At 47.8% G+C, this 71,012-nt stretch overlaps 1 protein-coding gene across 2 annotated transcripts; it reads left to right on the forward strand.

Annotated features, from left to right (window-relative positions):
* Positions 1–32,076: 32,076 nt before the first annotated feature.
* ATP1A1 (ATPase Na+/K+ transporting subunit alpha 1) lies at positions 32,077–59,356 on the forward strand. Of its 2 annotated transcripts, none has more exons than XM_037501068.2 (23): positions 32,077–32,143; positions 41,937–42,041; positions 42,758–42,817; positions 44,752–44,955; positions 45,514–45,627; positions 46,043–46,177; positions 46,261–46,378; positions 46,815–47,083; positions 47,495–47,693; positions 47,956–48,065; positions 49,940–50,074; positions 50,597–50,789; positions 52,067–52,242; positions 53,127–53,263; positions 54,096–54,246; positions 54,703–54,871; positions 54,979–55,133; positions 55,345–55,468; positions 56,430–56,575; positions 56,662–56,792; positions 57,009–57,110; positions 58,622–58,713; positions 59,002–59,356. In XM_037501068.2, the coding sequence occupies exons 1-23, from the start codon at positions 32,132–32,134 to the stop codon at positions 59,028–59,030; spliced, it is 3,066 nt and encodes a 1,021-aa protein (XP_037356965.1). In that variant the 5' UTR covers positions 32,077–32,131; the 3' UTR covers positions 59,031–59,356. The 2 variants fall into 2 exon arrangements, with proteins under 2 accessions (XP_037356965.1, XP_054547796.1); XM_054691821.1 differs by lacking the exon at positions 32,077–32,143 and adding an exon at positions 32,592–32,618.
* Positions 59,357–71,012: the final 11,656 nt, after the last annotated feature.

Raw genomic sequence — 71,012 nt, forward strand, 5'->3', positions numbered from 1 at the left:
CAACCAGCAAGCAGCTCCTTGGGCTGTCTCCCTGGGCTCCCTCTAATATTCATTGTCAGCAAGTCTGAATAATGCTCAAATTACAGAATTATACCATTGGACTAAATTAATCTCTATAATGAATGTGTCCTCAATACTTCTACAAAAACTAATTAATGCAGTCTGCATGCATTTGGCAGGAAGGGGGAAGGGTTACCTTATTTCCAAGCATCTTGTGTCAACAACCCACTTTAGATTCTGTTCTTGCTACTCCTGAATAATTAAAAGTCAAGGTCACACATGTCACTGAAAGAACCTATAATTAACATCTAAGCATAAGCATTAGATTCTCTAAATTGACTCAGATTGTTCTTAAAAGGGCGGGAAGAGGGAGAGAGCTTGGCCTACTTTTTATTTAGGAAAAACTGTCTTTTGTCTTTTCGTGACTTTTTTTTTTAAAAATAAAGACACAAACACATTTAAGACAAATAGAGCCATCTCCTAGAGGGACAGAGCCAGGTTTCGAGAAAGTAGAGACACTGAGATCCACATAGCACTTAATGAAGGACCTTTTGATATTATCAAATCCCACACCCACATTCTTTCTAGAAGGAAGGAGTTTGAGGTCCAGATGGGTAAAGGAACTGTCTTCACATCCCAAGGCAAGCCGGCGGGCAGACAGGAACAAGAACTCCTGCATCTTATCTATATTATCTATATAACAACAACAGAACAGTAAACATCTCTCATATCTGCTCTTCTGCTTAAAGTTCAATTCAAATAGTGTTCATCAGACACATTGATATACATGGTTTTGTCCAGCACACACTTGCTATCTAAGGAAGGGTCTTTGGGCTCCTTATATTCTGGGCCTTCACGGATAAGCGGGCATGTTGGGGTGTTTCTGAAAAGCCAAAGAGAGGGGCAGGAAGACTGGTACAGTTGTACTGTGATGTAGCCCAGTGGTTCTCAACCTTGGATCCATCAGAAATCATTCAGATTATTCTCTCCCTTTTTTTTATTCCACATATATGAAGAGCATAAGGTATTTGTCTTTCTTTCTTTGACTTATTTCACTTAACATTATGTCCACAAAGCCCATCTGTGTTGTCAAAAATGGCAACATTTCTTTGATAATTGAATAACAATCACATTTATGTTATCAATAGACATTCAGGTTGTTTCATGTCCTGGCTATTTTAAATCATGCTGCAGGGAAGATCAGGGGGTGTGCACATATCTTTTAGAATTAGTGTTTTTATTTTCTCTGAATAAAAACCCTCAGGTAGAAATGCAGGATCCTATAGTAGTTCTATTTTTATTTTTTTAATGAAAATTCCAACTCTTTTCCAAATTGATTGCATCAGGTTCCATGACATTAGGGTTCCCTTTCTCCAGAACTTCACCAACACTTGTTGCTTTTGATAGTAACAATTCTAACAGCTATGAGGAGAAATCACTGTGATTCTGGTTTGCATTGCCTCAATTATTAATGATGTCAAGCATTTTTTCATGCTTTTGTTGGCCAACTGTATTTCTTCTTTGGAGAAATGTCTGTTCAGATCCTCTGCCCATGTTTGAATCATATTGTTTGCTTTTTTACTATTGAGTTTACACGTTCCTTGTAGCTCTGAGGTATTAACCCTTTATTAGATATATGATTTGGAAATTCTTCCATTAGTTAGGCTGCCTTTTCATTTTTTGATGGTTTCCTTTGCTGTGAGGAAGCTTCCACTGTGAAGAAATTGGAGGGAGTCCCACTTGCTGATTTTTGCTTTTGCTGCCTTTGTCACATCCAAAAAAGTCATCACCAAAATTTCTGTAAAGGATTACTGCCTATATTTTCTCTTAGGGGGTTTATGTTTAGATCTTATGTTCAAGTCTTTAATCCATTTTCAATAAGTTTTTGTGCATGATGTGAGATAACTATTCACTTTCATTCTTTTGCCTATGGCTGCCCAGTTTTCCCAGCACTATTTATTGAAGAGATTCTCCATTTCTACACCTTTCCCCATTGTATATTATTAACTCCTTTGTTGTAGGTTAATACACATATGGGCTTATCTCTGAACTTGTGGTTCTGTTCCATTGATATATATGTCTGTTTTTATGCCAGTGCCATATAATTTTAACTACTATAGCTTTGTAACATAGTTTGAGATTAGGGTGTATGTGTCTCCAACTTTATTCTTCTCTCTCAATATTGTTTTGGCTATTCAGGGGATTTTGTGGTTCATTACAAATTTTAGTATTGTTCTATTTCTGTGAAAAATATCTTTGGAATTTTGATAGGAATTGCATTGAATCTATAGAGTGCTTTGAGTGTCATGGACATCTTAACAATATTTATTCTTCCAATCCATGAGTAGGCAATATCATTTCATTTATTTGCATCTTCGCTTTCTTTTGGCAATGTCTTATAATTTTCAGCATACATATCTTTCACCTCCTGGTTAAATTATTCCTAGCTATTTTTATTCTTTTGATGCAATTGTCAATGAGATTTTTTTTTCTTGATTTCTCTGATAGTTCATTATTGGTGTAGCAAAATGCAACTGATTTTTGCATATTAATTTCCTTTATCCTGCAATATTACCAAATGTATTAGTTCTAACAGTTTATTTGAGTGGCATCTTTAGGGTTTTTTACAAAGACTATCATGTCTTCTACAAACAGTGATAGTTTTACTTCTTCCATACATTTGTGAATTTGCCGATTTCCTTTATGTAATTGATTTCTAGTTTCACACCATTATGACTGGAAATGATGCGTGATATGATTTCACTTAAGACTTGTTTTCTGGACAGAGAATTTTTTTAAAGCAACAAAGTTGAGCTTGCGCCTTCAGAGATTTTGACTCATTTGACCTGAAGTGGATTCTGGCACTGGCATTTTTCCAGGGTTCCCTTGGTGATGTGTGTTGAGATAGGGTTAACAACTACTGGAGAACAAGGTTTTGGCGTCACACAGAGCTGGGTTAACAATCGTTAGTCCTAATAGCCATATGCCTATTTTTTCTGAGTTCCTCTCATGTATCAAAAAAGAAAAAGATCCTATCTCATTGGGTTGCTAAAAACTAAAAAAGATTAGTATCTAAGCATATAATAATTTCTCAATAAGTTTGACTCTTCTTTGCTTTCTACATTTAAATAGCAATAACAGAGAAGAGGCCTAAAGTCATTCAGTGAAATTAAAAAAAAGTGAGGATGCTTAGAGGGGTCTGGCTTGGGAAAGGTGTTTGTTACAGGATCAGTCTATCTAGATGCTTCCCTACCTCTGCTCTCCTTTTTTTGTTGAAATAAATACCATGTAAATCATTGGCTGGGCACACTTAATTCCCCCGGAGGTAGTTCTGTCCACTCAATGATTTGAATTAGTTTGTTCAGGTAGGGCAATTTCCATGTACTTTCCATTAGTATAGGTGAGCAGGTAAATCTTTGCCTGGAAGTAAACGAAAACATGGGGTGATTGACTAGGGGAGGACACTATGTTCTCTCAGACAGACACACTTCGTGCATCTTCTACCTGCATGAGAGATCCTCTGACAACCCAGCCCTTGTAAGATGCCACAGATGGGTGTGCAAGTAATTTGACATGGCTCTGCCTAGGGGCATCAGAGACCATTCCCGTTCTCAGGTCTGAACGTACAACATGTGAAAAATGCTGCTGTGAGGCATGGAGCTGGAATGAGTAAACAGCAACAACTGATGGCTGTGGTTCTGGGAGCCGCTGCAGTGACAGAAGCAAAAATTGCACTGAGGGTTGGTTTGGCTTTATTCCTCTTGCACTTCATAAGCTACAGGAAGTACAACAAAAAAGTCAGAGCTCCCACCTCCTGCACACCTGACCTTCTGCCTGCAGCCCGGCTCTGGCACTGTTTGGCATCAGCCTCGTCCAGCGGTGATACAGCAGCTCCCCCATCTCAAGCCAAGGGGGCTGCCTCTGCCCCATCGTGGGGTGTGTGGCCTTTTCGTCTTGTCTGCCTTCATGTAGAGTCCCTGGCCAGCTCTCTGGTCTGCGCTTCTTTTCCATTCCCCACCTCTGTTGGTATCCACATTTTCCCCACCAGTGGCTGGAAGTCCCAATGCTGCAGGAATCTACCCCATGCAGGAAGTTTGGCCCCCAAATGCTGCTGGCCAGCTCAGGCAGGAGAGGGATGCAGCAACGGGTGATGGCAGGCTTTGCTGCAGTCACTGGCTCCTGGACCCAACAGCCCATCTGCCCGCTGCCTCCTGCGGCAGCTTTTGTTGGGCAACCCTCTGCCATGGCTGTCCAGAACATTTCCATGGGCAACTGGCTCCACAGACCCTGCCCCAGGGATTCATGACCTTCTCCCGTCCTCCCACCCAGCCTTTCTCCTTGCAGTCATCAGGAACATCAGCCAGCCACTCAAGTGTGCAATTACTTTTACTAGAGTGTGAAGGGTTTCAGGGTACAAACTATATTTAGCAGAGGTTAAAGTTCACGTTACACAATCAGCAGGGCACAGGATTAAATCATTAACAACATGTTCTAGGGTCTTCCTGTTTCACTCCTTGACTAACAGCTTTTTCAGCCCTAACCTCTTCCCCCTTCAGTTCAGCCTACAGATACCTCCAGGCTTTCATCTTCCTCAAGAAAGGGGATCCTCTTCTTTTTAGGCCTCAAGTCCCTCCTTCCTCCTCAGAGATTTTCTTATAACCATCAGAACCTCTGATTTAGCAGGAATCCACCAGGAAATGTGAAATGGAACCCTTCCAGGGATGAAAAATTTGGCCTAGAAATTCTTTAAAATGTAAGCTATCCACCCAGGAGCTGGCACTGAGACTTGTTGACAACTGTATGGTCGTTGGCCTTTGGGTCAAGGTGCTAAGAGGAGTTATGTTCAACGCTATATTTTTCGGCACAGAAATGAAGGGGGGGTGTCCATGCCTGTGCACCAGCCAGAGCGCAACTGGAGACCCGGGGAGGCCCGTGAGCAATGTGATCCATGCCGATGGCCCTTCAGCTGCTGCAGCAGCTGCGTGAAACAACCTCAACTGTCTGTCCTGTGCGGCAAGTGCCTGGTTGCAGGGTCAGGTGGCACCTGTTCCTGGGGCAGCCAGCATCCAGCCTGGTCAGGGGTGAGCTATAAAACCTGGCCCCTCCACCCCAACCCAGAACACTCCCACGAAGCGGCCCAGCTCACAGCCTCAGGGCCCAGTTCCCTCCTCTGCCTCTGGGTACAAAGCACAGGAGCTTCCTAACACACACCTGCAGCTGTCTCCATCTCAGACTCCACTTCCCAGGGAACCCACTCTGAGACTGTGACAGTTCTACAACAGGTGCCACTACTCAGGTGTGGTCCCTGCCATGGACTTGAGCAGCCCGGGCTGTGCTGGCAGCAGACCCAGCAGCATCAAAATCACAGGACGGTTATCAGAACTGCAGGTGCTCGGTGCCCATTCCAGATCAGTGAGTCAGAATCTGTACTTCAGACATTCCCTTGTATATTCACGTTTGTCAGCACCATCCTGTAAGAGAACTGGGTTAGAAATGATTACGCAGGAAAACTTACTGCTAGCACAGAAGTGTATCCTGGAGCTTTTTTGTCTCCGCCCAACGGAAAGCATCTGTTTTCAGCTTAGAATATTATTTTTCTACTAAAGGAGTTTAAAAGTCCTTTTTTTGTTTTCCCCACAGTGCAATCACGTACAAGAGGGCAGAAAACAGAAGCAGGCAGACCACAAATTGCCCACGTTAGGAAACTGAGTGGCAAGATCCAGCAAACGGGAGAGGTGAGTCTGTTCAGTAAGCATTTAAGTGAGTGCCAGCATTTCTGGGTGTAGAGAAAGATGAAACACTTCCCCTGAATTCAAGAGATGAACTTCGAACACAGGCAGTGACTTGGAAGTTGCCCAAAGGCCTATAAGGAACCTAGTAGAAGAAAGTGGCTCCAAGGGCAGGCACACACAGAGGCCACAGGACAAATTCTCACCTGGTCTCTTCGCCTGAGATTTTCCCCAGTTGACGAGTGAGATGGAACTAGTCTGTATTAGTTTGGCTTACGTTGGCTGGGATGAAACACATTTAAAATGCTTTCGTGGTTCTCATTTCGTGGGGAGGAATTAGTCATCCTCAACAGATCCTTCAGTTGCTCTTAAAATGCTGCACTGAACTAAGTTTCTGGATTTCTGGATAGACGGGTGTCTAGACTGAGTCTGGCCTCCACGTGTCTCCCCCAGTAGAAGTCCTAGAACACAGGGTAGGCAGGAACAGGTGGGCAGTGTCCCGAAGGAGCGTTGCTTCTCAGTGCTTCGGGAACATTCGGCTGACCTTGTTTAAGAGCAGCACAGAGAAGGGAGCTGGGGAGTGGACCCTGCACAGTGGGTGCAGTGGAGCAGAACCTTGGGGGGAGCGAAGTGTCCCCAGATATCAAGGGGTCATGCAAGGGTTCTGGATGCAGAAGAGAGAACACGCTCCCAGCCTCTCCCACCAAGGGCAGTGTGAGGGCCACCAGGACACAAAGAGCAGCTGACAGAGGGCTCTGCTAAGCGGCAGGTGGATCGCGAGAAAGGCCAGAATTCGTGCTGTTGAACCAGCCACAAGCTTCCCACTTGTACCATCCCCCTCCAGTCCCTGGTCCGCATCTGGAGCAGCCCAATCCTGAGAGTGAGCGCCAGGTAGGAAGCAAGAGCCCCCTCTCATCTGGCTCAAGAAAGAGGGGGGATACTCCTATTTTCCATTCTCTCCTGGCTAGCACCCCGCAATTTCAGCAGTAGCAGTGGGGGTGGCAGCAGTGGGAGCCCCCAGGCAACAACTCCTCTGTTGAAAGTTGCTTTTTTCCAAGAGGGGGAAGCTCCCTTCTTTTCTCTCTGTCTGTTCCAGCACCTGGTTGGGCGTGGGCCATCACAGGAGGTGGACAGTACCTCGGGGAGGACAGAGCACTAGCTTTATGTCCATAGAATGGAAAGGGGAGCCACACGGTACTGGAAAGAGAATCCCAAAGTTGCCCCACAAAGTTGTTTATAGACTTCAGGAATTGGTCCCTGCTGCGTTCGTGTGGGTCCGCTCCCAAACAGCAACCCCAGATGCAGAGAACTAGGAAGGCGAAAGGCCGCCACCCAGTCCCAGACCGACTCCCAAGGGGATACACACGGGCAGGACCTGAGGAGCTGCAAAAGGTCTGGAAACAAAGCTAACATTGAAACCATAACCCACAGAAGATGGGCAGGGTTTTCAGCTGAATCCATTTGGATTGCTTGTCTCACAACATACTATTCAACACACCTCGGATACAATCCAACATTACTCAGCTTATTGGTTTTCTACTGCTGCTGAAGCAAATGGCCACATACTTAGTGCCTTAGAAACTTTTTCAAACTTCTATAGGTCAGAAGTCCAAAGTCAGTCTAACTGGGCTAAAGTCCAGGTGTGGGCAGGGCTGGATCCTGCTGGAGGCACTCTGGGGGAGTCATCTCCTTGCCTTTTTCAGTTTGGAGAGGCTGACCACGTTCCTTGGCTTGTGGCTTCCTTCCCCCATCTTCAAAGCAAGTAATCTAGCATCTCTCTGACCCTCCTTCCATGGTCACCTCCTTTTATAACCTTAACCAGGAATGTTCTCTGCCTTTAAGGATGCTTGGCCCTGTATAATATCCCTGTCTAAGTGGACAGACAAGCAATCTTAATGACATCTGCAACTCTAATTCTTTCTGTCAGGTCATGTAACATATTGACAAGTTCCAGGAATTCATACATGGGCATTTTGAAGGAAGACTTTCTTCTGCCTACCGCCCTCAGCATACAAAGATCCCTCAATTCAACAGTAAAACGGACAAGCTAACAGACGCCATTCCTGAGATAGTGGGATTTTCCTGCAAAGACTTTAAAGTAGTTATTATAAAATAGTCCAAGTAAAAGAGGACACTCTTGAAATGAATGGAAACATAGACAGTCTCAGCAGGAAACAAAGTATAAGGAAGATCTAAGCGTGAATTTTAGAACTAAAAATTATAGCTGAAATTGAAAATCCACTAGATAAAGCAACAGAAGTTATTCAACCTGAACAGCAGAGGCAGGGAAAGATTGGAAAGAAAATGAACAGAGGGACAAGTGATAACAATAGTAGAGATCTAACATCTGTGTCCTTGTCATTGGATTTCCTGAGGAGAAAAGAATGCAGGACAGAAAAAAATACTGGAAAAAATAGTGAGCTAAAAACTCTCCAAATTTGGCAGAAGACATCAACCAACAAAGCAAGAAACTCACAGAACTGCAAAAGGGATAAGCCACCAAAATTCCATGCCCAGACACATCATAAACTGCTAAAAACCAAAATAAAGAAAAATCTTGAAAGCAGCCAGAAAGCTGACATATTATATATCAGAAAATAATTTGAGTGGATTTCCCATCAGAAATCAGGAATATGCAAATGTAACCAAGTTGCAAATGTTTACCCATCAAATTAGCAGGAATTTAAAAAATGATTACTCTCTGGTATTAGGCTGCAAAGATATGTTAATGGGAGAGAAAGGCAATTAGGCATCATCTGTCAAAATTTAAATCTGTATACCTCACAACTCTTGATTCCATTTCTAGAAATCTATAGAAATTTTTGAAGATTGCTCAAAGATGGTGATTGTGGCTTTATGCACAATGGCAAATAAAGACTAATTAATAAGACACTATAAAGTATTGTAGATGAAATAATTTACATAAAATATACAACATCAGATTATAGGCTATGTTGAACCTTTTAGAACAACTGCAATAAAGCCAAGTCCACTGGCATGGGAAGAAGCTAGGATGTTAAATGAAAAGACATTTGCTTAAATAGTGCACACGCCCATACCCATAACATTTTATAATTGTGTATGCATGGTGGGGGTGGAGGTGATTATAAATGACTGGAAAAATATCTGAAAGAATGAAAGCCAAACCAATACCAACAGTTGCTTCTAAGGAACAAGCTAACAGAGGATTGAGAAAGTACTTGCATTTTTCACTTGTACATCTGTGTATATGTTTGTATGTGTTAACAGAAAAACAGGCATTGTTTTTGACTTTTTTTTTAAATGGCGAAAGGTTAGTTGTACAAGTTTGATAATAATACCTCTAGGATTCTGATCTTAGAAGTGCACACGCTAGTCTTTCACTGTATTCTGGGAATTTCACATTTTAAGCACTTCCCTCAGTCATTTCATTAAGTATCTTCTAGTATATGTTTCCAAATTACCTCAGCATTGCTCAAAAGAATAAAAAGGTATTACCTCACATTGTTTCTGAGGATCAGGAACCACAGTGCATCTTGGCCAGACGCTCCTGGTGTGTCTCTCACAAGGTCACAGTCAAGATGTTGGCCGGGGCTGGATCACCTGGAGGCATGAATAAGACTAGAGGAGTCCCCCATGTAGATGTCGGCCAGAGAACTCAGTTCCTCACAGGCTCGTGGTTGGAGGTCACAGGTCTTCATTACAGACCTCTTGGAGTCTGCTCACATCATGGCGGATGCCTTCTCCTAGAGGGATTGGTCAAAGAGAGAGATGAAGCCAAGATGGCGGCTGCAATGACATTTAAAGCCTCATGATAAACATGCAGTACTGTCATTCACTTCTGTTATGGTAATACAGTATTAAATTTTCACGGAATTCATAGATAGACCTTCTAAAAACTTGTAAAATGCAATGTTAGTCCTGTGGCATCATGGGTGCATTTAGAGTTCCTGAAGCAACCAATCCTTAATCAGAAAACCCAATGGACTAATAGGAGACTCCAGTTCATGGAACCCAATCTTTGCGCGAAGACAAGGGAATTTTGATTTTCCTGAGTGTGATGATTGAGGAGCTGGGTAAGCTGCAAGTGTAAATAACTGATCAAGGCAACAAGGTGGAGAATAACCAGGTGCCTCCATCTGAATCCATTCAATACGAGTCACATCATCTGCTCCCAGCTTGCAGCCCAACCTTTAATCCTCACAAGTCAGGACAGTCCTCTTGTCTCCCAAGTGAAAGTTCCCATCAGCCAAGGAAACAAAAAAGTAGAAATGCTTGCCAGCTTATAGATCAACAAAGTCTACAGAAACATCTGCTCCTGGCAAAACATTAGAAGGCCATCAATAAAATCTGCATACTTTTGTCTGTGTAAGAACAATATTAAGTATCCCTAGGCACAGCCTAACTGAGAATTTGGAAGAGAATTTCCTGACGTGTAGATGTACTTGATTGCAAAAGATGTGTATTATAGTGCTAGGAGTAAATTGAAAGGTATTATACCAGGTAGCTTAGGTCAGCAAACATAGCCTTTCACAACAGGCGTGTATATGTGATGGGGAAATGAAAGTAAGCGTTGATTCATCATAGGTTGAGCAATTCTTATGCAAAGAGTGTTGATTAATCATTGTTATCAGCTACAAGGAACTAGCATGCCTCGGGGTGATGAATTTGGCCTTACCTTATGAAACATTTTTTATAAACTACTTAGACAAAGACATAGAAATGAACGTATTGTGTCTTCAAGTATCATAGAGCTAAACAGGAGAGCCAAGAAGTCAGCTAATATAATCAAATTCCCAAAAGTCTTCAACAGAATGAAATGATGGACCCATAGTATGAGAATGAGTAAGAAGCAAATGACCTGCTCAAATACAAGATACAAAATGGGAGAGACCTTGCACCATGCCAGCCAATGCAGGAAAGCTTTAAGTCATCTACAGATTTAATTTGGCAGCCAGCTCTGCCAAAAAGCCTATGCAAAAATTTAGTCTGCAAAGTACTCAGAACCAGGGAGATCGTGATCGCTGAACCCCCTTGCATATGAGAACATCAATGTGGGTGCCAAGTGTGGTGCCCTGTGTCTCAGCCCCCACAGGCCCCACATGGCAGTTGTGGTCCACACCAAAACACAAAGGGTGCCCCTCTAGGTCACCCTTGATCACCTGGAGGCCAAAGCAGCTTTTGCTTCAGCTCACCCATCCCACACTGCAAAAGACAGATCTCTGCAACAAAACAAAACAAAACAAAAAACAACCTTCTTCAACCTCCATCTACAGACCTTCCCCTAAAACAGTTGGGTTAGCATAGACACAAACCCCGTGCGACTGTCTTCTGTGTTAGCTTTTTTTTTTTTTTTTTTTTTTTTTTTTTTGGTGGGACCCTAGCCGGCGGCTGGGGAACAAACAGGCCCTGCAGAGGCTGCAGGCAGCCTCGCAGCCCAGCGCTCAACCGCTGCGCCACCAGGGGAGGCCCTCTGCCATTAGCTTTTGACTGCTTCTTCTCTAGGCCAGGTATTATGCTAGCACCTGCTGAGCTACCACATTCAGTCCTCACCACCACCAGATCGGGCCGGTGTCCTTCTACACCTTTTTATGCAAGATGGTCTCTTAGAGCTAGAAGAGTTTAGGTAACTTGGCAAAGGCCACATAGTTCATTGAAAAATCTGGATTCTATCAAAGTCCTTAATCAACATATGAAGTGCTCTCAAGGCACCAACATAACCACCTCTTCCTCCGTCTACTCCCACCAAAAGCAAAAGCCCTTTAAAAAACGAGCTCATGCAAATCCGCTCCCCAGCACCTGTCCGCTTAGCCCCCCCCCCCCCTTTGTGTGTTATTACAAATAATCGTTAACATGTGCCGGGAGCCAGGAGCTGCTCTGAACACTTTGCATTAGTCACACATTTAATCCTCAAAGCAGCCCTGTTAGGTTGGCACTATTATTAACCTTCACAGATGGGGGAGAGATTCTAAAAGGTTAAGCATCTGAGGTCCTAAACTCACATGTGGAGAGGGCCCGCTTCCCCTCTCTCACCACACCTGAGTGCCTCCCTTCCCACCTGGGCCAGACAGAGCAGCTGCACCTGGCAGGAGGGCGAGGAAACCTGTCTGCCATCCACGAGCCAGTCACACCCATGGGCACGTCATGAAGCGGGCTTCAAGGAGCATGTCCCTCGAGCACTCAGAGACCTGGAGATGTGCTGTGAAGGAGATGGGCAGCCAGATGTGCTGACATCAGGCTTCTCAGAGCTGTCCTGGCCGAAGTAGCCACCATGCCCCATGCTGCATCTATCTGCAGTTGTCAGAAAACATGAGGGTGAAGAGTCCCCAAACTGTGTATGTTGGTTGCTTATGTACCTGTCACCACTTTGAAAAATCTATCATCAACGTGGATAAGAACTAACCACTGATTTTCAAATGAAGTTACACAATTTTTTTTAAAGATTTATTTATTTATGCATACAAGAACTGGGGTACAGTTCAGAGGTGTAGGGGGGGTGATTCATCAGAGACAGAGTGGGGAACAGAACAGGCAGACTGACTGAAACACACTGCTGAGGGGAGCAGCGGGTGAGTCAGTAGAGGTCCACTGCGCCATGTGTGTAGCTCCCTGGCTGGGGATTGAACTTAATGCTGCAGAGGCTGCAGACAGTGTCATAGGTTGCATCTTAACCCCTTGCACCACCAGGGAGGCCCTGAAGTTATAAAATTTTTAAAAACTGGCAGAGCCGAGAAGAGGCCCCAGTGTTCCAGTGCTTGACCTGACCAATACTCGCATCCCCTGCTTCTGATTCTTGACCATCAAGCCTGAACTGGGTCCTCCATGTACATTTTCTGCAATCGCCACAATATTCCTACAAGGAAACTGAATGTCAGAGATGAGATAAACATGCCTCAGATCTTGGTTAATGAATGTAAATGACCAGATTCCACTAGGTCCATGCTGACCTGTCAAGTTACTTTTTTCCCTACCATCCCTGCCAAGCCCCTACTCCATCCTCCCATAGCCTCTCGGAGAGTACCGGCTCAGGTCTGTGTTCTGGCCGTAGACAGGAAAAGGAGGAGGAGGGAGATACAAGAGGCTGGTGGCTGCCAGCTGCTGCGTCAAATGAAATATATCCACATTTACAAAAGCACCAGGGCTGGTTGCCTAGCAACCACTTTCTGCCTCCCCAACCTGTTCCACCCCATCCTTACCCACTGCTGTGCACACACCCCGTGGCCTGCAATGACCTCTGAGACGTCCCCCTTCAAGGCTGCCTTTGTTCATTTTAACCTGATTTACTGGGCAAATGCTTACAGCTTGCAACTTGCAGGGAGTCCAGGAAACACACAGTTTGTGTCACAGATGGCTCCAGGGCAGGCGACACGGAGCTGTCCTCCCTGGGAGCCCCTGCTTGGCACTCGCAGGGCAACTAATGCTGTGGGAAGGACACGGTCTCATTTTGGGCTTTGTCATATCCCTGAAGGCTTATAAAAAGCGTTCTGTGTTCCACATATGTCAGGTCCTTTAAATAGTTTTCTGAAATAAAAGTTTGATTGGGATAGAACTAAAGTAGACTCTCTGGATTTCTTTTTTCATCTTATCTCCCATGGTTGAAGTTAGAGCCTCTTAAATTTATTTATTTATTTATTTTAAAGATTTGTTTATTTATTTATACAAGCACTGGGTACAGTCAGAAGTGAGGGAGGGTGAGAGAATTCACCAGAGCCAGAGTGGGGAACAGAACAGGCAGACTGACGAAGTACACTGCTGAGGGGAGCAGCGGCAGGAGAGGTCTGTGCGCCATGTGGGACCCTCACCAGTGGCTGGGTATCAAACCAGCACTGCAGAGGCTGCAGGCAGCTTCGCAGCCCAGCGCTCAACGACTGCACCACCAGGGGAGGCCCAGAGCCTCTTAAATTTAAACTTATCTTGAGTTCAAGCAGTCCACAGGGACTTGGGATTGTTTTTTGTCTCAGGGGCTTCACAGGAGGCCTGTAATAGTCTTGCCTTTATGCGGTGGATGGCAGAACCCATTTAGAGCAGGCAGGTTTGGGGTCCTGGGTTGCCCCTCAGTCTGCCCTCTAACAGTAAGACATGGGAGAATACACAGTTCTGAGTGCTTCTCTTCCAAGCAGAAGAGAAAAGGGACAAGACCACTGTGGTCAGGAAATCATTGGCTGACTCAAGGCCATCATGCTTGCTTGAAGAGTTGTGTCATCTTTGTATTTTGTTTTAGGTCTTAGTTCTTAAGTTTACGCTGACACATTTTGAGTTAGTTTTTGTACATGGTATGAGGTAAGGATCCACCTTCATTCTCTCGCCTGTGACTATCCATTTGTCCCAGTACTATTTCTTGAAAAAGACTCTTGTTTCCCCCTGAGTTGTCCTGGCACCATAGTGACTATCAACTGACTGTAAATATGGGGCTTATTTCTGAACTTTCAATTTCATTCCATCAGCTTTGAAACAGAGAAGGATGCATGCTACAACATCGTTCTTTTTCAAGATCACTTTGGCTATTCACAGTCACTTGCCTCTGCTCCATATAAAATTTAGGATCAGTTTCTCCAGAGCTGCAAAAACAAAATCAAAACCAAACCAAAAAACCACAAAGGCATTTGGGATCGTGAGTGGAATTGTGCTGAATCTGTAGATCAATTCTGGGAGTACTGCCATCTTAACAGTAATAATCTTCTAACCCATTAACCTGGGATGCCTTTCTGTTTATTTACGTCTTATATTCCTTTTGTTAAGTATATTGCTAAATATTTTATTGCTTTTTATACTATTACAAAAATAATTTTCCCTTAATTTTATGTTGTGTGTTGTTCATTATTACTGTATAGAAATACAATTTTTTTTTATATTGATGTTAGACCTGCAACATTAGGTATTAGTTCTAATAGCATTTTTGTGGGTTCCTTGGGTTTTCCATATACAGGAATATAACAAAACCAGCAAACAGAGCTAGGTTTACTTCTTCCTTCCAAATCTAGATAGCTTTTATTTCCTTTTCTTACTTGCCTTTGCTTAAATCTCCATTACAGTGTTGAATGGAAGTGGTGAGAACAAATATCCTTGTCAGGATTATTCCTGGTTTTAGAGACAAGCATCCAATCTTTTGCCATTAAGTATGTTAGTTATGGGTGTTACCTTGTATTCCAAGCATGTTGAGTGTAACTATCATGAAATGCGTTGGATTTTGTCAAATGCTTTTTCAGTATCTATTGAAATGATCATGTATGCAGAGTCTGTCTTTTATCCTATTAATACAATGTATATAATTGGTCTTCATGTGTCAAATGAAGTTTACATTCCTGGGATAAGTCTCACTTGGTAATTATGTAGAATTCTTTTTAAGTTGCTGGATTTGGCTTGCTAATATTCTATTGATGATTTTTGTTCCCATATTTATATGATGTATTGATTTACAGGTTCCTTTTCTTATCCTTTTTTTTTTTTTGTGGAAAAAAAAAAAAGATGTGTTTCTTCTTAGTCTCAGTGTCATTGTAATACGGACCTCATAGAATGTGTTAGTAAATATTCCCTCCGCTTCTAGTTTTTAGAAGAGTATATGAAGTATTATGTTAAACTGTCTTTAAATTTTTTAACCTTCTTAATTCACCAATGAAGTCATTTAGACTGGAGTTCTCTGGAAGAAGTTGTTGGATTTCTCTGTTGGTTTTTATTTAAAATAATTTTTTAATGAATTACCATTTTTTACATCCTTGTTAATATTTTGAGTTCAGAATTTCTCCCCTCAGGTGCGGTCACTACAGTTCACCCATCACCAAAGCACCAAGAGTCCCTACCCAGTCCATCATGCTCTCCTCCCTCCTCCATGCTTCAGATCTCTGTTCAGTTTTCAAGGGTTGGTTTTAATGTTTGTCTTTGTCTGATCCTTTGGTTTGGTTTCTCTATATTCTACATATAAGTGACACCATCTATTATGTATCTTTCTCCTTCTGGCTTATTTCTTTTAGCATAATCCCTTCTAGCTGCATACACATTGAGCAAATGGCATGAGTTTATCTTTTTTGATCTCTGAAGAGTGTCCCATTGTGTATATAGACCACAACTTCTTGATCCATTCATCTATTTGGGGGCATTTAGTTTGTTTCCATATCTTGGCTGTTATAAATAGTGCTGCTATAAACATAGGAGTGCAGATATCCTTTTGAATGAGTGTCTTTTATGTTCTGTGGGTAGATTCCTAGGAGTACAATTGATGGGTCATATGGCAGATCCAGTTTATTCTTTTGAGGAACCTCCATAGGGGCTGGGACAGGCTACATTCTTTTTTGAGACTCTAGAGGAGAATCCATTTCCTAGTCTTTTCCAACGTCTAGAAGTCACCTGCATTCTTTGCTGTGTGCCCTTTCCTCCACTTCTTGCTCAGCAATGCAGCATTTCCAGTCTGTTTCTCTGCCCCTCTGGGTCTGCCTCTCCCCTACCTCCTCTACCTACTTGGCACCCACCTGTCTCTGACCCACATAGAAAGACCCTGATGATTAAATTTGGCCAAGCTAGATAATCCAAGATAATCTCCTCATCTCAAGATCTTTAATGTAATGGCATCTACAAAACCAAATTAATCATGTCAGGTAGCATTTCCACAGGTTCTGGGAACTGGAATTTGGCCATCCTGTGGGAGGAAGGTGATGTTACTCATTCTACCACACCACTCCGATTTAGTTATGGCTGCTATTTATATGCTATAAAGCTCACTCACTTCAAGTGGATACTTCAATGTGTCTTAGTAGATTGACAGAACTATATAACCAACACAAGAAGCTAATTTTAGAACATTTCCATCACCCTAAAAAGAAAGCTTGAGCTCTTTTACAGTCACTCCAATTTCCACTTCCAGTCTAATCTGTTAGACTTCAGTGAACACTAATCTATTTTCTGTTTCTATTTTTTAAAAATTTTGGATATTTTGTATAAATAAAATCATACAATGAGTGGCATTTTGTTGCTGACTTTTTCACTGCATGTGTTGCCAAGGTCCATCCGTGCTGTGACACATGCTGCTACTTAGGTCTTTCCCATTGTGTAGACATACGCCACATGATTTTTCTTTTCGTCTGTTTTTTAAATGAATTTTTAGGGCCTCCCTGGTGGTGCAAGGAGTTAAGCACAGCACTTTGAAGCTGTCCACAGACTCTGCAGCACAAGTTTGACTCCCGGCTGGCCAGGGAGCAACCCACATGCGCAGCAGACCTCTACTGACTCACCGGCTACTCCCCTCAGCAGTGTATTTCAGTCAGTCTGCCTGTTCTGTTCCCCACTCTGTCTCTGGTGAATCCTCTCACCCTCCATAACTCTGGCTTGTACCCCAGCTCTTGTATGCATAAATAAATAAATCTTTAAAAATAAATAAAATTTCAGCTTTGTTGAGGTACAGTTGACAAATCAATACATATTTAAAGTGTACAATGTGATGATTTGACACATTTTGTAAAATGATTACCTTAAGCAGGTTAATTAACGCAAAACCAAACCTCACCTCATGTAGTTACCTTGATCTAGTCATCAGTTGATGAACATTTGATTGTTTTCATTTTTCAAGTGTGTAAATAATGTTGCTATGTGTATCTATAAACAAGTTTTGTGTGCACATGTATTTTTACTTCTCTTCGATCTGTACCTAGGAGTGGAATTGCTGGGTATTATGATCAGTCTATGTTCAACATTTTAAGAAAATGCCAAAATGTTTTGCAAAGTAATTACACCAGTTTACATTTTCACCAGCAATTTGTGAATGTTTCAGTTTCGCCACTTTCTGCCCGATTCTTGTCAGCTATTATTTTCGTTGTTGCTATTGGGTGTGGGTGTGAAGTGATATTTCATTGTGATTTTGATTTGCATTTCTTAGTGAGTAATTAATAGGAGCATCTTCTCATGTGCTTCCTGGCTGTTTACAATTTTAAGCATGTGTGATTTTTACAACCAATAATACTATTTTTTTATTTTAACATCTAGCATTGGACATCCTCATCCAGATAATATCTGACCAGCATAAAGAACAGTAAGTGTGGATGTCTGTGACTTGTACTCTGCATAGTGACCAATGCAGGTAAAATGTTAGGCTCCCTTTTTTAGCAGACACCTAAATGATCTTGCATAGAATTGGGCATATGGAAACAATATCTGCTATTTGAATCTATAGGCAAGAAATACTCCAGTCAGCTAAAAGCAAAACAAACAATAGCAAGAAAGAATAATGAACTCCCCAAACTGTTCCCAATGATTAAAAATTATATTCCAGCCAAGGGCATCTAAGACAATTTATAACTGTGCCCCTAGGTGTCAAATGCTTCATAAGGGGGCCTTTCAAATGGGAAAGAAGAGGTGGGAAGGGAGGGTCCCCCACCCTGTGAAGACCAACACTGGCCCTGGACCACCTACAGCAGCCCACTAAGCAGTTGCACTGGGAGCCTGGTCTTTTGAGTGGAGGAGGAAACTAGTGAGGGCGCCAAGAGACTCTTTTTTTTTTTTTTTTAAAGATTTATCTATTTATTTATACAAGCACTGGGTACAGTCAGAAACATGGGAGGGTGAGAGGATTCACCAGAGCCAGAGCAGGGAACAGAACAGGCAGATGGATGAAGCACACTGCTGAGGGGAGCAGTGAGCGCGGCAGGAGGTCTGTGCACCATGTGGGACCCTCGCCAGCGGCCTGGGATGGAACCAGTGCTGCAGAGGCTGCGGGCAACTTCGCAACCCAGCGCTCAACCGCTGCGCCACCGGGGAGGTCCGAGACTCATCTTTTAAGCATCATGGGGGCAGAATCTAGAGTCATCTGTATTCAAATGCAAACATTGCACATGGTTAACATACACAAGGCCAGTAGGAGCCCTCTCTTCCATTTTATTCTGTTCATCAATCACTAGATTAGAAAGGCCAATGGAGCAGAGACCTGGCCTGCCTTATCCACATGCCAACACTGGTGCCCGTACAGAGTGGACACTCAATAAATACTCTTTGAATGAATGAATGAATGAATGAAGGGATCCCACATCTCTCAGAAATAGAATAACATCCCTTCTTCTTTCCTCCCATCACATTTGGATCTCAGTTGACCTTTGTGGTGGGAAGTGTAATTACTAGATGGAACCTCCGATAAAGTGCGCTGATGGTACAAACCACTGATCATTGAAGTGTCCTGTCCAGGAGCACTTTGAATCGGTCTACATGAAACACTGGCAATAAGAAGTGTGAGCACACATTGGCCCTGACCTTATGTGGCCCTTTGGTTCCATTGAATCCACACATTCCTGAGTTTATCTTTCAGGTAAACTGATAATCTGAGCTGTAGAGCCCATGGCAATGGTCTTGAATGAATGAGTAATGCCTCAAGTCACAAAGTTCTTAAAGTTGGAGGAGCTTCCTTCTTCTCCAGCCTCTCTTCCTCCACTGGTGTGGTGGGGTACAGGGAGCTATGGGAGGGGTTGTGGGGGTAGGTCCTATAAAACAATAATCAGCTCTGTTTTCCCTTTTTTCCTGTTCTTTCTCACTTTATTTTTTAATTTTTTTGAGAATGAAGAGGCTGGAACTAGGAAGGTGGCATATTTCTAATGAAATCGCAAGTATTTTTTTTTTTAAGAAAATAATAATTCTAAAACCATGAGGCAAACCAGTAAGGGTTGTTAAAGATAAAATTACCACACGGAAGTCAATAGAAATGTAGTTATAGGCAATTGTTGCATGTTCCCTGTGTCCCTTGTAAGTGAATTGACCTTTAAAAGTAAAATTGTTCCTGATTGGTTTATAAAATCTCGTTCTCTGTGCTTCTGAGATTGCTTCCAAATGCTATCTGGTTATTTTTAAAGTCTTTCAAATGGTTGGCTATAAATAATATCAAAAATTTCTTAGATTATTAACTTTCCCTTATATTTAAAAAAATCATATCATATATCGCACCATGAATAAATAAATCATGATATTAAAATAGAAGTAAAATAGAATATTATGCAGTTGTTAAATAGTGATTTTAAAGATATTTTACGATACATCGATGTGGCCATTATGTAATCTTATATAAAAAACATCAGGGCACCAAACCACATATTAAGAATACTTTATATTTGTGTTTTGCTCTGTTTTAAAAAATGATTGTGAGATTATGAGTGTGATTATGGATGAGTTTTACTCTTTGATGTAACTATTTCTCTGTTATTTCCAAATTCTCATCAATAAATGTCACTCTTATAATCAGAAAAAAATTATGAAAATGATGTACTTTCAATAGAAACTAATTTGTCTCTAAGATATCCTTAGCACTAGGTAGGGAATACATACTAATTTTATGTTTTAAGTGGATATACTTAGGTATCACAAAATGCCCTGCTCTAATCACACAACTCACGACAAAGAGCTAGAATCTGAAAGAGAAACCAGCCTCTTGGATTGACAGGTTTATTCCCCTGACTGCATAGGCCTGGTGAGGACTGTGGGGCACTGTCTTCTGTACCCACAGCACCTCATTCATTCAAAGAACATTTCCAGTGTCTCTTCTGCCTGGCACCAGCCTAGCCACACAGACAATACAGTCAAGACAGTCCCAGCGAGTGCCTGAGGCTCCAGGTGCCTCGGTCAGCTCTTTGCCAAGGGAAGTATCCTGAAATATATCCCTGGATTATCACAATTTCCAAATAATTGGATCTGTCTGGTTGAGATCCTTTCAGATACAAATGCCATTGTCAGCAAAGGGCAACATTTCCATGTTTTAAATTGCCGGAAGCCTGACGTCAGAATCATGGGGCTGTTCTTTCCGTGAACACTCTTTATGTACAGGGACTATGTCGACTCTTTGCTAAAGACTCCTAGTCAAATTCCCAACGGGGAGCTATCACACATGTTCTGGAATCTTTCTCAATACTCATTAACTCACTAACCTCAGCCTTAGAACATTGAACCTGGAGGGCACTAGTTCAGATTCAGGCTAGGTGGATGGTGTTTGCAATAAGAATTGCCACGTGGGGTGACTCATTTACAAAGTGGAACCTCTACATTTCCATTTGGAGAAAGTGAATCTTGCGATTTAGCTTCAAATCGTTCTTTTGATTTTTGGAAAAGCCAAATGGCAGCTATTTCTTTCTTTTGGCTATGGCTCTTGATTTAAAAAAAAAAAAATCAGGATTCAGCTATATAGATTTCACTTCAATGGGTCTCCAGCGGAGGACCCAGGCATGGACATTTTTATTTTACCTCCTTTGATAATTTTGGTGCTACCCAGGATTGACAATCGCTAATTTGAACTTCGAATCTGTGCCTTGATGACATATTTAGTATCTATGATTTATTTGATGCCAAGTCTTTGGATAAGAATGCAACATCCAATTATAACACAGATCCCATGGGTAAGCTCAGATTTAGGCTTTTCCATGTGGTTTCCAGAAATGGACTGAAGCAACAATCAACTATTGTTGAATATATTTGTCCAATAGCCTCCAAAGAAGCACTTAGAAGATCTCTGTTTTCTTAAATCTATAGTTCAATTTAGGGGAAATGACTGTTTTTGCAATACTGAGTCTTTCAATCCTTGAATAGTATTCATTCCTACATTTATTTAGTTCCTTTTATCATCAGGGCTCAGCAAGAAGAGGGAGACCAAAGCAGTGATTTAACAGGGAAAATAACTATTTAAATGTGTTAACTAGAAAAAGCTAAGGAAAAAGTGGGAAACTATTTTAAAAAGTAGGAGATGACTCGAAGGAGCAAGTATAGAAAGCAGCTAGGACCTTAGGGCAGAGGGACAATGAACAGGTGAAGATACTGGAAACAAAAAAGTTTTGGGGAGTGGGGAGAAGTTGGGGGGCAGCCTTCCACCGGATACAGGAGGAAATTGCCAGAGGCTGGAAGACTGGACTCCTGTTTTGGTTCACAGATGATGGGTACCCGCCTCTCATTCCCAGCCCAAAGAGAAAATGTCATTATTTCACCAAACTTGTTTTCTTGATGTTAGAGGTTGTGGGCAGCACCCAAGGAAAAATTACAATTCTCCTGCAAAAATCCACCCTTTTATTATCAGTGGGCTGTGGCAGACTTGAAAAAGCATTTGGTGGCCAAAGACATCTCCAATACCCGTGCTGGGAGAGGGTGGTCTTGCTGCTAAGCCTGCAGCATTGGCCCCGAGCCCCTCCAGACCACTGCGTCCCCAGCACCCCTCTGTTCCAAAGCATGGGGTCAGATTTTCCACACATTGCGCATGGATCCAATTGTGGGATCCAGGTGGGGGAAGATGGAGCCTGCTCTAATTGGGGTTCTCAGAGACGCCAGAGAAGTGCTCTGTGTAAAAGCAGAGCTGTGGATGGAGGGGGTGGAGGCGCAGAGAGAGAAACAGGAGTGGGCGAAGGAACAGGAGATTTGAGACACTGTCCATTTGGCAGGAAAGAGGAAAGAGACGGTAATGCCTCAGAGGCTCTAAAATATCAGTGATTCTAGATCGATATCAAAATGGCCCTATCAGACAGAAACTGGTTTTGAAGAGGAAATTGGTGAACTGAACCACTTCAGGACAGGATATTGTGGGTCAAAGAATTGTATGGCACCTTTTCAAATGTAGGCAAATGCCCCTTTATTGCATTAAGAAAAGAGATCTGAGGCCAGGGGAGCAGACGTGAGCCTGTGGGGAGTTGGGCCTGGCTGCTGGACACTGCTGTGGCCGCCCCCAACTCCCACTCCTATCTCCATTATCTGCTCGAAACTCCCCCAGTGGCACCCCCCAGGCCTGGCCCCCAAGCACCACCCCTCACATTCTCTCCAGGATTCTTCTCACCAACTGGCAGAGGCAGGAGAAGCTCAGGATACTGGATGGCAAAGTGGGGCTGAGCCAGGTCAGCCAGCACCTGTGCAGCCCCAGGCGGGGTGAGATAGGACCAGGGGCTGTCACTGCAAAGAGAAGAGGCCAGAAATGGAGGGGCTCTTTCTGAGCCCAGGGACCCTGCGAGAGAGTTTAATTAAATTTTACCATAACACCATTGTGAAAAAGTTTCCTTCAAGGCTCTCAAATGTAACAAGAAAGAGAGAGAGAGAGAGAGAGATACCAGATGCAGCTCCCTAGAGAAAAGAGGTTGAGTGAGATTTTTAGGATGAACCTATATGAGTACCCAAGGCATCATGGAAAATTCTATTTTAAAAGAGCTGGTCCATTAAATTACATGCTTTGGATAACCCTCATTTTTTTTCTGTTTAGAAGCAAAACATTTCTGTTCTCAGAGCTGATTCTTCTCCAGCGGTCCTAAGGCTGGGAGGCAGCGTGGCGTGGGGGGAGCCAGGATCTCCCTTTGACATTCAGCAGGCGCCCTCTGGGGCCCAACCCCACTCTGTGAAAGAGGTCAGGCGGGTCACCTCTGGTGTAGATTCTCATCCCACTAGCTCAGGATCCTTTGTAAAACCCAAACTGCCCCTAAGTGAGATTTGTTCCCAAGGTGTGGCGCCCCTCTGCAGAACAACACGCTGCCTGAGCAGACCTAGCTGTGCCCAGCTCTTCCGAGACATTTCAGATACACGAGAAACAGGAAGCACCAGGATTCGCTTAGGACCACCCAAGTTCCCAGCAGTTCTGTTTCTTCCCGCGTCTTGTTCTCACCAACCATCTGCTTGCTACCTGCTCCGCCTGTGCAGGGAATGGGCTTTACCTGACCAGCCCTGCTGGGCCCGCATGCAGAGGCCCTGCTTCCTTTCCTTGGTGCGGGGCTCCTGAGGCCGGGAATAATTGCTGCTCCATTCATGCCTGATGGTGCCTCCTTTCCGGGGGCGGGTGGCAGGGCCTGGCATCTGGAAAGCTGCAGGCAGTGGCAGGGCCTGGCATCCATCTCATCCTTGACATCCCTCCTCTCTCGCCCATGTTTGAGGAGCTGGAGATGCTCAGCCTCCCGAATCTGTTGGGCGGGCAAGGTGTTCTAAGTCATGCAGACGTCCATGACACATGTCCAAACAGGAAGCCAAAGGGAACTGACTTTACATTCTGTTTTATTCAGGCAGCCAGTGGCTAGGAGTGAAGGCGGCCGGCATCACGGCTATCATTCCACAGGTCTGCAGCCTCAAGCCAGTGCTCCTGGAGGTAACCTGATATAAAACAGCGCTTGCTGTTTGGAAATTAAGGTTTCTGCACTGTGCATGCATGGGGAGCCTGTGTTTAGAAGTCGGTGCAGGGCCTCGGCTGACACTTCCGTACCTGCCAGAGGCCGGTGATGTGAACCAGGTGTCCTGCTTAAGCAGAATTCAATTACCCGGATGGCAACTGTCCCTTAATTCAAAACTTTAACATCGGCTTTGTTTTCTCCTTTATGGACAATGAGAGGGGGAGAGAATACATTGAATTTCTGGTTTATGAGATTAGAGGCAGGAGAGGGAAGCAGGTCCCTGGCCTCGCCCGCTCCCTCCCTGCATCTCAGGCCTGCAGCCCAAGCCTGGCGGACAGGCCACTTCTTCCTGGAACAGGGCTGGCGTCCTGAAATCCAGCCATCTTCTGGGTCTGTTCTTAGGAAGCCGTAAGAACTCTCCCTCCCTAATTAGCGATTGCATTAGCAGATGGTATCTTTCTTCTTCTTCTCTTCCTTTTTTTTTTTTTTTTAGAAATAAAATGGGGAAAAAAAAGAAAAGGTTTTAAATTGCATTTGGAGACAATGCTTTCTTTTTCCCAAGGAGCTTGTGCTGCTTGAGCCTGCAGCCCAGTACATGGAGACCCCAGCTTCTTATTCTGAGGGGAACTCGTGGCCTGCAACACTGTGTTCCTCTGGCTTGTGACAACCAGCCCAGTTCAGACAGGTGCAGAGTTGACAGGTCTCTGCCCAGACCCTCCTGTGCCCCGGTCCCCACACACACTGCCTGTGCATGTGGAGACAAGCCTTTTGTTGGACAAAGGAGGTTGGTGGAATGAGAGGAAAGCCCTCATGAGGCAGATTCTGCTCCCATGCCCTTCCCCTCTGGCAGATTTTCAGGGATGCCCTCTTCCCTGGCCTTCATTTCTCCTAGCTGAGTAGAAATTTGAAATCAAGATAAAATAATTCTTTATACCCTTTGAACAGTTTCTACGTGGCAAGCAATATCTTAGCTCTCTCAGCAGCCCAGTGATGCAGTGACTGATGAAAGAGCATCAAGAGCTTCCTGTGATAAGGAAATGCTGTTGCTTGAAGGGCATGTTTGATTGGGAACAGGTTCCCTGATCAACTGTTTGGGTGCACCAACCCCCCCCCAGCACCTCACAACTGCTAGGTCCTTCCCACCTCTTCCTACCACCACCTCCAGTACCAACACCATCACTACCATCTTCCCATCGTCATTACCTTCAGCCAATACCTCTATTACAACCACGACCAATTCCTCCTCCCACCACCATCACCTCCTACCAACACCTCCATTACTAACACCACCTCTACCTCTCCACCACCATCATTACCTTCTACCAATATCTCTATCACCAACACCACCACTAGCTTCTCCTCTTCCCACCACCATCACCTCTACCAATACCTCCATTACCGTCACTACCACCTCCTCCCTGCTGACCATATCCTCCTACCAACGCCTCTGTTTCCAACACTACCATCCCCATGATCACCTCCTACCAGCACCTCCAGTGCCAACATCACCCCTCCCCCTACCGGTGCCTCCATGGCCACCACCACTCTCCTTACCACCACTCCCATCACCATAGTACCTCTTCTGCCATGTCCACTACCAGATGTTAATATCAAATTGAGAGACTGTTCAAAAAAAAGAACTGAGATTTATTGACACAGAGACATCTTTTACTTGAGCTATCTAGACAGCTAAAGCCAAATGGTTCATTAATTTGGACTCTTCATCCATTCTTTTTATTCTCTAGAGTCCCAGACGATAGATGTAAGATTGGGGGGCAGGTATCTCCTTTTCTCTCATTGTAGAATTGCATCAAGAATTGGTCTCTGGGAGAAATGAAAACAGCAAAATACTGGGTCTATTTGGAATTTAGTTTAGCAGAAAATATTAGGAAAACTGGGTAACTGGGTAAAATGTCTGCACCTTCCCAGCAAATCAAATTAGGTTCTGGGGTCAGAGAGTTGTATGCAAAGAGATTGTTAAAATTATGGTTAAAAAAAAAAAAAAAACTATGGCAAACCCCAATTTTTCATCATATCTAGTAATTTGTAAGCCTCTGGGGGAAATAGTGGATAATTGGACTTACAATAGGGATTAAGATATGCATGTATATGCACAAAAAAGGAAGAAAATAAGATAAGTACACCACCTTAAAGATTTATAGGAAGATAAAGTTGTGCTGAGTTTCTGAATTCAATCACACAATCCAAAGAGTTTTAATAAATGCACTGATTGTGAAGTCTTATCCCACAGTTCTGGGACTGCCAGCAGAATCTTTCCAAAGCACAGAGCTGACCGTGCCACGTCCCTGCTTAAAACCCTGTGGTGTCTCCCTATGGCCCACAGGATAAAGTCCAAACCCTTCAAACAGCATCCAAGTCCTCCACAATCTGGACCCTGCTTCTCTCTGCCACTCACTCGAACAGCCCATATTCTGGTCATTTTTAGCTGCTGGTCAGTCCTCCAAAGAGCTGAAATGTCCATGACATGAAGGCTTGGCCATGTTGCTGCTTTTGCTCACAACCGCTCCCCCCACACACACACACACAGGCACACACACACACTGGCTCCACTTAATGACCTCCTGTCTATCTTTCAGAATCCAGCCAGGGAAATCTTTCAAGAGTTGACCTTCATAGATATAGCACCTCTCACCGCGTCACTGATATGTTTTTGCACACCTTTCTATTCCACCAGACTTTTGTAAATGAACAAAACCACTTTCTGATGGTTTTGTAGCTTTCACTCTGTTGAAAGGGGCATCTGCACAGGCCCTGAACCCAGTTTTAGTGCAAAGGCATCTATGAGAAAGCATTGTTCTCAGTACAACTGATGGCCACAGAACTCTCTCAATTGTTTTTCCACGGAAGTTTGAAAGGCCAAGAATAGCACACGTGTCAACTCCAGGGATAGCACACCTGACTTAGCGGGCCTAGCTGTATGTCCTGAGAACAAGAAGGGCCATAGGACAGCTACCTGCTGCCATCTCTTCCCTACTCCAGGCCGGTCCTCCTGGGCTGTGAGTCTGCCTGAGCCACGTCTCTACTGCCCGGTGCAGATGGGGCTCTGCTGTGAATATTTTTCTGCCCCGAGCCTGTCTTCATTGCCCTTTGATTTTGCTTGCAATGCTCCAGTGACTGTTGATGTGTAGAAAACAAATGGTGAAATTTGACATGGCAGGATATTGTCACATTTAATCGTGTTCTGAATTGGGATGAGGGGGAATAGAAGTGTGTGGGGAGAAATGCTAGAAAAGAAGGCAGAAACCTGGGCCTCCCCAGTGGCGCAGCGGTTGAGCGCTGGGTTGCGAAGCTGCCCACAGCCTCTGGCAACACCGGTTTGATCCCCAGCCACTGAGAGAGGGTCCCACATGGTGCGCAGACCTCTCCTGCCGCCCGCTGCTCCCCTCAGCAGTGTACTTCGGTCCTTCTGCCTGCTCTGCTCCCTGCTCTGGCTCTGGTGAATTCTTTCACCCTCCTGGGCTTCTTACTGTACCCAGTGCTTGTATATATAAATAAATAAATCTTAAAAAAAAAAAAAAAAAAAAAAAAGAAGGCAGAAACCTGACTCTTAATTGCAGAGTCCCATGTGAAACACAAAGTAAACAACTAAAGAATCCTTTAGCACTGAGAACAACGCTTTCTCGTAGATGCCTTTGCACTAAAACTGGGTTCAGGGCCTGTGCAGATGCCCCTTTCAATAGAGTGAAAGCTACAAAACCATCAGAAAGTGGTTTTGTTCATTTACAAAAGTCTGGTGGAATAGAAAGGTGTGCAAAGACATATCAGTGACGTGGTGAGAGGTGTTATATCTGTGAAGGTCAACCCTTGAAAGACTGTCTCCAAGACAGCTATTAATAAAAGCAGATTATTTAAGCAGCAGTGTGTTAAAGGGATACTGAAGTAAAGACTGTTGATTGTGTGGTTGATATTCGCCCCAGGACAGTACCTAGTAAATGCTGACTCTTCTAAATTTTCAGAGGCAAAACTTGAGGGTTTCAACAATCATTAACAGAAGAAAATATATTTAGAAAAGTAACAAAGAGCTTGAAAGGGGAATTCAGAGACGAATAGAAAGTAAAGTCTGGGAGGGAAGGCAATGGGGGTCAGAATTATTTATGTCTGACCGTCGATGCAGTGCCTAAAACTGTGCTTTTGAAGCAGGAGGAGATCATGTGTGTGGTGGAGAAGGATAAAATAGACATTTGATTGGGAAAAGCTCTGGAATGATGTGAAGAGTTGGTTTTCGTGAAGTAAGTGGCAACTAAGTGATTTTGGGGCGCTCCTAGGAAATCGTAAAGGGTAAAGATACATGTTTAAGATGGTTGCCATGTGAGCTAGCATCAGTACCAGCTGGGCCAGAGACTTCTGTCCTTCCAGATCCCTAGCTCATTGATCTCAATTTTTGCTTCCTATGGAAAATACTAACTTGGGGTCAGCTCCAACTCATATTCTAAATCCTTAATTGCAGTGGTGTGTTTATTCAATTCAGCAAGTACTTACTCAAAGTGCTAGCATTCTTGGCTCAAAACCCTGTCTCGCATCGTATTTTGCACACATCTGCTGACTATTCACAATGGCTGGGCCAAACCTCCATGGTGTGTCAAATCCTCCTCGAAGCCATCCATACTTGGCAGGGCTGGGGTCTGTAAATGCTGACTCTCTGTGTAAATGCTGGCTCTCTGGCCAACCTGGCCAGGTAGGAGCTTAAGAAGAACTGATAGGGGAAGGGGCAGATAGACTAGAGAGACTGAATCTGTCCCTCTCTCCCTTGCAGAAGAACTGCTTCTCCCCTGCTCTGCTCTGGGATTTAGAAAAGGTGCACAACTGTTCTGCCATGATCCTGGGCTCACTTTCTTCGCTATGAAATGAAAGGAATATCTGATCTCCAAGGTTCCATCCAGAACCTTCTCTCAAGAGGAGGGGAAACCAACTTTTGCAGGGAAAAGGCCTCCTTTTTCAGTCACCAGTACTTGAAGGGATCTCTCTCACATCCAGGACTTCTGCACCCCAGCCCCAGCCATGTTGTCCTTTTTCTTAATTCCATAAGCAAATCCAAGAATCTGTAATACAACCCGCCAGGGATTCTTGCCATCACTCTTTCCCATCAAAAGTTTGCAACTCCTGCTCCTGTGCCATATTGCCCCCCTTAACTTCTTAAAATAGTGCTCAACTGCTGTCAATAACTTTTACCCTTAAAAGCACCCCTGAAGGCTGCCAGAAGTACCTAGACATAGCATTTTGGTGTGGTTTAGAGAAAGACCCAACTTTAAAGGAGCAGTGCTAAGACCCTTTCTGAAGATCTGAAATGTTTTTTTTATGTTTCTTTCAATAGGACTGAAATGAAAAGGGTGTCATGGAACACCTTGGGAGTGGAACGTGACTTGCCTCTGGAGGCAGGATCAGGTGAGTCAGAAACAGTGGTGGGATGGCTTGTTGATCTATAAAGGGCGTTTCTAGAAAATAAGTGGTTCTCTGCCTGATGGGGATGTGCACAGTAAGCTGGTGGAAGTGGAAACAGGGAGAAAAGGCTCTCCCCAAGGTCGTCTTAGTTATTAAAGAGGAGACGAATGTGGAAACCCCCTCTTGAAAAGGACAGTAATGTTGAAAGCAATTGCTCTTCTCCTACCAAAACTTCCTTGGTGCTATGCTCAGAAGTAGGAAGATGGCTTGTGTTTCGCAACTTTGAGGCCAGCCTCCTCCAATCACTCGCTAATTGGCCCTGTCCAAATAAGGTCCCCAAGCTGCCAGTTTCCCACTCTGCAAAAGGCAGCTGAAGCCCATCCTTCTAGACGTGTGAGACTCCAAGGAGATTTTACGTGCAAAAGTGTTATGTGAAAACAAAGGCAAAATACAGATTTAGCTAACATTTCTTCTAGGTTCATGCTTTTCCCCACACTGGAATACAGCTAGAACTGTGAGGTCCTGCTGGAGGGACCTTCAGCAATCTTCAGGGCTAAACAGACAAAGGGACTTGCTCCAGCAGGTTATTATATTGCAGAATGAAAGAATGGTGATTTGCCAATGAAGGGAGAAAAAGGGAGATCAGCTGACAGAAGAAATCTGTATTGTTCAGACTTCTGCTGTTGATGAACTTTTTCCATTCAGACCAGGGCCCGAGAGATCATTCATCTTATTAAGCAAGCTAAGAGATCTGTAGCAAGCAGAAGCCTCCTACAGGTTGGGGGTGGGGTGGGGGAGGAAGTATAGGGCATGTAAATAAAGCATTTTCGAGACCCTTGGAGACAGAGCCCTGGTAATTATCTGTAAATCCTGCCTTTATAGGGCAGCCCCGATATTGAATGGGTTGCCTGGCTGTGGGTCCTCACCCGCGTGCTTAAAAGGGACTTATGAATACTCCACTACAGGCACACACAAAAGGTTCATAAAAGGTTTATTTACAAGGGAAAAGGAAATAAGGAACATGTACAACTCAGGGAGAAAATAGGGAAATAAAGTCTTTAATGCGTCCTACCCGATCCGCCGACCTGGAAACCCAAAGGCACTCTCAGAGCTGGCCGGACACTGCGAGCTGGCGGAGAGTCAAAATGGGGGACCCCTCCAAGCCCACGTGTCTGGCTTTATACCCACCTGGCTGCTTCACCCCACCCTCAGGTCCCAGCCACCTTCCCTTGGGTGGTGATGGGATGTGGAGTTCCCAGTGTCTTTGGCTTTGGCCTGGGGTGGGGGTGGAGTCCACAAAGCCTGTATGGAATTAGCTTTAGGACAGCCTTTTCCCCCTAACAATTCTATTAAATTAGCAGCGTTGGGATCACTGCTTTGGATTTGGGGGCTCTGTGATCAGCAGTCGTGAATTAGAATTCAGTTTAGTTTTCCAGCTCTTCTGGCCTGGACTAATTTAACCAAACCCAAAGATTGCTAGAGGGGGCGCCAGCCCTTCACATGCATTATTCTTGGTAAGAAACAGCTTCTTCTAAAAAAAAAATAAAAATTATCCTTATGCGCTAACTGCTAAATTACTGGCTTTTTATCCTTTTTTCCCGTCCTCCCTCCTCCCTGCCTCTCTCTCTTTCCTCCTCACTATTTCTTTCAAGTTTCACGTCTTTAATTATTCATGTTAAATTGATACTTGAAGTTGATAGGGTTGATTTTAACTTGCTTAGGAAGTTAATATTTTTCTTGTTTCTTGTAGGAATTCCCAGACCATGCTGGACTTCCTGCGAGCACTGTCCACACCACCTTCAAAATGCCTAGTTCCTCAACCTCTGTGGCCTTTGCTAAGAAGCAAGAGCTATCTTGGGGGTCTGGGGTCCTCGTGACATTCCAGGCCCAAAGGACCCCAGGCCCAAAGTCCCCAGCCTGCCCTGGAAGAGCTGCTGCTGTGCCAGGCGGGGGCATGGAGGGCCACGGGCCAGGAACAGGTCCACAAACATCTCCCCCTTGAGCCCGGCCCTGCTGCTAAAGGTCTGCAATCTCTATAGGGCTCAGGTGTTCCTCCCAGGTGACCCCAATCCAGCAGGTTCCTCAGCACTGGAGCCTGAATTTATGGGATGTTCTTTGGATTGTCATTTGGGAATCCTGAAGGCAAGGGGAGAGGGCGCTTGGGGCCTCTCAGGTCAGGTGGTCAACCCAGACCCAGGCCTCCTGGGCCCCTGCAGGAAACGAATAACGCGGATCCCAGACCAGAGCAGGCAACCGCGGGGGCCCCAAGAGGCCGAGGCCGCGATCAGCAGGTGGATCCCGGGCCTGGCCGCCACAAAGGCGAGTCCCTTAGGGGGGCGCTGCGCGCACCCACACGCGACCGCCCCTCCGGGCCCTGCGCGCCCCAGCGCCGGGGGCGCCCCAGATGCGCGCAGCGGCCCCTCCCCGCGCGCTGCTGCCGGGCTCCAGCTGCAGCACCGACCCGCACACGCCGCGGGCCTTGGGCGCCCCAGGGCGGGCCGGGCCGGGCGCCTCCGGGGACCGGGGCGCGCGCGCGGCGCCGGGCGCCTCCCGCCGGGCCGGGCCTGGCGGCCGCCGGCTCGCCCGACCGCGAGGGCGGGGCCTGGCGGGGGCGGAGCCGGCGCGGGCCGGTGTCAGGTTGCTCCGGTAACGGTGACGTCGCGGCGGGGGCGGGGCCGGCGCAGGTTGCATATTTAGGAAGTGAGGAGGCGGCGCGGCGAGAGCGGCGAGCTGGGCGCGCGGGCGGGCGGGCGGACACGTGGCAGCAGCGGCGGCAGCGGCGCGGCGGCGGCTCTCGGCGGCACCGGCCCGGCGCGGGCGCCCCTCGCTCCCTCGCGCCCCCCTCGGCCCCGGCCGCGCTCGCCCGGCGGGGCGCCCCGCTGCGCTCCCGCTCCTGCTCCGCGACCTCCGGCGGCCGGGCCCGGCGCCGCGCAGACGGCCGGCACCATGGGGAAGGGGGTGAGTGCTGCGCGGGGCGCGCGGGGCGCGCGGGGGCGCGCGGGGGGCGCGCGGGGGCGGGAGGAAGTCGGGGCGGCCGGCCGCGCGGGAGGAAGCGGCGCGCGGAGGCGCCCCGGGCGCGGAGGGGGCGGGCGCGCGCGCGGGGAGCCCCGGCGCCCGGAGAGGCCCCGCTCCTGGAGGCGGCGCTCGGGAGCCGCGGCGCGGGCGCGGAGGGCGGGCCCCGGGCGGCCGGGACGAGCATCCCCGCGCCGGCTCCCGCCCTCCGCCCCGCCCCGCGCGCCCCGGCCTGGCTCCCGGCTGCGCGCGGGGCTCCGGGGTCCGACGCGCCCCGGGCGGGTGGCGCTGGGGCCCGGCCCGCGCCCGCCGCGGCCGCCCTCCCCCAAAGGAAAACACTGGCTTCCCCTTGCCGCGGAGCCGGTCGGGCGGGCTGGTGCCAGAAAGGGTGTGTCCTCGCCGCCCTAAGATGGCCTTTAAGGTGCACTTCTGAGCGCTCCAGCGGGACGTTTTCCGTAAACACGAGCGCGCCCGGCCGCTGGGGAGCTCGTCCTGGCGGCCGCAGGGGTGGCGGTGCTGTTGGAGGGCGCGCCTGCAAGGGGGCTTGGCGAGCCGCGGGGTGCCATCAGCCCGGAAAGGGCTGGAGGCTGCCGGCGGTGCGCAATGTAGGGGCCCCTCCCCGACCCCCCCAGAACCGCCACCGAGGGAACCAGGGGGTCTCCCGCGCGGGAGGCCCAGCCGGGGAGCCCTGCGGGGATGCCTGGACAACCTCTGTTTCTGTAACCCGGAGCTGTGGTGACCCGTAGCCAGAGCCGAAGAAACCGGGGCCCGCACCCCAACGCGGCTCAAGTCTAGTTGGGAAAAAGGTTAATAGAAAACAGGTCTCCGGAGTATCAGCTCGAGGGGGAGAGAAGCGACGGGGTCGTGAGCATCTCTCTGCCCCATTCTCTCCAGGGCTGGCACTTAGTAGGTCTGTGAAGGTTTTAGGGTTCCCCAGTGTGGAGTGCGTGATGGGGGAGGGGTGTGCATTCTTTGGGGATTCTAAATGGAATCTGGAGGGGATATTGGGAAGGCTTGAACTGGTGGGGAGTATGGAAAAACATAGCCGCCGTGCGCTCTGCACACCTTGTATCTTTTGAAAGCACAAAATGTGGAGGCTGACCCAGGTCAGGGCGAGAGAGGGCGGGCATCCCAGTGCCAGCCTCCTTATGCCTCGCCATGGACACTGGGGTGGTGGCTGCGCCTGCCCCACGCCGGCAAAACCCTGGGTCCCTCCTGTAAACAAGTTCTTTAAAGCTCTTTCTTTATTCCCCCCTCAAAAAAAAGTTTGTTTCCTGAGCCGAACATTTCTGATTTGGGGGGGCAGGGCGGGGAAGGTTGGAGAAGGGAGACTAGAGATCACAGATAGCAACCTGAGGCCTGCGAAGGTGAAGTGACTTGTCAAGGTCAAATGGTTGGCTAGTGACACGCCGGACGTCCCTGATTTCCTGAAGAGCCTGCGGGTCTCCGCTGAGCTCCCTGACTCTCCCTATGGTCGCCCTCTGTGCAGAGGTCCAAATTTAGTTATTCTTCTGATAAAACTGGGTTTTCTGGGCTACTGAGTTAATGGACCCAGGTATGTTTAAGTTGGTTATGAGTGTGTCTTTCCTAACCACTCACACACACACAGTGGAGGAAAAGGTAGCAACACTCAGGACTTAGTGCGGATTGCACCAAGGTGGACCCTAATAAAGTGTCTAGCGGCCAAGGGAACCAAATTCAACTAACCCTGCGGCCAAGGGAACCAAATTCAACTAACCCTGCTTAGCATGGGGTCACCGGCTGCTTATTTGCTGGCTGTACTTAGTATTTTGGCCACTCTGACACATTGGACGTTAAACTAGGCAGTGTGTAAGTGTGTGTGTGCGAGTGTGCAAGTTATTGGAGATTCTCCTGGGATGGAGTTACCCTTTTTGTCCCCAGAGACTCCCTGTGCGATCCCAAATGTTCAGAAGGATATTTTACACTGAAATGTTGGGATTTTTCCACATGGGGATTAAAATGTGGGTGTGGCGTGGTGACTAAAACCCTGCTGATAATTGGTTAACCAGGAAGCCTGTGCTGGCAGCTAATTTTTAAGGTCATTGTTAATTTCTTCCCGTCCTCTTCCCGTTACTGAAGGCGGCCTGTGCCTTGGTGATTTTGCAGGTGATTTTTATTTATTTCCTTAAAAACCCAGTTCTTTGGCTTTTGGTGAGAAAATGAAAGAACAACTCCTGCTGAATCATGCCTGGATGAAATAGGATTTGAGTCCTTTTTTTTTCCATAATGGGTGTTTTTTGCCAGTGACTTGGCTTCCATCCGCAGCTCAGCCTACCACCCACCGCTCCAGAGGTGCACAAGAAACTCGCTCCTCTTCCAAAAGATAGAGGAGAAGCTGTCTCACCGCAGCTCTCTGTTGTTTGAATATTAACTCTGCTGCCTCGAAAATAAATCATAACCTGTAGGTAGTGACTTCAAGAGCAAAGGGAGGGGGTGTTCAGGTGAAGGTTGCTCAGGGAGCTGCATGTCAGCAGAAATCCTGGTTATTCGGTGGCATTATCAGCTGTCCTTTTGGAGCTCCACTTGAAAGTGTGACTAAATCTCCCCTGGCTGCTATAAAGCTGGTACTTTAGACCGAAAAGTTGGTCAGGCAGAGCCCTCCCCGTGGAAAGTTGCCCGGGCTGGGCCCAGAGCAAGACAAGCAGTTACCAGAGGAACTGGTGACTGGCCCCGGGGACAGAGAAGCCAGCGGGTTGCATCACGCCCTGTGCCTGTTAAGTGTGCGAGTGTGACAGTTCCCCAGCCCTGTGTTCTTTGTGTACCCTCTTCTGAGGGTGTATCCTCTTTGGGTAACTGTTTTATTTGCAGTGTTCTCTGCCATAAGTTTGTAACACTCTCTGACTCACCTTGGGGTAGGAGGGCAGGAAAGGGGGGGTTCTGCATCAGAGAAGGGAATGGGCGGAGGCTGACTGCCCCACGTTTTTTCAATCCAGTAAATTATTTGTCCTAGCGGGGGGCCATCCCTTAAGATAGAGGGGCCTCTGGAGGGTTCCTCCTAAATTGCGTTTAGAGATAAAATGTCAGTTCAGCGTTGCAGAGCACAGTGGACTCGGCCTTCATCTGTGTTCCAGCCCAGCCACCTTCTTCCACCATCTTTTTTCTCGTAATTTTGGCCACAAATGAAAAGACAACTTTCTGTTCAAATCAGGCTGGGTTCCAAATATATCCAAACTTAAGAGTGACAAAGAGGCTTTAACTTTAGAAGGCCTTTGCATGCAAAAGTAAGCAGCATTCATTTCTTCGTGTAAAAACAAAGATTTTTTAAGAAGCCCCTGCTTCACTTTCTCTTCTGGCCTGGGGCACTAGGCTCTGAGGACTGTGAGTCAGTGAGTGGCTGCTGCTGCAGTGGGTGTCCGGCTTGCATTGTGTTTGGCCGGGAGAGATCAGAGCTTCGTATACTTTGTGGGTGAGCTGTTTGCCAGTTCGTCTTAAGCCCTTTCAAAACCAAGCACAGTTTCTCTTCCTATGGAAAACACTGAGGAATGGTAACTAATGGGAAATATTATTAATTACTCTGCATGAGAAAATCAAGTGGAAGTGTCAGCTAACTTTGCTGCCCTCTTAAGAACATCTTACTTTTGCTCTACTTTCACTTTTCAAGTAAAGGCTTTTTCCATTTTTTAAGCCTCTGTAAACATCTTTCAGAAGAAAACGTTACTTTGGAGCCTGTGTAACCATGTGCCGGGTGCCTGCTCGCTGCTGCCCGGGGCACTCCGCCAGCCACTGGGCCGGCAGAAGCAGCTCGAGCGTCTGCTCAGATGGGCTCGCAGGAATCAGAGTGGCTGGGTTTGGACGGCAAAGCCCCGGCAGAATGTCCCCGGCCCTGCCAGCGCTGCCCAGTTCTGTGTCACACCGAGAACGTATGTCCCGTCGGTGATAATGTGCAGTCGGGAGAATTTTAAAACCCACTGATTAATTTTTTGAACTTTCCTCCCTCTCCATATTTTTGGAAATGGAGGCACAACCAGGTCAGGTTTGAACTTTCTCACGTCGCTGTGAATCGAGTGTAAGAGAGGAAGTGTGTTCTTTGGCTGCAGTCAGGGAGCGACTGTTCTTTGCATATGACTCACCTCATTAGTCGTGCTGAAATCTGTTGTCAGGAATCCACAAGACGTTCTTCACATTTATTTGACTGACATTGGGGAGAGCAGATGCTCTCAGGGAGACTGGAAGCCCCCCTTCCACGCACACACACACACAGACCCACACAGAGAAGGACACACATACACACACCCAGCAATTTTTCTCTCTGGTTTCATTTGGACCCTGAGCCAAGGGGACTTGGCCTACGGACCTCATTCCTTAGTGCCTTTGTGACTTTACAGTGAATTCTCTCTGAACACCAGTTATCTCTGTGATCTGGTTTTATTCAAACCCTATGTAGTGACAATTATTTTCCATTGGGGACTGAAAGTTGGTCTCTCTGCCTTGTGTTCTCTGTCTTTGGAGCTTGTTTTGAGGCCTGATAATCAGGGTGATCACTGGGTCCTGGTTTTGACTTAATCTTTCCAGTCTGTGATCAGGTTGAAGGCAGGGCCCCCATACCCTGTGGGGGTGCTATCTTCTTGTTTTTCTTTTATTTTCCACAAGGCGTTGTAGGGACCACATTGTTTTCATTGTTTCAACTCACAGAATATTTCTGGGCTTGTGGCTTCTCTGCTTCTTCAGCCTGGCGGCCATTTTGCTCCTACCCCAGCTTCACTGATGAGAATGAACCAGGAATTGATTCGGGGCCTCTTCATGTTTGTGCAAGTTATTAATCCACTGGTCTCTCAATCGACAACTTCTGAGGGGCCCAAAGAGGGGGGACTGACAATGGAAAAGGGGTGACGAGGCTGGGAGCTGGAAATGGAAGCCATGGCTTCGTCTCCTGATCCAGGTGCCTGTTGTAGAGGTAGAGCGTCCTGTTGAAAAGCAGGTTTATCTTTTAATAAATAGGAACCAGTAAGAGGTAGTAAATCTCAAGTGTATTGACTCTTTAGACATTTAAGAATTTGGACAGGGTGAGGGGATGTCCAGGGCTGTTTACAGTTGGCAGCCTCATTCAGAATTTCCATGTGGGCAGATTGGGGGGGACAGTTAAGCCTCATTCATTTGGGGCTGAGGAACCTGCTGGCTGGAGCGGGAGCTGTTTGCTTTGCCCCTGCTGGCAGATGGGCTGCGGCCAGGTCTACAGGTGATGCAGAGACCTGCTGCTTGGGCCTCCCAGGTGCCCCTCTCCAGCGCCCAGCCTGTGTCCAGGAATGGGTAAAGGAGTGTGAGGGGGTGGTGGTCCTGGGGTTCCCTGTGCAGAGAGAGGCTGTTCCTACACTGTCCCAAATGCCCAGCTGTAGCTGCTTGTTCATCCTCAGATCAGCTGTAGCTAAATTTCTTGTATACCAGCACGAACTGAATTTGAGCACTTATATTTTCTTGAAGTTTTAGTTAACAAGAAGAAATTAAAAATACAGATATTTTGAGGCAAAAAAAGTTTCCATAGTAAAAGAGGAATGGAAGTAATTTATGTTACTTAAAACCAACTTATAATAATAACACTTACAGTGATTTGCAGAGGATCTTTATGTACATGATTGTATTTGATAACGATTTAATAATAAGTGATCCCAGGGAGATAGGAAAACTCCCCAGCCCCTTTTACATAAAGGAAAGGCATAGCCCAGGTGAGACAGTGCCCCCAGGAAGCCAGCAGGACCAGACACCATCAACCTGACCTCCCTCCTGAGGAGGGGTTTGCCACACCGGGTTTCTGCAGCCCTCTTGATCAGCTGTGAAATGGGCTACTTTGGTGGGGGGGGGGGCACTCCTTTTTTTTTACCCCTATCCTGGCTCCTGTTGCAGGCCCACAGCTTTTGTTGGTGGGTTTTGGAAACAGACCATTACGAGGTGTTTGGATTTTGCATTTGGTGCTTGTGCCTTGGTTCATCAGATGCTCAGATGCCTTCTCTGGATTCCTTCATAGTCATGCCAAGCATCATTCCCATGCTCGGAAGGAGGGGCTGGGCCGGCTGGTCAGGGTCGCAGTAGCTGCACCAGGCAGGGCTAGCGTGATCAGGCTGACTTAGAGTACCAGCCGCAGTTCTGTCTAGGGGGCGTGGACATCTCAGCTGCTAAATCACCTATCTGTCCTACAGAACCCTGGGCACTGGGTGCCCTGCTGGCCACGTGAGGGGGTGGGGGGGACATCCTTAGTGTACACAGCCTCCAGGCCTGCCACAGAGAAGGCTTGTGGGTGGGGTAGGTGTGAAGGCCAGTTTGGCAGCTTCAGCTCATGCTGACCTCAAGCGATTACCTCTGGCAGTCGGAGTGGTTCTCTCCTACGCGTGGCTGCCCTTTTGAAAATTTGGGCATGATCTTCCTTACTCATCCTAGCTGCCCCTCACGCCGCCTGCTGGGGTTGTTACTTGGAGACCTAGCAGGTGTCGGGGATGCCTCCGTCTCCTGCAGGGATTCAGGGATGTCTTTAGATGAGTGAGCCTGGTTCCATGCTGGACCTCAGTTCTGACTGTTGAGAGCTTCTCTTCCCATCTCCTGGCACCTTTTTCCTCTCCTGGGATCCAGTGGTCGCCAAACCCATAGTAAATCTTAGAGCAGGCAGAGTCCCTGGAAGCACAGCATGAAGTAATGACACACTTTAAGCTGTGTCTCACTGGGCGAGCCCCTGCCCGGACCATGACCTCTCGCTTCCTAAATTAGAGTGGAAAAAAACTCAGAACCTTGCCTATTTCATTTTCAAAAGTGGCCTTTTGGAGACAGTACAATGGTAACCTTGAACTTCCCCCGTACCTTTCCCCAGACTTCAGAGGGCGGCCTGGCACAGAGCACGGCCATGGGATTGGTGCCCCTGCCTGTAGGGGTGGGAGACGTGCTCGGAATTTTCTAATTGAGAAAGGATTGCATTGCCCAGAGCAGTGGAGGGTCCTGTCGTTGGAGGAACCTTTTATTTATGCACACAAGAGCTGGGGTGCAGGCCACAGGTGCAGGGAGGTTCGACGATTCACCAGAGACAGAGTGGGGAGCAGAACAGGTGGATCTCCTGAAATATACTGCTGAGGGGCGCAGTGGGAAGACAGGAGAGGTCTACTGCATCCTGTGGGTCAGCTCCCTGGCCAGGGATCGAACTCATGCTTCATAGTGCTGAGACTTAACCCCTTGCGCCACCAGGAAGGTCCAAGAGAAACCTTTTTATCCTTCCCTTTTATCTTAACCTTTACCTTATCCAAATGCTTTTAAAAGAGGAAGTACCTATTTTTAGTATTGACCCATCCCACCTGTTCCTCTGTACTGCCCTGCACCATTCCCCCACCAAGTACACACACATACACACAAGCTTTTTTTCTGTTTTGAAAGTAGTAATTGAGACTCAAAGACACCTAAGTAATCTAACAAGATAAGCTACTTTTACATATACTAACATTATACATAATAATCCTATATAAAATGTATATTATGATCTATAATAATGAACAAGCCAGCAGTTATTAGTTAATATTATTATAGAAAATCATTATTTTGCTTGTGGGGAAAGATTGAATTGTATTAAGTTGCTCAATTCTCTGGACAAACATTCTCCAGGGAAAGAATTGAAATCTTGAAGGAAAAGAAACCTCACATGTTCATACTTCCCACGTCCCTTTCACAAATGTTCTCATTTAAAATTAGGCCTATTATAGCATGAATTGACGATGAAAGGGAAGGGTGGTTGGGGAGTCCAGATTCCCTAACTTAACCATTGATAACTGCGAAGCTGCAGGCAAGATACTTACTTTGTAAATGGGGATAAAACTTGGGAATGTGCCCAAGGCCTGGCTGCTCCACTAATTCTTCCCCCATCTCTTTTGGAGTGGAAAATATTGAACGTCTGAGAATAAAGCATACAGATGGCAAGGCAGAGGGATTCAGCTCTGATTTTCATATATTTAAATTAAATATATTTTAATGATACTCCACTTGCTTAAAAAGAATTTATGAACTGTATTTTAAAAATCAATACAGACTGGCCACGTAAGTCTTTTCAAGATTTCTCGTCCGTGTCTTAAATGACTTGTCACCCTTGTGTTGTCCCATGAAATAAATAAAGGACACACCACGTCAGACTGTGCAATTGTTCTCTGACAGACGCCCCCATCTTCTGATTTGTCTGTTTTCAGTACGTGAGATTATTTTCCCTTTTAACTGGCTTCGAGAGCTGTATGCATACAGGCACTTATAAGCGTGGTCACTCTGTAGTGAAGAGAATGTCAAGAATGCTGATATCTCTAGTCCTGCTTCATTCTTAACAGATAAGATGGAAACTAATAACTTCTCCAGCACTCTGTTGGGAGTCAAGAACACTGCAGACTTGACCACAGAAGTTGAACAGTGTGACTCGGACAAATGTCTTCATGTGGTTAGCACCAGCTAATTTAGGGAGGGATTTCTCTTTAGTCTTGAGGATATTTTTCAAAATCAGGTGAATGCTGTGTTTATTTGCCACTGTATCCGCCATGATTGCAACACACCTTTCCTCTGATTTTCACTATTTTTATTTCAGTACAATAAAACTTGATTCTGGACACGTTCCTAGTTATTGTTCTAGTTGCTGGTTGTGGACTGCGGAAAGTTAGAAATGGGTATGGGAAAACGTTACAATGATAGTGATCACACTCCACAGCATCCACTTTTAAAAAATTGCTGATATCCTTTGCCCTTAGTTTGTAGTTGTTGTGGGAGGCATGGTGGGGGCCGGGTGTAGGGTCGGGAATGGTGGACTTCTGCTCCACAAAGCTCTGAAGCACCAAGTTCAGGCTTTGTAGATAAGCTCAAATATTCTAAACAGAGAGTGGGAGAGTGGAACAATCTAAATTTAAACTATAGAATCAACATTTTCTCTAAAAATTGTTCCAGTTTTCAAGAGGCGTAGGTGGATCCTGTGAATTGTGTGATAATGCACATGGTTTTCCTGCATCCTGCTTATGTCAAAACATTTCCATTGACTTTTCTTTGGGGGGTTATTTTCAGGCTGCAGATTATTGGGGTGGGGACGCCTTTATTTGTCTTTCATTTAAAGGCTCCAAGGACTCTGGGACTGACTTATTTTAATAAGATGAGGAGGTCAGTGTTCTGTGAGCCTTGACACTATTTACCCTTGATCTGGAGTGACTTCTTTGCACAGTTAAAGACTTGAACAATAATAAAGTAAGGTTAGAGTATTATCATTGGATCCTCTCAAAAACATGAAAGTAGGCATTCTTATCTCCGTGCTAAGCAGAGAAAGTTGAAACTGATAGTGACTCGTCCAGGTTGCATAGCTAGCAGGTAGGGGAGCCCGGGATTTTAACTCAAAACCATCTGATTGAAGATATGAATGTACCCGTACTGTGCTGTACTCGACGAAGGTAAAAATAGTTTTGGCCTTTCAGTGGGGAAGATGCAAGGCCACCGTGTAGAGACTTGGACCACACAGCCCTCTTCCAGTTCACCCCAAGTGGAAGTGACTGGCAGGGCCTTCCGCAGGCGGAGTCTGGCTTACCCGCTGGCTTCCCTGCTCTCACATGCCAGCGGCAGGCTGGTGCGAAGACAGCGGTCTTGATACTAGATGGCCCCGTGAGCGCTCAGCGCACACACGTCAAGGAAACAGACGCTCCTCGGGGACCTGTCAGCGTGGGGCCATCCTGGAAACAGCTCCAGAAGCTGCAGTTTGGGGCATGCTGCTCACTCACCACCTCACACTCCCCTGCAGGTTGGACGTGATAAATATGAGCCTGCGGCCGTCTCCGAGCACGGCAACAAGAAGAAGATGAAGAAGGAGAGAGACATGGATGAACTGAAGAAGGAAGTGTCGATGGTGAGCGCTTTCTCTTCTTCAAAAATAGTTGTGCACGTGTGCGTGGCTTCTATCTTTGAGTGTAGGTGCCGCCTTCCACCCTTCTCCTGCAGTCCATTTCGATGGAAATTTTCATTTTAAAAGCTGGAAGGGTTGGCAGCACCCCAGGTCCACAGGAGCAACTCGCGGGGGAAACCAGGGGCCTTTGCTTCCTTCTGTGTCTACATCTTGGGGAACTCCAGCCCCTCCAGACCTTGGAGGCTTCCCAGAGGGACCTAGAAGTTCCCGGTCATGGGGTTTAACTGGATCTCCCCGAGGTGGGGTCTTCTGCTGTGTGTGTGTGGAAGGGACACCTGATTCCCCCTCAGCTGAGAGCCGCGTGTCTGTCAGAAGTACGCCCACTTCTGCGCTGGAGGGAAACTGCTTTATGATCCAGGATTTATTTTTTTTTAAATATTTATGCATACAAGAATTGGGGTACAGGCCAGAGGTGTTGGGGGTGAGAAGATTCACTGGAGACAGAGTGGGGAACAGAACAGGCAGACTGAAGTACACTGCTGAGGGGAACAGCAGGCGAGGCAGGAGAGGTCTGCTGCGCCATGTGGGTTGCTCACTGGCTGGGGATCGAACTTGTACAGCAGGGGCTGCAGATTGCCTCAGAGGTTGTGTCTTAACCCCTTGCACCACCAGGGAGGCCCCTGATCCAGGGTTTAATTCTCTGTTTCTCTTTCCCACAGGATGACCATAAACTCAGCCTTGATGAACTTCATCGCAAATACGGAACAGACTTGGCCCGTGTATGTTCTCACTTGACCCTCATACACTACCTTATTTTTCCCTGCGTCATCCCCCCGTGTTAGACTCATCCTTGGGGACTCTAGGAGGAGAACAGGACAGTCACTTTCTCTATATCTTCACGAAGACAGACACAGTGCTGGGCCTCTTATGTGATTTTTAAATATTAAGTTTCCCCTGAAACTTTTTGCAAGGAGATACTATTTTCCCCATTTCATGGCAGGTGAGAGCCAGGTGGTGGGTGCCCAGGACTTGAAACTGAATAGCTCCAAAGCCATGCTCGGTCTCTGGCCTTTTGATTCTCTGATCTTCCCTTTTTTTGGTCTACATTTGTTCAATTAAGTTGAATATTTCAGCCAGCTGAATCTCCAGCAGTTCACATGTTAGCACAAACAACTCAAGAGTTAGCTCATTGCTCTCATTTATCTGAAATTTGTTTGTTACACAATATGAAGAAACCTTTCCATAAAGCCTGTGTTGCACATCCTTATTATCTAGGGAATTTGATATTAAATTTATCCCAAACAATAGAAATGCAAAGAATCCGGGGGCATGAAGTTTGTTGTTGCTAGACACCTCTAGAAAGCCTGCAAGAATAACTGTAGTCGTTTTTATAAATAATGAAGAAGCTGTAAAAAGCCCAAGAGGGGCCTTGTCTCCCAGAGGAAACCTTGACCTTGACCACGCCGACACCTGTGTGTGCTGTCGCTGTGGGCAGTCGAACCTCGGTCACGTTATCTCACGTTTTTATCAGATTCCTTTGAAGTGTGTTCGCTGTCACCATGGGTAGCGCTATGGACCCGTTTCCTTGTGAAATGGGGTTAACCGTACCTAGAAGGCTTGTTGTGAAGTCAAGCGAAGCACTGAGTCCAGTGTCTAGCACGTAGCTCATGCTCAGCAGCTGTTGGAGGGGAGTTTTGTCCTGCCCAGGGAGCATGTGACCTCCAGGTGGTCCTGGCCCTTCTCCCCTTACTCAGTTTTTCTTTCCCCCCCTCCCACACACTCTGACTCCAAAATTAAAAATCCCATGAACAAAAAGAAAGTATTAACAGACACTTTGGGCAAACGTGTTTCTCCTTTTTTTTTTTTTTTTTTTTTTTTTGGTGTTTTGATAGCTTGAAAAGTCACCACATTTTGCCCCATAAATGGAAGCCTTATTGGTACTGTCTGCTGTCAGCAAATCTTTTTAAGGCCTGCTCAAAACAGCATACAGTAGACTTTTCCACCCAACACTTCTCGGTTGACAGGTTTACTGGAGGGTTGCTAAAATATGCACATGTGAGTCCTTCCCCCCAGACATTTGCCATCCAAAAAATAAAAGTTCTATGCTTAAAACTTGGCTGTTGACCCAATAACTGGTTCATTCCTACAGAGTTTTTTCCTCCTTTGATGTACAAACATACATACTCCATAAAGAGTTTTCCCCGCCCCCTGACACTGGATCATAGGAAACTCAAAGTTCTTAATTTGCAGAACCAAATCAGTTAGTTAAAATAAGTGTTTTGGTTAAAAATGCAATTTGACATGAACCCCTTTTTTATTTTTTTTTTTTGGTGGGACCCTCGCCAGTGGCCGGGGTTCAAACTGGCACTGCAGAGGCTGCGGGCAGCCTCGCAACCCAGCGCTCAGCCGCTGCGCCACCAGGGGAGGCCCATGAACCGCTTATTTTAAACTTAAAGGAGACCAGAATGGATTAAAATTTGTCCTTGGATCAATTTTTCAAGAAATTCAATCTGGGAGTAGTGGCTTCCCCAAGAAACTTGGGCTGTTGTTTGCCTGTGTATGATCACCCCCAGAACTTGCCGGGTTTTACCCTGACTTGGGTCTTTTTGTTTGTTGCTCCCTGGATGGTTTATTACCGCTTTCTAGCTGTCAGGCAGGTGGAAGAGCTGGAAGCCCTGGGCAGCTCATCTTACTTGCATCCCTCCTCTTCCAGGGCTTATCAACTGCTCGAGCTGCTGAGATCCTGGCCCGAGACGGTCCCAACGCCCTTACTCCTCCTCCCACCACCCCCGAGTGGATCAAGTTTTGCCGGCAGCTGTTTGGGGGCTTCTCCATGCTGCTGTGGATTGGAGCGATTCTTTGTTTCTTGGCTTATAGCATCCAAGCTGCCACAGAAGAGGATCCTCAGAATGATAATGTGAGCCCTAATTTGGTTTACTAGTGTGCGGAAGGTAGCCCCCCTCTGTCGCCTTTCCATGGCCACAGCTTAACTTGGTGGCTTTAAACACTGGAGGAGAGACGGGCTGCCACGGTTGCCTCCCAGACCATCCTTTCTTTTTTCCCTCCTTCTCTCTTTGAGTGTCTCTCTGCATCTCCCACCTTGCAGGTGGCTGTGGCTGAGCAGAGCTTGGCTCCTGGCTGAGCCCACTCGTTAGATGGCAGAGCTCAGCCTTCACTGTTGGCACATGTCCAGATGTGTTTGGCAGCCTCTCTTCCAAAGTCACAAGTTGTTTCGAAAACATCTTTGTTTTAACAAAGCAAGGGAAACCAAGTCATTTGGAACATTCCCAGATGTCCGTCCAGTGAGGGGCCAGCTGTCCGTGTGACTCCATTTCTGGCCCTCCTGGACATGGTGTCTGGAAAGTGAACGCAGAGACACGGATTCTTGATATCTGAAGCCCTGATCTTGTGACAAGCCTGCTTTCTAGCCAGTCACAAATGAATTGGGTGTCCTGACTTGCGTGTTCCCTTCCAGCTGTACCTCGGTGTGGTGCTCTCAGCTGTCGTCATCATAACCGGCTGTTTCTCTTACTATCAAGAAGCTAAAAGTTCCAAGATCATGGAATCCTTCAAAAACATGGTTCCTCAGGTACCTTTTGTCCTTCCCTGTTGTGTGACTCGGCAGCTCCAAGAATGCGAATTAGTGTTAGGATTTTCCACATTATCCAGAGACCCCCTGAAGAAATGGATACCTTCTCCCCCCGTCCAAAACCAGATTGGCTTCTCTTACATTCTAGAAAGTGCCGATCATTCTAGAAAGTGCCGATCCTTCCCTGAATAGACCCTGAAAAGGCAGACACGGGCACGGGGGGATTGCCCTCTTGGCTCGCCGTTGAGCAAGCTTTTGTAACTTGTACACACAAGATAACATCTTTGTTATGTGTTCAATTAATGAGGATTAGGATTATAGATCACTTTGTGCTGGGATTTTCCCGCTACACTTTCCTCTGCTTGAGGTGTGTTAACCTCTGATGTGATGGTGTCAATGTGTTCCCCTCCCACAGCAAGCCCTGGTGATTCGAAATGGTGAAAAGCTGAGCATAAACGCAGAGGATGTTGTTGTCGGGGACCTGGTGGAAGTGAAAGGTGGAGATCGGATCCCCGCTGATCTCCGAATCATTTCTGCAAACGGCTGTAAGGTAGGCATGGCCAGACCTTTGCTATGGGCTGAGCCGAGCTCAGGGCCAGTGTGCTCACGGAGCACCACCTCTTCTCACTACAGGTGGATAACTCCTCACTCACTGGTGAATCAGAACCCCAGACCAGGTCTCCAGACTTCACCCATGAAAACCCCCTGGAGACGAGGAACATTGCCTTTTTTTCTACCAACTGTGTTGAAGGTAAGCCACTCTGATGGTAAGGCTCTCCTTCGCGGGGGCCCAGCCTGGCAGTTTCCTTGGGCATTAACGACAGCAACAAGACCATAGACAGTCTCTCGTCGTGTTTTATTGGCACCATTTCCGACAGCTTCGTTCAGGCAGAGCAGAAGGGGCTCGCTGGCTGGCAGGAATGCCCAGGAAACCTTGCGGCTGCTTTTCCTCTGCCCTCCCTCTGCAGCCTGCCTCTTGACTTGGCAGTGCTCACCGGGCAGAGTTTGGAGAGCTGTCCGCTAACGGCTAGAAGGCCCTTGCCGGAGTCTGATTCAGAACAAGTAGCTTCCACCCTCAAAGCGCTGGCCCTTTGAAGCATATTTGGTCTGTTTTCCAACCATGCCAGGTAATTGTGCAGTCGGTGGCTTCTTGATGAGCTTGGGCGCAATTCCCTCTTCTCTTTCAGGCACTGCACGTGGTATCGTGGTGTACACCGGCGACCGCACCGTGATGGGGAGAATCGCCACACTGGCTTCTGGGCTGGAAGGGGGCCAGACGCCTATTGCTGCAGAAATTGAACATTTCATCCACCTCATCACGGGAGTGGCCGTGTTCCTGGGTGTGTCTTTCTTCATCCTTTCTCTGATCCTGGAGTACACCTGGCTGGAGGCTGTCATCTTCCTCATCGGTATCATTGTAGCCAACGTGCCAGAAGGGCTGCTGGCCACTGTCACGGTGAGGGCCTGGGGGACGCCGCTTGCCCTCCTGGCATCAGCTTGCAGGAGTGTGGGCACATCCGCCCCCTCCCCGGGGTCACCAGCATGGGTTTTAGTGCACATGTCAGAGCCCCGTGGCAGGGTTAGACGGTGAGGACAAAGAGGCGTGCTCTTCTATGGAAGATAGTGACTCCAAAGCGTTAACTTTGTTCTTAAATGATCCCGTGATCCAGAACAATGTCATGGAAAAGAGAAAATTGGGGGTGAGCGGAGGAGGGAAAAATGTGGGAAATCCTGATGGCCATTTACTGCTTCTTCAGACTTCTGGGGATGGTTGGAGAGCATTTATATTTAGATAGATGTTAAGGGCAGAGGCAGAGCTTACATGGAATCGCAGGCTGGCTGCGTTTGAGCTAATCTCGTTTTGTAGGTGTGCCTGACCCTCACCGCCAAGCGCATGGCGAGGAAAAACTGCTTAGTGAAGAACCTGGAAGCGGTGGAGACCTTGGGCTCCACGTCCACCATCTGCTCCGATAAAACTGGAACTCTGACTCAGAACCGGATGACAGTGGCCCACATGTGGTTTGACAATCAAATCCACGAAGCCGACACCACAGAGAACCAGAGCGGTAAGGCAGGCAGGGCCTGGCCTGCACGGCAGTCTCACCTGTCCACGTTGCTGCCTTTTATTTAAGCTCATGGCAGGTTCATTTGTGTTTTTTGGGTAAAGAATAGATGTTGGATTTTAGATATTTTTTTGCTTGTCAATAGAAAACTGAACTTGCCCCCAAAGGCAGTGGGACAGGCCTAAACCCTGAATAGTCTTACTCACTGGGAAGCGATAGGCATCGTTTCACGTTTTTATGGGACTTTTTTCCTCGCCTCCGCCAGGTGTGTCATTTGACAAGACTTCGGCCACCTGGATTGCTCTGTCCAGAATCGCGGGGCTCTGTAACAGGGCAGTGTTTCAGGCCAACCAGGAAAACCTGCCTATTCTTAAGGTATGTCGGGGTTGCTGCTCCATTTGTGAGCACGTAGACACCACACAAAGGGCGAGGCTGAGGCTCTGCTGTGACCTGCGTCCTGTAGTGCCACTGTGCGTGGGGCTGCTGGGATAGTGTGGGATCCTTTGCAGCGGGAAACTTGTGAGCCTATAGATTGTGCTCCAGTAACCCGGGTCCCTAGAAGTTGGATTAAAGGGAATAGACAGCAAAAATTGACCCAAAGCATATTGATATGGGCGCTTTTATTGACAAAACCAGATGCGTAAGATCCAGTCTTACTGCCGTGTGTCTGTGGTATCCCGCAACCTGGAGGACCGTTCCGGCCACTTTTGTGACTTGGTCACATTTTTATATTCAGATGCAGTCCATTCCAGTAAATCCCTTAAGCCATGTGTTTTCTTAAAATAGAACAGCTATTTTCTCTTATCTCACTTGTTCTTAGCTTGCTCACTAATGATGCAAAAATAAGCTCAGCTTCATGGAATTCTCGTGAAATTTGAAATGACTGAGATTTTACTGTGCTGCCCCAGAAGATGCTGTCTCAAGAGGTCATGAGTCAGTTGCCCACGTCCCTTGGGGAAAGGCAAGCTGAGGGAGCTGCTGGGCAGCTTGTTCTCGGCGAGACCACCTGTGGCAGTTCTGGGTAGAGACTGGGCTGTCAGAGAGAACGTGACTTCCGTGGAACTGGGGTGGCTTCTGCTGTGAAGATGGGGTTCCTTGATTGTTTGAGATTTTCTTGGCACTGGGTGGATGTTGATTCAAGGAGGATGTTGTTTATCTTAGGATAAAACTTGAGATGCCTGCTTCGTATTTTTTTCCCTCCATCAAAGTGGAAATTTTCTGGGCTTTGAGCACAGGGGCTCCTAAGTATCCAACCTTTCTGATTTAAAAGCCCCCGGAAAGTAGCCCGAGATGTGGTTCTCAGTATTTCAGGGCCTGGGACCATCTTGAAACATTATTGCTGAGGTGGGGGTGAGGGAGGGGTAGCCATCCCTGTGCTGCTCTGATAACTTGCCTTTATTAAAAGTGATCCACTTATTTCACGTTTCTTGGCAAAGCCTGCCACTTCCCCCAAAACAGGGCCACTGTATTTGTGGGCGTTAATTTGCTCCTCTGCACGTGCAGCTTTGCATGTCAAAGTTCTAAAATATTTACATGAAAGTGGGCTGCCACTGAAAATGTTTTGGTCTGTTCAACTAGAGGTGACACAGCTCATCACCATCACAGGACACACGTCTGCGTCCTGCAAGTGTGGCCTTGACCTGCAGCATTAGCTGGTTCTGCTGCTGTTGGGGCCTTCAGCTCTCTCATCCTGCAGGCCCAGCTCTTCTTGCACAGCTGAAGGATGGTTTAGGCTATAAAGTCTCATTGGCCCTTGACACAGTTTGCCTCCAGTCCTGAGAACCGTAGGCATTTTCTTTTAAGTTACAGGGCAGTGAAGAGAGTACTCTAGATGTTTACTTTCGCACTCGATATTTTCAGACTCTAACCAGAAATACGTGGTTGGGAATCATGTTGACTTAGGGACTTTTCAACAGGCCAGGGGAAGATAAAAAAGTTAAGCAGGCTGGAAAGGAGGGTTTTCTTGCAACTCCCCTAGAGTCGTGGCACCTTCACACACGTCCTTGTTATACCAGAGCCAGATTCTGGGGTGGGGCAGGGGGCGGGTGGGGGGTTGGTGTCTGGAGGGCTGTGAAAGAGGGGCCTTGGGTCTGGGCCACAGGGAGCCCTGTGTCTCCTCTCACCCAACAAGGCCACTTCTGCACCTGCCCCCTCTCCTGAGGGATGGGAATCCCTCCCGAGCTGTCTTTCCCATTCAGCATGCTCAGTAGAGCATTTGCGGGTAATTAACACACTGTCTCTGCTCACAGCGGGCTGTGGCGGGCGATGCCTCCGAGTCAGCGCTCCTGAAGTGTATCGAGGTGTGCTGTGGCTCCGTGAAGGAGATGAGGGAGCGATACACCAAGCTCGTGGAGATCCCCTTCAACTCCACCAACAAGTACCAGGTCTGGAGGTCTCGGCACTGCGGGGCGGGCAGGGCACGGGGCAGGACAGAAGCCGGAAGAACTGTCCTCCCTTGGGGAAGTGGACAGACTTAAATGCTGCCTAGAAATGAGTTGAAAATGTTTACCAAAGTTTTAACTTTACATATATATGACCCTTGACTACAAAGAGGAAGTCCCAACTTACTGGAATTTCAGGAGGGTAACAGAAGCCTCTTCTCAAATATCGGGCCCTCTTGAACATTGACTTGCGATTTGGTGCGGCTGTGGGTGTTGGGGGAAGCACACGTGTGAGCCGACCCCACTGCCCCCCAGTTTTCTTCAGGAAAACGTGGTAGGTGAACTCGTGTCAGGGAATTACGAGTACACCGTCCTGCTTTCCTCTGTAGCTTCAGAATGTTCCCAGGTAGGAGACGCCTCGAGGGCCCTAGATCCTGGTTTCTTCCGTAACGAGGCAGCTAGTCAGGGAGCCTTATCTGCGTGGATTCCGCCGCCCAGCCCTCACCCGTGAACCTTCCTTTACAGTTGTCCATTCATAAGAACCCCAACACGAACGAGCCCCGACACCTGCTGGTGATGAAAGGTGCCCCAGAAAGGATTCTGGACCGCTGCAGCTCCATCCTGCTCCACGGCAAGGAGCAGCCCCTGGACGACGAGCTGAAGGACGCCTTCCAGAACGCCTACCTGGAGCTGGGCGGCCTCGGGGAGCGCGTGCTAGGTACACTGTCCCCCGGGAGCAGGGCCGCAGCCAGTTGCGAGTTCCCCTCTGCCTCCTGTTAACCTCCCGGCCGCCTTTCTGGGGCCATCCTCCTCTCTCTTGCTCCTGTTGTTTGGGAAACAGTGGGTGTCGGAGAAAAGTTCAATTTGTCAGGCTTTGGGCAACAAACCTCCTGCTGGTTTGCTTCTGACTTAGACTCAGACCTTTGGCTTCACGCTGGTCAGTTTTGTTTGCTTAAAGAAAATGGGGGGAAAGAGCTTTATTATCCTCTAACCTTTGTTGCTATGTCCATGATCAGTAAACTTGATGGACTGAATCCTAGAGCATCTAGACCAAAGCCGTTTCCTGACCCCCACGGAATGGCTGTGAATTTACCTGGGAACTCAGACCAAAGGAAACGTTGGATCTCGGATGCTGCTCGTCCTTTCTGCTCTGTCAGCCCCTGAGGGTTGGAAGGATACTTTACTCTCTAGCTGGGAGAGTGGCATTCAATAATTTGTAGGCTGGCAGATAAAAAGTAGTAGTTATGGCTTCTCCCCCTTTGCCATGCAAAAGTTAGAACTGATCACCAGGCCCCACCTCTGGTTCCTACCTGCTCTCTCTTAACACGAGGTGTCTTATGTCTTAACTAACTGAAAGGTCATTTAAGTATTTTTTTGTTCCTCCGCCACCCCAAAATAGAAGCAGTCTCGTCTCTGAAACCCCTGGCATTGCATACCACTTTAAAGTACATTTGTAAACCGCAGAATATTGGCAAAAACGTCTTGGATAGCATGATCTTGCACTGATAGTAGTTGTAGCTGAGAAGCCTTGGGCACCTGTGTCTGATCTGCATTTCTCCTCCAAGCAGCTGGCACGATAGCCCACACAGTAGATGTTGGTTCAGTGAACCAGCAGAGATGTGGCCTTGATTTCCCAGAGAGAGAAGCCGAGACCCATAATTACATGATTTGCCGAATCTCAGTAACAAAGTGGGCTGGTCTGGAACCCGAAATCCTGGTGCATAGATCCATGTCATCCTCCAGGCTCCTCCACATTAAATAGTTCCTCTTTCTTTGAGGTTTGGTAATGAATTCTGCCTTTAGTAAGTGTATATGTCCCCCCGCGGCCCCCCCATGACTATGTCATTCATAAATGTTAAGTAGAGCCTTGTTTGTTATAAAGCTAGACTTTAATACTCCAAACTGGATGCCAGGGACAGGTAGACTGTATGAATATAAGCTGTCGTCTCTGTACCTCATTCCTGGGTTCTCACAGGCCTCCTCCCTTCCTTGCAGGCTTCTGCCACCTTCTCCTGCCAGATGAACAGTTCCCCGAAGGATTCCAGTTTGACACTGACGATGTCAATTTCCCCGTTGATAACCTCTGCTTCGTGGGGCTCATCTCCATGATCGACCCGCCTCGGGCTGCTGTCCCCGATGCCGTGGGCAAATGTCGAAGTGCCGGGATTAAGGTAATGTCCAGTCCACCTCCCTGGCATCACCTCTCAGTGTCTTGGGGGCCCCTGCTAGTCATGTGGCCCCTTGGGGCTCACGTGGTTAGCTGGTTCTGTCACTTGGGGCATTTCTAAAGCTTTGGCTCACCACTAGAGAAGACCAAATAGCATTAAAATGTTGATAAAAACAGCAAGTTAGGGATTAAAAAACACACTTTTTGAGAAATAGAAGCAAGTTTAAAAAAGAGCAAAAGAACTTCAATTTGGAAACACTTGCCTTACTCTAAATGAATGCAGTGACTGCCCCGCCTGTTCTCCATTAGTTTTTACCGAGTGTCTGGTGCTCTGCTGTGCTGAAGCTGAGTCTGGTCTCCCTTGGATTTGTTTCTACTTTTTCATTCCCATAAGTCATAACTGCTCTGAAAAGCTCAGTAAAAATTACCCACCCCACCCAGCCTTCTAGTGTAGCCTTCTGAATCCGTCCTAGACATATAAAGGAGCAGCACAACTGGTTTCTTGCTCAGAGCTACTTCCCTGCAGAAGGGGCCGGCCTGAGGGTGCTCTCCAGCCGGGTGTGTCCCACCAGCATCCAATTTCTAGTTCCTGCTGGTTTGAGTCACTCTTTATGTGACACTGTAAAAAGAAACACGGGTGTTGTCTAGCCCCTGAGGTTGTGTACCAAGATATGGTCTGGGTATGGGCTTGGTGTTTTCTTTCTCAGCACACATGTTTATACTTTTGGCTAGTAAATGTTTACCGGTTGTAGATTTGTGTTCCTTCCTTTTTGATATTCCAAGCTGAATCATCCTTAATATTTACTCTTGGCTACTCAGCATGGAAGACTTTGTAAGGTCATTCGCTTGGCGGCTGCATTGGTTACATTGTCCCACTCCATGTTGCAGGTCATCATGGTCACTGGAGACCATCCCATCACAGCCAAAGCCATTGCCAAAGGTGTGGGCATCATCTCGGAAGGCAATGAGACTGTCGAAGACATCGCTGCCCGCCTCAACATCCCAGTGAGCCAGGTGAACCCCAGGTGAGGCCGGAAACCCTAAGCACAGTCCCCTCGACTGGTGGGGACTAGAAATCTAGGCTGGTTGGATAATAGTTTGCTTCTCAGCTTGCATTTAAATGGTGCTGACTGTCCTGAGACTGGCACAGTAACCTGGCAAGGTGGGTATTACTCCCACTTTGCAGAGCAGAGAAGCTGAGGCTCCCTTAATAGGTTTCTCCCTTACTAGAGCAGGCGCTTAGAGCAACCAGCGCCACCCTGGGGTGGGTCAGTATGTCTTATTGGTACTGAAAACCTTTCTGGGAATATGGCCGATGTCTGGCATTTAGTTGGGGCTTCACTGAGCTGCTAGAAGCGTGAGACTTAGGATCGCCCCACCCTGCCTTGGGCTAAGAAGAGGATATCCTCTTGGAAGAGCCTGGAGGAGACTTGGCGGCTTCGTGCTGTTAACTACTGAGCCCTCTTGCTTAGCGCCTTGTCCATTTCTAGGTCCACGCTACCAAGGAAAATGGGAGGACAATTTCCTAGTAGCTCAGGCCCAAGGAGGAGAATTTTGGCAATGAAGCAAATTATATAATGGGACCATTTCGCTTTTTTAATATCTTACTAGGTTTAGGGTGTCTCGGGGTGAAGAGTTTGTTTTTCATTAGCTCTGCTGCTTCTAAAATCCTGGCCATGTTACCCCAGTGTATGTCTTCTAAAGAAGTAGGCCCACTGGTGCTTGTGAGTTTGGGATGAGACAATAGGAAAGTGCTTGGTGACCTATATCACCCAGTAATAGCACAAAGGGAGAATCCCCTGGCTGTGGGCTGTGTGTGAAGCAGTGCATAGTCCAGCATCCTCTGGCTCACCCTAGAGATGCCAAGGCCTGTGTGGTCCATGGAAGTGACCTGAAGGACATGACGGCGGAGCAGCTGGATGACATCCTGAAGTACCACACGGAGATCGTGTTTGCCCGGACCTCTCCTCAGCAGAAGCTCATCATTGTGGAGGGCTGCCAGAGGCAGGTCAGCACACAGCAGGCGCCTCCTCCGCACTGCAGACCTCAGGCGTGGTGGTTCTCAGGGGGGATGTGACCATGATGGAAACCCTACTCGCTTTTCCCAGACTCTGTGCCAGTTAGATGCCCAGGGAGAGAAAGGGCCCTTGATAAGGATTTAGCAGACACAGTACATGGTCGTCTAGGATTGGGGCCTCAGCACCTGCGTCTAGGCTCATACCTTAAAGGCCTGGGGGACTGCAGAAAGGAATGGGCTTTCCAGTGCACCACTGGCCTAGCTGCCACCCTGTAGCCCTGGGTACCCAGAGGGTCTCGTCGTCACTCAGTTCTGTTGCCAGCAGCTGTGGGTTCTTGTCTGAGTTTTGGAGACGGCACGGTCTCCATGGGGAAGGAGGTGGGGTGTGCCTGATTTCCATCTCTAGGTAACATGATTCTCATTGGCCTGTCCCCCTCTTCCTGGTAGGGTGCCATTGTGGCTGTCACTGGTGACGGTGTGAATGACTCCCCAGCTCTGAAGAAGGCGGACATCGGGGTTGCCATGGGGATTGCTGGCTCTGACGTGTCTAAGCAAGCTGCTGACATGATTCTCCTGGATGATAACTTTGCCTCAATTGTGACTGGAGTAGAGGAAGGTGAGGGCTGCATTGAAACTGTCACCAAAAGCTCCAGCTGCTGCCATTGGGTGACGATTCCTGCAGTTTTCAGTCTTCAAGTCACTCAGTAAACTCCTGCTTTCTAGGTCGTCTGATCTTTGATAACTTGAAGAAATCCATTGCCTACACCCTCACCAGCAACATCCCAGAGATCACCCCCTTCCTGATATTTATTATTGCGAACATTCCACTCCCCCTGGGCACCGTCACCATCCTCTGCATTGACTTGGGCACAGACATGGTAAGTCCCCCCACCTGAGTCTGTGTTCACTGCTGCCGCAGGCCCACACGCCTCAGCGTAAAGCGTCATTGTTAATGAGCTTCAATTTTTTTTTTTAAATGAGATCTCTGACGGTAGGATAAGCTGATTGTAAGGCAGGGTGAGGATTTTCTAAGACAATGCCTATCAGCCCTCTGGTTCTTGGTAACTGACGCCCCCAACCTCCTCCCAGGTTCCTGCCATCTCCCTGGCTTACGAGCAGGCCGAGAGCGACATCATGAAGAGGCAGCCCAGGAACCCCAAGACAGACAAGCTTGTGAATGAGCGGCTGATCAGCATGGCCTACGGGCAGATCGGTGAGCACGCGCCTCGCAGGAGACGCACATTTAGACGGTGGTGGTAGCTGCTTCAAGTCGAGGTCAATTCCTGAGACTCAAATCTATTTTAGGAAGAGCCATGACATAGGACTAGAGGTTCTTAGATTCTGGTGCAAGAATTGAGAGAAATCTTTTGCTGGCTGCCACTTTTTTGTGGAAACTATAGTTCTTAGTCTGCACTCACTCTGCCCCAGAACTGGGGCCGTCCCTGCTCACAGGCAGCTCTCCCCAAGACACACAGTCGCTCAGTCATTGGGTGGAGACTGGACTTGGAGGGTTCAGTCCCCATGGGGTGACCCCGCCGACCTGTGGAGTGTGGCGAGCCAGCAGGCTTCCAAGGTGGTGAGCGGTCAGGATGCCCCGGGCTGCAACCCCCGGCTATTGTCCTTCAGGGGCACCTGCCTCCTCCATCTGTTGCAACACTGGGCGTCGGGGTGAGGGGAAGTGGGTTGAGTGTGAACACAGCCTCAGACTTCGCGGACGGCACAGTAATGCTGGGTCCTCCCGACTGGGTCAGGTCGTGCTGGTTTTGAAAGGAAGGAAGCCTAAGTCTGGAGCGTGGGCTGACGTCCTGCTCCGAGGAACTGGGGTAGTGGGACTGGGTGGTTACTGGGCAGAAGTCCTGAAAGTGGGGGGACTGGGTTAGAAAGTGCCGCTCTCATCATTCCACCGTGACTGGCAGCAGAGCAGTGGGTAAAGTAGGGAGATGTATCTGCCCCCTAAGTTGTGCCCTGGTTGAAGCAGGTCAAGTGTCTTAGAGCAAGGCCCCACGGGTGTTCTCTTTTTTGAACTCCAAAAAAAATGAGTCAAAGCAACCCTGGGTCTCTGCCCTCTGGGGTTTTGAAGGACATGGAGCCTCTGGGCCCGGCAGGAATCAGGAGTTTGCACCGAGACCCTTGTGCCATGTTCCAGCATTAAACTTGTATTTCCCACCCCTTAGGTATGATCCAGGCCCTGGGGGGCTTCTTCACTTACTTTGTGATTCTGGCCGAGAACGGCTTCCTGCCGACAGGCCTGCTGGGCATCCGTGTCGACTGGGATGACCGCTGGATCAACGACGTGGAGGACAGCTACGGGCAGCAGTGGGTGAGTGAGGGCTTGACCGGTCCAGAGCTCCACACGGCCACCTGTCAACGAAGAGCCAGGCTCATCTGTCTGCCTTTGCCTTTCAGACCTACGAGCAGAGGAAGATCGTGGAGTTTACCTGCCACACAGCCTTCTTTGTCAGCATCGTGGTGGTGCAGTGGGCCGACTTGGTCATCTGTAAGACCAGGAGGAACTCCGTCTTCCAGCAGGGGATGAAGTGAGTCGTTCCTACACTCTGCAGAAACCCTTGGCCCGCATCACACGGCAGTTTCTGCTTCCCAGGAAGCAGAGTGTAATTTTTTTAGGCTTTTCTCACCTGACCTTGAATTCCTAAGATTAGTTAGTATATAGAGAACGTGATCTATTTTACCCATAGCGGCAGAGGATGAACTTGTGTTTGTGGTCTTTAAGCTTCCTCCCTCCTTGATTTCAGGAACAAGATCTTAATTTTCGGCCTCTTCGAGGAGACGGCCCTGGCTGCTTTTCTCTCCTACTGCCCTGGTATGGGCGTTGCCCTGAGGATGTATCCCCTCAAGTAAGTCCTCCCTTTCTCTGCCAGTGCCGGAAAGTACGAAAGCATGGCTCTCCTCGTGACATGCTTGGTACCTGTTATTGCCAGAAATCCTGGGTGATGTGTATAAGAATTCCTCTGGATTGCAATGTAGGACAGGCCAGTGCACCCAGGGCCTCAGTGACCACAGTTCAGGGTATGGCTCGGGACAGGTGGGCACGCTGGGTGCCATGGGGCTGCTGCGTGGCACACTCTGGTCCTTATAACCCAGTCCAGTTGTTTTCCTGGGTCAACTGGGGTGTGCTGGAGTGTGGGGACCCAGGTTCAGATCTTGTTTGCCTACTTGCTGTGTATAGTGACATGACCCCTAGCTTCTGGGCCTCCACGTCCTCTGCTGTCCAAGGAAGAAGGTTCGAGGAACAGGCAGATTTCTTGTCCCGTTTCACAGTTGCTGGCGGGCGGAGGGGATCAAAGCACGCGCCGCCTGTCTTAGGCCAGACTGGCCTTGAGCACGGCTGCAGGAGGCTCCCAGTGCTGGTGGCTGTGAACTAGCACACGCCAGGGGTACCACAGACTCCAGCTGCTTTTTCAAGCCATGCATTTGGGGACCTGCTAGCTGGTTGAGGTTAAATACCTGCAACTTGAGTAAGATGTGCTGAACCAAAGCACTTTCGCTCCTGAGCATCAACCCTGATTTCCCTGGTATTTAGAGCTGGGTGATCTTGCCCTGCTGGCTTATGTGGTCACACCCCATCTTTGGCAAGACTTACCATGTCTGCTGCCCACTAGATTCTAACCTTTAAGGTAGGGCTGCAGGGCTATGTTGGCTTCATACCCCCAGCTCCCTGCCCAGAGCTGGCAGACAAAAGGGACAAGCCATGGCTCAGCAGAAGGAGCCAGGAGGAGTCTCAGAGCCTTCAAAAGGCAGAAATAGAAAGTGACACCAGGGTAGGGCCTCGGACACCTTTTGCCGTGACTAGAGAACTCCTGGCTGGCAGGTTCTACCCAGTTTGGAAGGTGGCTTAGTTGCACTAGTGACTGAGTCAAAGGAGGAAATCTCTCAGCAGTCAGAGGAGGAACACAGGGCAAGAAGAGGAGATTGCTGGAGTCCTTCCCTGGGAAGCCGGTAGTCAAGGCACAGCCTGTCTCCAGGCACTGTCTCCTGGCTGGGGACCGGGGCACTGCCCCTGGGTGCCCAGAGGCCTCCGATCTGTTTTCTTCACTACCAGGTTGGGGACTCCAAGCACACCACAGACTCCCAAATTCCATTGCCTGAATCCAGTTTTGGGGATGGAGTGACAGGTTTTGGCCCACACTAGCGTAGACGCTTGAGGAAAACTTCCCTATAAGCCAACTCTCAGGAAAACCAAACTGCAGGTGGTTAGGGGATCCCTTTATCAAATCTGCAGTCTGGTTCCTCCTGCCCCTCTAGGCTCAGGGCAGAGCCGGGTCCTTTCACCATCCCCGGGGTGCTGGGAGGTTTCCTCCTGTGAGGCGTGTACACGTTCTCAATTGGTACCCAATTTTGTTTCCAGGCCTACCTGGTGGTTCTGTGCCTTCCCCTACTCTCTCCTCATCTTCGTGTATGATGAAGTCAGAAAGCTCATCATTAGGCGGCGCCCTGGAGGTAAGCACAGGCCCTGGGCACCTAGAATACAGACCTCAGTTAGGGCTGGGACTGATCGAATTTTTGGTTCTGCCGTGCAACCCAAACACAACACAGTAGCAGCCTTAAATAGGAACCCTCTCTCCAGCTAGCACATCCTAAAGACATGTAAATGAACCCAGCCGAGGTACCCTGAATTGGGGTCTGAATCCCTCCCTCCCCACCCCCCATGGCTCTGTACCCTCAGATCTGACAGAGCTTGCTCTGTGCAGACTCCCGTAGTAAGCCTTTGTCCCTTGCTGCCCGCAGGCTGGGTGGAGAAGGAAACCTACTACTAGACCTCCGTGCACGCCGGGAGGACCCTCGCACTCTGCACCTGTTCCCCGCCCCCCTTTGTGTACGTCAGTCATGAAACTCAGAACTCTACCCTGGTAGGAAAGCGCCAAGCATGTGGGGAAGTGAGACATCCTGGAATGAAGCATGTGGCTACGGGGGGTGGGGGGAAGGGCTGCCTGAAACATCGTCTCTAGGAATGAAGTGGATGGTTTTTACGTGCCTTTTTGTTTTTGTAAAAAAGAAGAGGAAGAAAGGACAGGCTACATTTTATATCTGGATTTTTACAATAAAGATGGCTCTCTGACTTGGTCTTGTGCCCTCGTCACTTGTGGGGTTCAGGGGTGCATGTGGGTGCTCTGGCTTTGGTTGCTAGCGTGAGAATTCCTTGCCCGGGGCTTAACTTCAACATCACCGGGGAGACCCGGGCCCACCAAACCAGAGCCAGCGGCTGCCTGGTCATAGGCCCCCAGGAGGTCCTGAAACACAGTCAAGCCTGATTCCCGCCGATGGAGAGGGACTTGTGCACGGCTCTGCTGAGCAGACGGGTGGCTGGCCCCGCCCATATTGCTGGGAGCTACCTCAGTGAGTGTGACGGCAAGCCCACCTGCCTTCACACCTGCTGCTGAGCAGAAACAGTCACGTGACAGGCTGCAGTCTAGTCAGCCGAGGGCTGCTGCTGCCCCTGCCCCTCCTGCTGTCTCACAACCCCAAGATCGCAGCCTCAAGTGTCTCCAGGCTTGCTGGGAAGCGGAAGCCTCAGTGCAGTCTGCAGGGCCTGCGTGCACAGCACCAAGTGCTTCCCTCCACAAAACTTGTTCCTAATTTAGCATCAAATGGCTCCATCTCAGAACACCCTTATGTGCCAGAAGGCTCTTAAGAGGTGAAAGAGATCTGTTTACTTCGGGGTCAAGTCTGAGAACACCACCTGCTTTCAAATCAGTGCAAAGCTCTCCACACCTCTCCAACAATCTCGTCAGCAATCCATCCCGAGCGCGCTAACTCCTCCTCCAGGGTGTCCTTGCTTCGAGCAGATTCGAGCCCTTACCACACAGCCAGCAGTCATCGCAATCTGCCAGAGGATCCAGACTGGCCTCAAGCTTTTAAGAAATACGTCACTGGCTTATGCCTCTTAAGTGCTGCTCCTTGCAGGATAGGAAGGAGCAGGGTAATTCTCCACACTGGGGGGGTCACTGTACCCCCTGCCCCCAGCCAGGTAGCCTGGGGCTTAGTCTAACCTCCCAGTTCTCCCACTTTTCTGGCGGTGCTTTCCCTGGAATGACTGCTAGCTTGCAGGCAGGTCATCTCTGAAGTAGGCTGTGTGTTCAGCCCAACACAAGGAAACAAGGATGAAGCTGAAGACTGAACCGAGCTCCAGGCTGGAGGGTGGAGCCAGTGGCGGCGGGTCCTGCCTGGGAACAGCCTGCATTGCCCGACCCTGCTGTGACAGCGTGGAGGCCACGCCCCACCCACCCGTGCTTAAACTAGCACGGCTGCCTAGGCTCGCTGTCCCCACCCCTTCTCCCTGGATGTCTGCTTTCTATCACCCCTGGAGAGGTGGCCTGTGAAGCACACTGCAGTGGTGAAGGTCACGGGTATCCCTGACAGACCACAGGCTCTGGAGGTGACCTCAGGTGGCTTCCAAGCAGGGCTTCTCTGTCCTCCAAGCAGCCCTCTGGGGACACGGGAGCCAGGGTCGGGGGGGGGGTGGGGGGCAGGCCCAGGAAGCCTCTGAACAGCCCATCCCTTCCCATTAGAACATTTTTCCTCGTTTGACAACCCTCTGAATGAAAAACTTAACTACCACAGAGACTGGAGAGCTGGTGCCAAAACCAGGCCTCTTAACAGACCACGTGGTCCCAAGCCTTCTAAAGTCAGCCGTAGCACACCGAGCTCTCATTTCTACCTCCTCACACTCAATCTCTCACTGTAGCCCTGCCAATAGTAGCTAAAAACCACTCCAGAACAACAAGCAGCTCCCGAGCACGGAGCCCAGCGATGGTCCACTCCTACAGATCTGCACCCAGGCTGTCTGACCACCCTCCATAACACCTTCCAGATGATTCTGATGGTGGCAAGAGCTGAGAACCATGCACTCCCCTGTTTGCAAGCCACACTAGGCTGACCTTCCACCACTGACCCTGGCCCATAAGCCTACCTCTGCACAGCCAGTGACTTTCCTGAGCAGTTAATGTGCTACACACTGCTTCCCCTGCACCCCACAAGTTCCCCTGGTGTTCTCCTTCCAACCCACCCACCCTGGCCCAACCTGAATTCTCCAGGCAATGCTCTCACCTTTCTGGGTCCCATTCAGGCCCTTCCTCCTTGGGGAAGGTTTGTGTTTGCTCATGCTGCTATCACACTCATGCCTGGTTCTCTGTGTGCTTCCCAGCAGATAACAATCCTAAACACATGGGCCAGGCTGTATCCTCTCCAACTTCTGCTTCAATCTGTGTGTGCTGAATGAATGCATGCTCTGGTGATGAGCAGTCATTACCAGACTTTTTTCCTTCTGCCCAAACAGTCTTATTTTTAACATTTTGCTCTCACCTTGAGTTTGTTGCTTATCTCAGGGAACTCCATGCATAGACTGGCCAACAGAGGCCTCTTCCTCTTAAGACATTGAAGTTGGACATCAGAGTATAATGAGTCATGCATAGAATTAGGGTATCAGGAGTTGGGTGGGAAACCAAAGCAATTGGCAGTAAAGGAGTTAAGATCTACAGAGACATGGAGGACAGGACACAGGTGTGTCAACACAGCTGACTCTAGAATTGAATTCCTGCCCTAGGCCTCAAGCGACCTCACAAGAAACCCTCCCCAGCCCCCAACTAGATTGGCATCTCCTATTATATCATTGATTAGGACTCCTTTACAGAACTCATAATTCTAGTTCTTTATTACTCAATTATGTAATTATTAATACCCATTTTCCCCTGCTAACCTGAAAACTGAGGTCCAGGAGTCTGTTCTTTTCCATTTATCCCTGCTGCTCAGCCCAGTGCCTTAACAAATAAGGCACTTTTGTGCAGTGACCACTATTCCCTATTTAAAGGGCAGGTTCCAATTCAGGATGGTGATGTAGGAAGATTTTAACTCAATTTTCCCCATGGACACACTGAATCTACAATTACATATGAAACAATTTCCTGGGGAGAAGCGGGGAACAACTAGTTGAGTGAAGGCAACAATTAAGGCAAATGAGAAAAAACCCATATTGGAGTTGGTAGGAGAGGCTGACACACGATCTTGCCACAAATCCGAACTTCAGCAAGTCAACCCATAATCAAAAGGTAATGCAAAACCCAGAGCTCCTTGAAGGTCTGCGCCCGCCCTCCCATCAGGATGCCACTTTTAAGATCTGCACCTGAGAGACAAGCCCCCCAAAACACCTAGCTTTAGAAACTAACAGGGTTCACATCTACAGCTCTCATCAGGCCATATAGTTAGCTGAAAAATGGCTCTTAAAGGGCTCATGGCTCTGACCCACTCATTCTGGGCCCTGCGCAGAGACCTTGGGAGGCACCTTGACGTCATATGAAAGAAGTGTATTTGCTTCTCTTAAAGCCTGGCCTGTGGGGTAGTCATGTAAGTTACACCTATCGAGGGGCCTGCTGGGAAGCTTTTCCAGGAGGAAGGCCAGTAGAAACAGATTGTGCACGCTCCCTATTCCTTTCCAGCTTGCTGTGATCTGGAAAGGACCTTGTGCTCCTCTGGCATCCCAGTTTTCACAGCTTCTGCCCAGGGGCACCTCTAGCTTACCTGGCTCTGGTAGCTTGTAGGGCTTATACTTGAGAGTCCCACAGGATTGTACCAGAGAAAAAAACATGTGTGTATAACACACACATACACACACACACCCTACCTGAAGGAAGAAATAGCAATACAATAGATCATTCAGATGGAAAATAAGAAAATACTGGCCTTAAACAACTCATTAGGCCAGATGGACTTAACAAATATATAAAGACTTCCATCCAAACGCAGCAGAATACACATCCTTCTCAAAAAGAACAAAGAATTCTTTTTCAGGATAGGTCATATGTTAGGCCACAAAACAAGTCTTAATATGTTTAAGATGATGGAAATCATATCAAGTATCTTTTCTGGCCACAATGAAAATAAAAATCAATTACAAAAAGAAACCAGAAAACTCATAGATATGTGAAGATTAAACAAGCTACTAAATAGCAAGAGTCAAAGAAGAAATAATAATACCTTGAGATAAATGAAAATCCAAAATACCAAAGTTATAGGATGTAGCAAAAGCAATTCTAAGAGGGAAGTTCGTGGCAATTAATTCCTACCTCAAGAAATAAGCAGAATCTCAAACAACACAATTTCACACCCCATGGAACCAAAAGGATAGAAAATCAAGCCCAAACTTAGTAGAAGGAAGGAAATAAAAAGTAGAACAGGAATAAATGCAAGAGACAGTGGAAAAGATTGTGAAACTAAGAGTTGGTTCTTTCAAAAGAATTTTTTAAAAAAAGAGCCAAACCTTTAGCTAGAAAGCCGGAAGACACACAAAAAATCAGATATGAAAAAAAAAAAATGCTACAATTGACACCACAGAAATGCAAAGGATCACCACTTTTATTCAACATAGTATTGAAAGTTCTAGCCAGAGCAATTAGGCAAGAGAAAGAAATAAAAGGCAGTTAAATTTTAAAGAGAGAAGTAAATTTGTCACTATTTACAAATGGCATATTATATATGGAAAATCCTAAAGAAATATAAACAAATTAAGTAAAATTGCAAGATACAAAACCAATATACGAAAATCTGTTTTACTTCTATCCACTCGAAAATATCAAAGAAAAGAAAATAACCTCATATACAATTGCATCAAAAAGAATAAAATACCTAGGGATAATTTTAACCCAGGAGGTAGCAGACCTGTACATGGAAAACTAAAGATTTAGTGAAAGAAACTGAACATGACACAAAAGGAAAGCTATTTCATACTCATAGATAGAAAGAATTGATATTGTTAAAAATGTCTATACTAACCTAAGCAATCTACAAAGTCAATTCAATCCCTATCAAAATTCCAATAACATTTTCCACATAAATGTAACAAACAATGCTAAAATTTGCATGGAATCACTGAAGATTCTGAAAAGTCAAAGCAATCTTGAGAAAGATAAAGTTGGAGTCATCTCATTCCCTGATTTCAGAACACAGTTGACAATTGAATAACACAGGTTTGGACTCACTTAGACTTGGATTTTTCCTGTCCACGGGGTTTACATTAAGGATTCAACCAAATGCAGAAGTCAGATGGTTTAATCTGCTGATGTGGAATCTGCTTATGTGGGAGACTGTAAGTTATACACAAATGTTCTGTGTCGGGGTTGGTATGCCTAACTCCTGCATGGTTGAAGCATCAATTATATACAGCCAGGGCCTCCCTGGTGGCACAGTGGTTGAGCGCTGGGCTGCGAAGCTGCCTGCAGCCTCTGCAGCGCCAGTTCGATCCCCGGCCACTGGCGAGGGGCCCACAAAAAAAAAAAAAAAAAATAGAGCTACCCTATGATGCAGCAATTCCATTTCTGGGAGCTATTCAACAAAACGAGAACACCTTCCTTGACTTATCTGCACTTCCATGTTCACTGCAGCTTTATTTACAATAGCCAAGACACTGGGCCAAAGGAAAGGGACTTGTCGCAATCTCAAGGGTCTGAAAAGGCAAGGCTCTAGTTAGTGGGTCTCCACCCCCTCCAGGAACCCCCAGCCCCAGTCTGCCCCCACCCAGAGGCAGACCCATAAGCCTTCAGCTGCTCTGGGGGTGAGGAGCTCCTGACTGGACTCAGGCTTGGGCATGGGGCTGCATGGCCTTTGGGTTCCTCTTCACTCCTCACCACCCCACCCCCGCCCTGTGTGCCCAGAGAGCAGCCTCAACAATGGTTTGGGGGGAGCAGGAGAGGTGGTTGCTTCCTCAGCTTATCAGGTGGGCCACCTGGGTAAGACATGTCTTTCTGTTTGCAAAATGGAGGCCAACTACCTTCTGAGAGTGCTGTGAAGATTAAATGAGAACGTGGAAAAGTGTGGCACAGCACCTGCTTCTTCATAAAGGTTTATTAAAGGCTAAGTCACTCCCCCAACGACATGCACTGCTCCTTCCACCAAGCTGTGCTCCAAGTGCCCCTGAAGATAAATCCAGGAGACCATACTTGTTCTCACATAATAGAAACAGCTCTTATGGCAGGCAATGTCCTAAATAAAATACAACCATTTTACAAATGAGAAAACCAAGGCTCAGAGAAGTACAGCAACTTGCCTGCAGTCACACAGCTAGTTAGTGGCAGAGATGGGGGAGTCGGCCTCAAACCCAGACAGACAGTTGAGTTCTGAGTCCAGGCTCCTAAACTCTGGCACATAAGCAAGAACTAGGGAAGACGTGGTAGAAAGTATGTGGGGGGCCAAGAATTGAGGAGAGTGTTTGCATAAAACACAAAGAACAGGGAAGGTTAGAGGTGGTATTCACACATAAGATCATGGAAAGTTTCTTAGGAATTAAGCACAAGCTGTCGAACTGTTACTCAAATGGATTTGCCCCCAGGAGCTGCTGAGTGACCAAGCTATAATTTGCGTAATTGGGATTGGAGAAGGCAGGTGGCTCTCACCCCAGCCTGCCCTGCCTCTCCTGTTAGGCGGGCAGCACCTCCCAGGCTCTGGCAGAGCTGAGGGAGGAGGGTCCTGCCCTCCTGCAGGCTCTGGGTTAATAACTGCTCTTTGGTGGCCTGTGGCTCTCACAAGTCCTTTCTGCCCTGCCTCTACAGGAAGCCAGGATTCCCACACCTTTCCAAACTCAGGAGCGCCTTAGGGCGATCTGTGCATAGAAAAGCAGAACTACTTAAAGAGGTTGTTCAACTTCATGAAGAATCTTTTTGTAGTCTACACAATCGCTCCATTTAAAGCTGGCTGTGAGATTTTAACTTTTTCCTAAAAGACATGTGAAGACATGATTGCCAAGTAAATACCGTCCCAGAAACATAGCTTCCCCCTTCACTACAATGGTAATTGTCAGTGTGGGGGTTCTCCCCCAAAGAACAGACTGCAAAACACTCAAGTCAGCTCCTCCGCCGTGCGTGGGCTGGGAGAGACACCCAGAGCTCTTGGGGGTCCCCTATTCCCCGTCCCTGTCTCTGGCACCTATACTGGGCACCATTTTGGGCAAAGGAACGAACACGCCCAACAGTGCACCACCAGCCCTGCCTCTGAGGCTTTGTACTTGTGTCATAGAGATACAGGGAGACAACACCCCCACTTCACAGAGGCGAAACTGAGGCTGAAACCACAAAGGTGGTTGGGGAAGGTGTAACAGGGTGGTCCCAGGAAAGGGGGAGGTTCCCTGCCCCACCCAAGGGAGGGTGGAGCTGAGCAGGAAGAGGAGAAGCTGCAGAAGAGACTGAGGAAGGAAGCAGGATGGAGCCAGGAGACCTGGAGGAGGCGCATGGAGCCTAGAGACGTAAAGAAGCTGCGCTTGTCTTTTGGTCGTGGACTGGGTGACACAGATGTGGGTGAGACCCGTGGGGAGGTGACCATGGCAGCTTTTATCTTGATGTTGATTTTGCTCTTTTCCTTCCGGGCTTGTCTGGTTGTTTCTGACCCTTTTCTGTGGGTCCCCACTGGAAGATGCTTTAGACTTGTGGCAGGCTTTGGGGCCTTGCTCTGGGCCAATCCCATTTGGATGGACTTTTACCCACGAGGGGACGGGTCACTTTGGGTGCTTCATTTAGAAACTAGACTCTTTGCCTTCCCTGTATTGTTTCCTAGTTTTATTAAAGTTCCTTCCCATTAAAGTCTCATATGTTTTGTGCTGATGCGGCGGATGGCAGAACCCATTTAGAATAGGCAGGTTTGCAGGGTTTGGGCTGCCCCTCTCCCTGTCCTATAACAAAGGGTCTGAGCACAAATCTGCCAGCCTTGAGTCTTTCCACCGCATCAAGCCGCCTCCCTCTACAAACGCAAAAGTCCCCCAGTGGCCCACGGTAGTGTTTCTCTCCAAGTTTGAACCCCAACACCAGAAATGCCCCACACTTACGTAGCTCACAGACACTGTACGTCCACATAGGGGGGCGAGCTCCAAAGCAGGGGTTGGCAGGTAGGTGTTGCGCAACTCGCCGGGAGTTCAGCAAACCGTGCACCCCTTCCTGCTGAGCACCCAGTGGGCCCCATTTCCCAGCCTCCCCGTGGAGTGTCACGTGACCTTTCCAGGCACTACAGCATGAGCAGACCCAAGATCAGGTCACTTCCGGGCCTGGCCTGTGAGCCTTCCACGTGACGGCCTCATTCTCTTACTACACCCATCAGCTGGATGAGAGTCAGGAAGGCCCCAAAGCTGTGGTTCGCAGCCTTGCTGCTCATTGAAATCACCTGGGCGGCTTCAGCGCTCTCCACACCGAGAGGCCTCCTTGATCGACCAGCTAAAACTCGGGAAATGGAACCCGCCTTCAGGACTAACCAGAAGATTCCACTGTGCAGCCAGGTTAAGAACCATTGCTCTAGAGCAGAGGTTTTTAATCTGTGTCCCCCCACCCCTGCCCCCAGCATCAGCACCATCTAGGGACTTGTTAGAAAACAAATATTCTCGGGCCCCATCCTAAACCTGCTAAGTCAGAACCCCAGGGAAATCAGCTGCAGCCGAACCCACCTACTGAAGTTTCAGGTAAACAAGAAGCCTGGGGCCTGAGCTGCTCCAGGGCACCGGGTTCTCTCCAAAACTGCAGCTCCTCACCCGCATGTGTGGGCCAGGAGAGACGCCCAGAGCTCTTGTGGGCCCCCCATCGCACCCGCTGTCTCTGGCGCCTACCAGACAACGTTCTAAGGGAGGGAACTAACACATGCCGGACTTGCACTGCGTACACATTAGAGTCCCAGAGGGAAATAAACTCACCGTTTGGAGTCCTCCGGCCATCCCTGTGGAGGGCGAAGCAGTAGGGCGTAAGTGCTGCCTTGTGGCCGCTCCTTTGTTACATTTTCAGGAATTTTGCAAGCAGCTGACTTCACACTGGTAGCTTGAAATTGGCTGCGGCTGGAATATTTACACCATGGAAATTAGCAAACACTGCAAACCAGGGCTGACTTTCCCAGGGAGCCAATTGTCCACCTTTGGAAGCAAGTATGAGCGTGGGAAGGGAGCGACGCAAAGGCCCAGGGTGATGAGCCCTCAACGGAAATCTCATTCAGGTGGGAGCCTCCACGGCCCGGCAGCTCTCAGGTTCCTCTTAACAAGACCCTGTTTTTGCCAAATCCTTGTATCTAGAGCTTCTAGAAGCTGAGAGGAAGACCGTAGGGGTTAGCACCAGCTCTGATAGCACGACTAAGCCTGAGAGCAGGGTTTCTCAGCCCTGACACTTGTTCAACAGACTGTGCACGCTGACTTTGGGGTCCTGTTGTGCTCCATTGTTGGGGCTGTCGTGGGCACGGGGTAAGTTTAGCAGCCGTGATGCCATGAGCGACTCCCTCTCTGCCCCCAGCTCCTGCTAAATATTCCCTCAAGGGCAAAAACCACCCCACTGAGGCCCACTGTTCAAAAACTCCCTAGAAGGGAAGACACATACCGTGGGGAGGGCTGGGCCTCAGCCTACAGCTCAGCCCCACGAAAACTGAGGGAAGATGTTCTGGAAGTTAATCACGGTCACGCACTGGCCTCATGCATTTACACAATCTGGCTGCCATCAAGTGGCCCTGCAGGATGGCAGTGCCGGCTCTTGCTCCCCACAGAGAGCGTGGGGTCGTGTGTCCCCACAGCCTGCCGACTGGGGTGGCCCAGCACTCTAACTGCTGTCTGTCTAATGGGTGTCAAGTCTCCTTCAAATTCACGTTTCTTTGGTGATTAACAATGATTTTGAGTGTTCTGTCATGCTTGTTAGTTTTTAGGATGAATGTCAACAAACTGCATGTTCGTATCTTTCACCCATTTTTCTAATGGGGTAGCTCTCCTTTGCCTGATTTGTAGGCATTCCTTATGAATTCCAGATATTAGCCCCTTATCGATTTTGGACATTGACAGCCTCTTCTCCCAACTGGCCTGAGGTCAGAATCTGACTTTGGATCAGATGCTCACCCCCACTTCCCCTCTCCAGCTCCAGGGGGATGTCCTGCCCTGTCTCACAAGTCATTCACCCCTTGCCAGGGATGGACTTAGGGACACAGCAGTTGGCCAGTTCTCCATGAGACAGAGGAGTCACCCAGAGGGCTTCTGGGAAAGATCTCCTAACTGTTCAGACACGAGAAGAGCCAGCATCTCCTTTCAGTGGATGTTCTCTGGACATGACAGACAGAAAGCTTCTGCAGCCAGCTGGGTAATAGCTGAGGAATAAAACCCACCATGAAGGCCTGGCATCTTTGGGGGACCCCGCGGCCTACCTCAACTCTGACTTTTTTTAAGTGAAATAATAACTGCTCTTCTTGTCTAAAATAGGTTGAGCCAGAGTTTCTGATATTGGATATGAACAGATAAATCTTCTAAGCCAGAGGCTTTCAGTTTTTTGTTTGTTTTTACTGTAATCACCAGTGAGAATTAATTTCATACACATAACACAAGCAACATGTGCTCTATTATGTCTGATGTGCTTGGATAGTCTATTCTATTTCTTTCTTTTTTTTAAAATGCTAGGTGTGACCCACAAAACTGATTATACAAGCTACTAAGGGGTCATGACCCATATTTTGAAAAAGGCTGCAGTAGGCCTCAAACCTCTGAACCAAGGTCTGAAAGAAAAATAAGCTTTAATCAAGTAAGACAGGGGACAGAGAGGGTGGTGAGGAGAGGTTTCCCCTCAGTGGGAAGGAGTGGGAAGGAGCCAATCAGATATATCCTGCCCCAAGGATGACCACAGAGTGAGCCTGTTGGCTATGTCCTCTCCCAAGCTCCCCTCCCCAGCAATGCCTTTCTGCAGCCTTATTCCGTGAACAGATGAAGCTAGAGTTATCTCACATCCGCCTGGCCCTCAAGATGCTGTGGGCCATACAGCCTGCTAATTAGAGATGGCCGGTTCTGGGCTGGCAGCTTCGCCCAGCTCTGAATTCAATACCCAGCGCCCCACAGGTTAAGGTTCACCTTGATAAGCCCCCAAGACAAAGCAGGAAGACAGACAGGGTTTGTTCTCAACCGAGTACTCACCCACTGAATACCGGTTTTGTTTAAGCCCCAAGGCTGGGAACATTCCATGGGCTGACAAACTCCCTGTCTCCTCAAGGTCAGTCCTTCCTCAGCATTCCTTTTTGGAAACATCTCCCACGGCTGGCCTTGCTCCTGCCCCCTGGCTTTGAGGGCAGTTATACAACTCTTAGGAAGACCTAGAAATGCAAGCATATGGTGCCCTCAATTCCCGGCTTTGCCTGGCTGCTTCACAGTCTCTCTGGTGCCGAGAGACTGGCTTCACACACAGACAAGCACACTCGTACACGTCACTGACTCATAATCACATTTCTAGTGCAGAGCTGTTGGGTTTTTTTCCCATTAAATCCAACATCTGGCCACATAAAGGTGAAAGCTTAAGCTATTTTGTCCCAATAACTCATGGAGAAGGGGAAAGAGCAGTCATGAAAGCAAGTGGGTGGGAAGACAGGCCCCAAGGCACTCACTCCATAGCACCCCCACAACTGCAGAGCCAAGGGCCCTGGCACCCTGACTTTGGCTGGCAGGCAGGTGGCTTTCGGCAGAATTCCCCAACCTATCAAGCCTGGTGCTGTGCTCACAACAGCCAGCATTGATTATGTGTTTGCAATGAATAAAATATTAGGTAGGAGGCCTGGATGGGGGTAGGGTGATGGAGAACCTAGAAAACATGTCTATGAAATGTTTAATTAGAAGCCCTGAACATTAAGGTAGAGGATGCTGTTTCCAGCAGAAAATATGGTTATATCTTTCCAGAACAGTGTGGTTAAGAGCACACTGTTTAGCATCAAGAGCACCCCAGACTCACATTCTGGCTTTGTGGTTTATGAGCTGTGACCCTCCACAAGTCTCTCAA

The sequence above is a fragment of the Talpa occidentalis genome, unplaced genomic scaffold (genome assembly GCF_014898055.3).
Source record: "Talpa occidentalis isolate TD23 unplaced genomic scaffold, MPIMG_talOcc4v2.1 talOcc4.9, whole genome shotgun sequence".
NCBI lineage: Eukaryota > Metazoa > Chordata > Mammalia > Eulipotyphla > Talpidae > Talpa > Talpa occidentalis.

What these genes read in the sequence shown, in the direction of transcription:
- ATP1A1 (XM_037501068.2), top strand. An exon ending in TGAAGAAGGAAGTGTCGATG is followed by an intron (nt 42,042 to 42,757) that starts GTGAGCGCTTTC and finishes TCTTTCCCACAG; the next exon opens with GATGACCATAAACTCAGCCT. An exon ending in TCAAAAACATGGTTCCTCAG is followed by an intron (nt 45,628 to 46,042) that starts GTACCTTTTGTC and finishes CCCCTCCCACAG; the next exon opens with CAAGCCCTGGTGATTCGAAA.